Source organism: Lytechinus pictus, chromosome 16 (genome assembly GCF_037042905.1).
Source record: "Lytechinus pictus isolate F3 Inbred chromosome 16, Lp3.0, whole genome shotgun sequence".
Lineage (NCBI taxonomy): Eukaryota > Metazoa > Echinodermata > Echinoidea > Temnopleuroida > Toxopneustidae > Lytechinus > Lytechinus pictus.
Genome location: NC_087260.1, coordinates 1,218,911 through 1,290,999, shown reverse-complemented (window position 1 = coordinate 1,290,999; position 72,089 = coordinate 1,218,911). Strand labels below are relative to the sequence as shown.

The following is a 72,089-nucleotide window of genomic DNA, read 5'->3' as shown; positions in this document are numbered from 1 at the left end:
GCAAGTTTCAGGTCACATGATCAAGGTCAAAGGTCATTTAGGGTCAATGAACTTTGGCCAAATTGGGGTATTTGTTGAATTACAGCCATAAATTTGAAAGTGTGTTGGTCTAGTTCATAAAACTTGGACATAATAGTAATCAAGTATTACTGAACATCCTGTGCGAGTTTCAGGTCACATGATCAAGGTCAAAGGTCATGTAAGGTCAAAGAACTTTGGCCACGTTGGGGGTATTTGTTGAATTGCCATCATATCTCTATAAGTGTATTGGTCTAGTTCATAAAACGTAGAAATAAGAGTAACCAAGTATCACTGAACATCTTGTGCGAGTTATAGTAGTTTTCAAAATCAGCACTGCTGCTATATTGAATCGCGTGATGCAGGTGAGACGGCCAGAGGCATTCCACTTGTCTGATATATGCATCTAAAAAAGACATACTACTTGCACAGCAATTATGCATTATTAAATAGGTTTGTGAACCAAGACTCTCCCCTGATTTCATGACCAATGAAAAAATTTGCAACTAGATTTTTAAAACCATAGATGACCTTTGACCTCCTCTTCCTCCTGAACACATATGTGGTAATACCATAGGGCTATTATATCTGTTATTATATCTGTGTTTAATAGCTCCATGGTAATACCAAAGGATCAGTTGAACAAAAGTTAACCTTTTGACCCCCTAGATGGCCTTTGACCCTGACCCATTTTTCTCATGAGCACACAATTACTGAATGATCATTTAAGCAAACTATGTATATAATTGATGCAAAAATAAAGAAACAAGAGCAAGTTGAACAAAAACTTTAACATTTTTGTAACAGACCAACAGAAAAAGTGATCACTGGGCCTCTGGCAAACTTCGTTCAGGTGAGACGAAAATGAAAACATACCTGACTACTGCTTTGTGTTGTCTCTTCATTTGGAGCATCTCCACCAGATTCAATTCCTTCCATTGGTAACACCGACTGTAATAGTGAATTTGCAATGATACAACATGATAATCAAATTGACACTTCTGAAAAGAGATTGTTTTGTGACAATGAAATGCAAGTGAGGACGAAATAGTTTTAAGAAATAAGGTATAGAAAAACAAAACAAAAAATGGACAGAGTATTATTTTACTTCATCACAACCTAACACGTGAATGAATATCTAGTAAGTCAAAATGTTAAGTTTTTTTTTTTTTAAATGTGCGGAGAAACCACAAATGAATTCATTTGTTTTTTTCCTTCTAATTTCATATTTCTCCCCAAAACTACTCTTCTGTCTTGTAAACTGCATTCTAATATGACTTTGTATACTAGAGCCCTATTTTAAAACAAGCTGTAGTACAATATAACACATGAAATCATTTCACTTGATGTCCTTGATATACGCTGGTGGTTAATGAAATGAAAAATAAAGATCTACCAAGATATTTTTACATGACAAACATGTATAGACCTCATAAAAGAAAGTAAAATTTCACAGAATTGAAAAAAATTATAAAGAATTTCAAATATATATATCAAACAATTTTTCAGGAAATTAAAGAGTAATAAGCAATTGAAGATTGCAAAATGCCGGTCTATTTATAGTTTGGTCCTAAATGTTGTTTCCTCTGTTAGCTATACTTAGAAAAGCACATACGTGCTACTGTATTGACTATAATTTCAAGCAAGCCTGAAATATTTTATTATCATTAACCAGCGCTGTATGGTAGCACACAAGGTTTGCTTCCAAGTTCCAACCATTTAATATAAACTTTTTGTTTCTATACAAGGACTTGAACTTTATAATTTTGAAAGTACATACAGTGCTTTGATTTGAAGTCATGGCAAACAATGCAGTCCATATATACACTCATCACAATGTCTGAATGATTTGCAACCATTAAGCACAAGCAGAATTGTTCCAATTACCCCAATACCAGAATTAATTAACATAAATGCATAACTTCATAATATTTTCTAATTGACAAGTGCTCACATTCTGATTCTTTATCGGTAAAATGACAATCAAACAATCAGTTTACAAAGATCTATAGGACAAACTTTACTTGATTTGTAGGACAACTTTGTGTAGTGCTTATACATGATGGGCAAAAAAAGAATTGCAATTTTAGAAAGTAGTTTCTCTGAGTATCTGTCACTAGTGTTGGAAGAAAATTGAAAGCTTGCTTACATCATCAGAAGTTGATGTACATGGATGATTGGATTCATTATCAGTCTTAGGTGTGCCTTTACCGCCTTGATCACTAGGACGTTCTCCAAGAACAGTTCGAAGATACTGCAAATAAATATATCAGTAAATGATTCAATCAGGTACAGGTATTAAAGAATGCCATAGTTGGTTAGTTCCATGTATCAAAAATTGACAGAAAAATAAATGAGGGAAAATACTCTGATGACCTTGCCATCTCCACCCTCATACAATGATTTTTTTTAGACTAAAATCTAAGAAAAAGCAAAGCAAAGCAAAAGACCCATAATCTAGATTACCAAGGTAAGCTCATGTGTATAAGCAGCAAAGTGGATTAATTCAGGAGCCTCAGCCCTCACAATGGACAGTTCGCCAGTCAAGAACAAAGCCAAAACTAGTAGGCCTTTTTTTTGTTTGAACAGCATTCTTTTAAAACACCCCTGTCTATAAAAGGATTGATGTTTTTATGCTGTTTTCATTGCTTGGTTTTTTTTTTAATTAGTATGAATGTACCAAATGTCTTATGAGTGCCTCCGATATAAAGGAGTTTTATTCAAATGAGATAAATCAATATTAAACTTCTTTGTTTTCCTGAAAACACTTCACATACAGGTCCAAATAAACTTAGTCCAAATGCTTTTTACAATTCACACACTTTACAAGACATTGCCACTAGGCAGCATTCATCAATGGGAAGCATGAAATATTAGTGTAAAAAGTCCAACCACCTTCCAAAGTAAATAATAAATAAATAAAATAACAGGCGTTTGCCGTTTGGTCAAAGACTAGATGATAATGAATTAAGTCTAAGTTTTTTTATGATTGAATAAAAAATAAAAGAGCAAAGAAAAAGACCAAAAATCTTTAGCTACCACTACCAGGTCCAGGATAAGCTAATCTGTAAATAAACTGCATTAGCAAACAAAGTGGATTAATTCAGGGGCTATAGCACTCACAATGGACACTTGAACAGTCAAGACCAAAGTCAAAACTGATAGACTCTATTTTCAAACTTTTTGTTTTCCTATATTATGATAAACAGGACCTTGCACACGCACTGTCTGTCTCCAACACTCTAGCCTGCCCAATCCAATGGAAACATCCAAGAAGGTCATACAAATCATGTACCGTAGTAGCGTTAGTGTTAGCAAAATTAGCAGCCTTCGAATTTCAAAACAATAAAAAAGTAGGACTGTGACTTTCACACACATCATGGCACTGGCAGATCCAGGGGGGCACAGCTTTCCCGTGCCCCCCCCCCCCCGCCCTTTGAGAGGCACAATTAAAATTTGTAATGTAAAAACGCTATTAAAAATAACAGTATAAAACAGAATCCCCCCAAATTTTCCAATCCTCTTTTTTCCCTTGTCATTTTTCCCACCCCCCCCCCCTTTGACAAATCCTAGATCCGCCCCTGAATCATGGCCATACTGTCGGGGGAGAGCACAGCACTGAACATTCGAGGCATGCAGCAGCTAGATGTTTTATCGCGAGACATTCACATCAACAAACAAACAGCGGTCTGCATGCGCAGAGACTACGCCACAAGACGTATTTGTACACACGCAATCAAAGCAAAACTCACGTGGCCATGGCACTCACTTTTCACAAACAAGCTACAAAACATGTACTTTTTGGAATAAAGACGGGAAAAACATACCTCTTTACAACTTGCTTGAGCTGATCGCTCATCTCTTGATGATGTAGAAGGTCCCGATGAAGATGAAAATGAAAATACCGACGGAACAGCGTCTTCTTTTAGAACAACCCGCGGTTTGGTCCCCATCAATTTTGCACGAAGATCGACTTCGTAGTCGGACTCCACAAAATGATCGCTACATATCTGGTCATTTGGAGTCCATTTGTAGCTTTTTAGCAGAAATTTCTCTACTTTCACTGCTGCTGCCCATTTCTTGAAAACGTCCGGTCTAGTTTTGGGATTGGGAAATCGGTGGAAAGATTTCCCTCCACACTTTTTTCCAGTTCTGTTGTTGCAGCCGTAGGCCTGGCAAAACACCATCTTGCTCGGTAAATTGCACACTGAACCTATAGAAATAGCGTCTGCTAGCGCGCGACGGATCTCTCCAGGCCAGCGCTCGCGATCGAAGATGTCCGTGCCATACGTCATACCTTCGCTGGGGGTCTACTAGAAATGGCGACTTGCATGAGCAGCAGACGATAATTGAAAGACCTACTTTGGGGTTCGTAATCTTTCAATAACTCCAGTTTCGCTTAACCGATTCGGATAAATTTGGTATCAAATTAATCAGAATCAAACTCTTCATTTGAAAATGATACAGAAATACCAGGGTTGGATTCCCCTTTAATAATATATGATTCAGTCAAGTTGGTCCTCATTGTCAAACCTATAAAAAATGAAATATTGAATAATTCAAACAATAAAGAAATAGTGAGTGAGGGACATCATCAACTGTCTCATTTGAGTTGTGCATATCACTGTTTTGTGAAAATAAGCAAAACTTTAAAGTGTCATAACTTTCTTATTTTACATCAGATTTTGATGAAATTTTCAGCGTTTTCCTAGTTTGATTTTTCTCTATTTATTCCAATCAACACTTTTCTGGGGTGGACTTGACCTTTAAAAAAAAAAGCCCACGAGCAGTGCGGGTCAGTTCCCCCACGCTCGCTGTCAGCTTCATCCGCCAGGCACCGGGCAGTTGAAGCAGACACCCACCATCTCTCTCCTCAAGAGTCGCCGGCTTTTCATTCACTCACTGGCCCGATCACCTGCATGAGTGACCCCCGTAAGTGTGCAGGTGCTTCCGACCTACGGCTCTCGGCCCCAACATGTCGGCAAGCTCTCGATAACCGATAGCTGGGCGTCACATCCTTACAGGTTGTAAGACGGGTCCGTACCCTCACGCTCTCTGTCAGTTTAGACCACCGCTATGGACGGCCGGGCTAATCAAGCAGTCTCACACCAGCCGCCAGCCATTTCTATGAAATTGGCGGCTTGTTCACCTGCGTGGGTGATCCCCTGCTATGTGCAGTTGATGCCGACATGCTTGTTTCATCCCCAGCATGTTGGCAGGCACGCAATATTCGCTGGATAGACGTTGCAACGTTTATGTTGCCTTACCACACCCTTGAGCAGAGCAGGCTTGTACCCCCATTTTCTCTATCAGCTTAATCAATGGTGTTGGGCACTGAGCGGATTAAGAGATTACCCACCAGCCCGCACCCTGGGAAGCTGTCGGCGATTCATCCAAATTCCTGACCTGTTTATCTTCATGGTTATCCCCCGTTAATATGCAGGTGCTTCTGACTTTCTGGATTTGCTCCAGTCATTTTGTTGAGCTCCTAAGTCTCTTTCATGAGAAATTTAGGCTGCCTTCTAGAGGGCAACCTATCACACCAGCGGACCCTCTGCTCAGACCGTCGGCCTTTGGCTTAAACCTCACTTTCTATAAAGAAGGTGCCCCTTCCTACTCTTCCCATCTAATGTTAGAGTCAGGGCTAGTATAGTCATTCGTCCTTCAGTGGCCACCGCTGTAGAGAAGGCAGCTCTCTGATATGAGAACCATAACTGCTCAGTGGTCAGGCTCACGATGCAGGCTTACTGTACGAGCACAAATATCAGAGCTGAATGTCACGGCGATCATCTTTACTTCGTAATTGCTATGCTATCACTGCTCGGTGCACTATGGTTGTGATTAACTTTACTTCAGCCGCACTGTACTTACGGAGAGAATCGGCTACTTCTCCGCTAGATACCCCTCCCGTGGACATTCACAGCGTTTATCCCGGGTTTTTCCCAGTCGGATAAGCACCACTTCAGAGGAGAGTAGTGCCCTTTTCGGTCTGCTGGAAACAGTTCGGCTTGCCACAGCTCTCAACCGGAAGCTGCAGGTGGTATGTTGTCACGCATATGAGACAGAGTAAATAATAGTGGTGGCTACTTATATAGCGCACAGGTCCACCTTTCGGTGCTCATGGCGTTTTAAAAAAGGCTCTGCTGTTATTATTACCCCGGCTAAGCTAGGCAACAGATTAAGCGCACACAGCTTGAATAACTCTTCGAGTCGGTGCTTAGGGCATCCTTTGTTTATCAGTCAAGATTCCCTCCCTGTTTCTGACCTGTAACCAGAGGCGTAGCTTTGCATGCTTATGCAATGCTTCCGGACACTTCGGTGGGACAGATGTGGAATACACGTGATTCCATGCGTGGCCGTAATTGAGTAACTGGGCGTAGTGCTCAGGTATCCAGTTATCTCGTAAATAAGAAATTAACGGTACATATTTTCATGTTTTTTCCTCTTGTTGGTTTTGTATCGGTGACAATTGTCTGATCACAACATGAAATTAATTTTCAGCTATAATCAGACTTTGCATTAGATTTGAACATGAACGCACATTTTAAAGCAATTTCTTTTTTCTGATATGCACTTACAAAATGTTGCTTAACTTAAGAACTGTGTACATTGGTGTTGAAAATTTGATTTTAAAAGTTACGCAAGACTTGAAGGAAAGAGTCTTGGAAGTCGTTGAGGTGTAAGCTTTTAATGTCACAGATTTATCTCAAAATATTTTTTTGGGAGGGGTAGCTAAGTAAGCCCTTTCCCCCACTATGTAAATCTAAATGTTGATAATAATAATGCTTTTTAAGTGTATTATAATTTATATTTAATTTTACATGTAGTTTACAATGAATGCTGCTCAGGACAAACATCACCACCATCATCATCATTATGAGGAATTGACCAAATAATAAAAATATTGCATATGTGTGGAAATTAACTTGGTAATTAGTTCATTATTTGTGAAATTACTTCCAAGCATTTAATTTTTTTTCTTCCAGGTAAATTCAAAGGAGGCAAGAGCAACCTGGCAAAGGACCACAAAGCACTGATTAACCCCAAGGAACTCTTGGATCTCCTGCGCTCCTCTGATCACAGTGGTGAAGTGAAGAATTGCAGAGACAAAGGTATCAGTGACAGTGATCTCCAGCTCCTTCTTGACCGGTCAGACCTCATTGCACAGCAGAACAGGAGGAATAGCAAGCAAGTTGAAGAGTCAAAGGTCAAAGAATTTCCAGAATGGCTCAAGGTTACTCAAGGTGCAGAAGAAATGGAGATGGAAGCCTGAAAAGCCTTTGAATGTTCTGCTGTCAAGTTCTTTGGTGTTCCTACAATTTCTGCTGGTTCGATCTTTACTAAGTGCAGTTCCATTCATTTCCTGGTGGGATGTTTACCACTAGTTCAACTCCTGGCCTTTAAAAAGCTCCAAACATTGGACAGAACAGTGTAATATCTGCAAAATGAGACAGATTGTTAAACTAGAACATATACATCAGGTAGACAGCATGTAAAAACAGTACTATATTCAATATTATCAGGTCATTCTTTCATCTTTTGCCTTTTTCTAATTTCATGCTCATACCATCATATGTGAGTCACCTTGAAATATGTGATGAAAATGTTTCTTGAATAGAAACAAGGAGACATCTTCTCAGTTGTTTATATGTTCATGTGCCAAATGTGTCATGTATAAGTAGTTCAAATGTGAATTTGTGAAACTAACACATTCTTTTGTTTTTCTTTAGCAATATGTAACATTGTGTGATTGGCAAGAAAGTTTAGCAAGTTAAAAAAGGGATGATCAGACAGTAATGAATTCAATGGATTGATGACGATTTGTATCATTTGTATAGTTCCACTTATCTTTAAAAAAAAATATTCAAAGTAGCCGGCTCCCCAATATGTCAGACATTATTTAAACTGCTCAATTGTTATTCAGTGGTGCTCTGCTATATTAGATGTGAATGATAAATAGGTTAGGCATATGGGATCCCTGTATTCCCTGTGGAAGCGCCGTGGTGTAGCGGTTCTGACTCTCGCCTTGTAATCAGAGGGTCGTGTGTTCGAATCCCACCATGGCCTAGCGTCCTTTGGCAAGGCGTCAATCCACAATTTGCCACTCTCCACCCAGGTGTTAAATGGGTACCCGGGAGGATGCGAAAGCCTATGTAGTATGCCTTGCAATTGAGTCTTGGAACTCTTGTTGGAATGCTCCCCAGGGAGTGGAGAAGGTGCATACATTGTATGCGGGCATGCAAGGATCCGATGACCGGGGTAATATTATATCTGTACAGCGCTTAGAGACATCGTTCCGATGTATTAAGCGCTATATAAATGCGGATTATTATTATTATTATTATTATTTATGTGATCTTTCAGGAATGTTTGTCTCCTCTCTATACTTAACATGAAAAGATGGATGGTCTCTAATTGTCTTGAGTAGTTCATGAAGGGAAATCAAAATAGACAAAAGTGTGGTTCAGATGGTGAAAAAGTTTAGATTTACTGGATGAAACCATCAATATCGCTTGTTATATGTGAAGGGGAGGTTTAGATTTACTGGATGAAACCATCAATATAACTTCTTATATGTGAAGGGGAGGTATCTATTCTCTTGAAGTTGGTAAATTAAGATTATTATATTCATGTACCAGGATTTTCGTTGAGTGTAATACCTCATTTAGATCTGTCTCTGGTGCCACACTAGACAATTGTCTGGAACGAACACTGCATGAAATTCCTTATCACAACACAAGGTATACATATGAGGGCCGTTCTGATTAGAACAAACGTCTGCGGTAATCACGAGATGCGACGTGATCGTACCTATTCCAGTGAGGTGAAAACGTGCGCTCAATCCTCAAACAAAGTTCAGATTTTTTTGGTTTTGATATTCACCTTATTTTTGCCTTTCCTTTGTACAGAAAGTATGGGAGCTCTTCTAATTTCAGACTTTTTCAACACTCTTCAACTTTTTCAGATCTTTTTATTTGTGACCACTCGCACCCCTGTATGTATTTTCTGGTTCTATTTTTGTCTCGCCTGCATAGCAGAGTGAGACTATAGGCGCCACTTTTCCGACGGCGGCGGCCTCAACATCAAATCTTAACCTCGGGTTAAGTTTTTTAAATGACAGCATAACTTTGAAAGTATATGGACCTAGTTCTTGAAACTTGAACATAAGGGTATTCAAGTATTACTGAACATCCTGCCTGAGTCTTAGGCCACCTTACCAAGGTCAAAGGTCAGTTAGGGTCAATGAACTTTGTCCATGTTGGGGGCATTTGTGGAGTTGTCATTATAACTTTAAAAGTTTATAGATTTATTTCATGAAACTTCGACAGAAGGGCAACCATGTATCCCTGAACTTCCTGTGTGCATTTTCTGGTAACATGACTAAGATCAAAGGTCAATGAACTTTGGCCTTATGAGGGGTATTTGTTGAATTGGCATCATAACTTGGAATGTTAGTTCATAAAACAAAGACATAAGGGTAGTCAAGTATGAATGATTGTTTTGTACACATCTTTAGGTCACATGATCATGGTCAAAGGCCATTTTGGGTAGCTGGACATTTTATTTTTCTTTTGTGAATAATTATTCAATAGTTGTTTTCAAAATCTGCACTGCATCTATATCAAATTGTGTAATGCAGGCAAGACTGCCAGAGGCGCTCCACTTGTTAAATGTATTTTATTATTTGGCAAGTGTTTTCAGATGCGTATGTGTGGGGGTGTGTGTGTGGTAATTATTTATACTATTTGAATAAATGATGATACTTACTAGAAAAGTATTACATTAATTGGAAAAGCTCTGATTTTGTCCATAGGGTTAAACAGACATGAATCAAAAAGAAATAGCCAAAAAGCGAAATTTCTTTGACATGTGTCCGGTAAAGGTAATCTGACACTCGCACGGTACGTCCGATCACCATAAAATTGGTAATAAAATGTGTGGGAATGATCAGAGAAACAAGTCATGAAATTTTGTTTTTGAAATATTGAGGTGTTGGGAAGTACTGACAAAACAGGCCATGATGCCACCCCCCCCCCTCCCCCCCGGAGTATCAGGGTTAAATGAGATATTTAAGAAAAAATCTACAGATGATTCATAACCTTATTTAAGAAATATGAAAATTAAATTTTGCATGTTATAATTCTTTTTACAGTTTGTAATTTAGTTTTTAAACTTCAACGTTCACAGCTGAAATCGATGATAAATGAGAAAAGTGAAAATTCAGTGGTAATAGATGAATATGAACTAATGGGGTTTTGACTCCCAACAAGAGACAAATTAAAGCTATGAATTCAACATTATTTCAACCATGCTGAATGTCATTATAGTTGACCATCTGTGAAGTCAGTTAGTGTGTGTTATTAACTTCTTCAGCAATGGTCTGATTTTGTGATCCTAACGAAGTTGAATGTGGTCAAATGTGATGAAAAATATATATGACTATATCATGCCAGGATGTAGAATTCATTCTCTTAAGATAACTTGTTGGAATAGAGCTACTTCATTAAGAATAAGTATCAATTGGCTATTTAAAATCGTTGGAAATGGGTCAAGGTGGTGCGTTGTATTACTTGGCAATCTTGAAGTACATGTAGTACTGCATTCAAGAGACCATATTGTTTGTTTTTTTGTGTGACTCCAGAGAAAGCATGCATGACTTAATTATTAATGAAGTCACTGTAATTCTTTTGATAAAAAGTTGATGCAACACATTTTTTCCTTTTTTGTTTGTTTATACAGTGCGTCCCGCAAAAAACAAAATTGAGATTTACTGATGATTTATCGTAACTTAATCATAAATGGAGTAGACGTTAACCCTTGTGTAGTATAATGATACCATTGTATAATCATTGGTCTCTTTCATTTGGTATAAGAGAGATTTCTCATTCATGCATGAGTAAGTATAAACAATATGAAGAAATTATACCAAAAAGTCACATGTCTAAAACTTTCAATATCTACTCTTTAATTTCATACCTCGATAATAAAAAATGGTCAGGAATTTATTAGTTGTATTTCTTCGAAATGCTATTTCTATTGTCATTAAACACACATTTTTTCACCCTTTCCCACCAAAGCTACTGCGCAGTTAACAAAGAGCTTCAGGCATGTCTGATCGTCAACGAAATAAAGTGTCGAGCAAGTATGAAGGGGGTGTTTCGTCAACATTTTTGTCCGACAAGTCAAATCTGACATCTTTCAATGACGTAGATTGGCTAAGAAGCAGTGTTACTATGGTAACTCGATTAAAACGTCTGTTTCATTAAACGCTCCCCATATAACCTGTAGTACCTCTTCATTTTATTAAATTATCAGAATTTTTTCAAGCCTTATTTCAAGTAAACTGAACTTTTGTTTATTTCTTGACCATTGTGTGTGATTGAGGTATCAAATGAAAGAGCAGATATTAAGCTTTTTAAACCTGTGATTTTATTTTTGAAACTCAGATACCGCTCGCCAAATGACTTTTTGGTATCCCTTCTTTAAATTGTTTTTGCTCATTCAAAGGTGAATGATAAATGATCTAAGTTATTCCAAATGAAAGGAGACTAAGCTGAACAATGGTAGGTCAATTGTCTATTGTGATTTTATAGTTATCATAAATTGCCGATGGTTCTCAATTTTGTTTTTCGTGGACACACGGTGTACTATTGTTATTGTGTTTCATTGATCCTGTTTAAAAAAAAACCCTCAAATACACAACATGTCAAGTTTAATTTTAAAGTTCGTGTTCTGTTTGTATAAAAAATAATTGTTTCATTCTTTTAACATTTCCTTATTTTTGTGTTAGTCAACATTATATTTCTACTGCAAGGCAAGGCATGTACGTAATTCAAATACCTGAAATTGTTAAAGTTTACATGCAGGTTTGAATATTGTGCTACAGAAAGAGAGAGAGAGAGAGGAGGGGGTAGGAGAGGGAGAAAATAAAGTACATCTAGCATGGTCTATCTCAGAATATCCTGGATGAAAATACCCCAGCAGAGGTTGTCTTCCAAATTGTGTATAGAGAATGTATGATGAACATCTTAATTTCGAACATATTTTTATGTATCTGTGACTTACAAGTGAAGTCATCTCATATTGTGTATTACAGTGTATCCAGTTATTTTTTAATAAAAGTTTACCTAAAAAAAAAAAAAATGGCACAGATGTTTTGTTTATGTATCACTGAAAATCTACACCAACAAAAAGTTGATGTGAATAAAAAGAAAAACCCAACAAGCATAGCACTGAAAATTTGATCAAAATCGGATGTAAAACAAGAAAGTAACGACATTTTTAACTTTCGCTTAATTTCACAAAATAGTTATATGCACATCATAGTCGGTATGCAAATGAGAGTGTTGATCAGGCGTGTAGCCAGGATGGCGGTGGTTGCCCCAACGCACCATAAAGAAAAAAGAAGGGAAAAGGAGAGGAGAAAAGGAAAAAGCGAAGGGAGGGAGGAAAGGGAACAAAGGTGGCTTTGTTTGTTTTTCTTTTTATTCTTTAACTTTTTTCTCAAAAGAATGAGTAACTTAACGAAACTACTTCACTCTTACTCTATTATAAATTTGCTTCCGCGCCTCGCAAAGTTAGGCCTATATGACAAAATCGCAGTTCTCCTTTATTTCCCTCGCCCTTTCTCTAACCCATGTTTTCCACCTCGGCTATAGGACTTCTGTGTTTCTTGCCAGTTTAAGTTCAAATGTATACATGGGGGCATTGAATTGTATAGTAAGGTTAGGCCGAAGTATATGGAGTCATCTTTTTTTTTTCAAATTGATCACGCAACATTTCCGCACTTCTGGTCGGGTTGGCCCAGGGCGAGTAAATCTTTATATCAATTTCTGCCGTTATCCCCATGTACATGTAGGCCAATTCTTCCGGTTTTCAGCTCATTACTAAACATTATTTGGGGGCAAAGAGGTTTCTCATTTAAACAGAGGAAGGTAACTTTAATAATAAGAGTACACGAGATTTGTATAGCCAGGGGCGGATCCAGAATTTTCCAAAAAGGGAGGGGGGCAAATTTTACGGAGGAAAATTTTGACAAGCAAAAAAAGGTTTTCAACCACAAATGAAGGATATTTCGTACCCGAAAAAAATTGACTAGCAAAAAAAAGGGGGTTATCAACCACAGATTAAGGATATTTCGTTCCTTAAAAAAATTTGACAAGCAAAACAAAAAAAAGGTCAATTTTAAAAGAGGGGGCGCACCTCTGTTTCAATGGCATTTTTACATTACAAATTTTAATTTTTCTTCTCAAAAGGGGGGGCACGTGCCACCTGTGCCCCCCCCCCCCCCTGGATCCGCGCCTGTGTATAGCGCACTTTCCATCTTGATTAGATGCTCAAGGCGCCTTCAGAGCAGAACAACAAAAACTATTTACATATAATACATGTCTGAACAATAAGTCAATGTCTATAAAAAAAACACTCTATGTTTTCAGGTTGCCTTTGAAGGTGGTCACCGAAGTCTGCATGTCTGGGTTTTCAAACTCTGTGGGAGAGAATTGCACAGGCTAGGCCCTGCATGAGCAAAGGCCTGTTCCCCGCATGATTTCTTAGCAACTGGAGATTAGATGATGAGGATCGTAAATTTCTTGAGGGTTGGTAATTATGCATCAAAGACCTATTGTAACTGGGGGAAGTTCCATTGACTACATGAAAAATCAAATGAGGGATTTTAAAGACTATGCGTTGCTTCAGGGGCAACCAGTGGAGAGTTTTCAAAATAGGGGAAATGTGGCTGCGCTTGCTAGATAGAGTTAATACGCGGCTGCATTTTGCAACCTTCGCAATTTTCCAAGTTGAGAATCTGTTAAGTTGTAAAGGAGGCTATTACCAAAATCGAATCGTGAAGAAATGAGTGAATGTACCAGTTTCTCTGTTGCTGAGCGAGTGAGACATTTTATTATGAAGCCATAATAGGCCTATTGCGCAATTAACGAACTGATCTGTAAATGCTTGTAATCTTGTTGGGCTTAATTGGACATGTGAGAATAAAAAATCACTCCAAGATTGCGACATGATTTTGACAAGGGGATGTCATTGCCTGAGATAGAAATGGAATCGATGTTGAATTTGTAAGTTTGTGTAGTATTAAATAAAAAAAAAATACAATATTTTTATCAAATTCTCCGAAACTTCATGTCATTTCGATCCCTGCACATTTATCTCCTGTCTTGTTTTTCACCCTCAGTTAAAAATTTTGAATGACACTTAAGTTTCTTAATCATTCAAAATGAAGCGCTTCAGGGGGCAGTTTATAATCACTCGCGTCGCGTTCTGGTTCGTAATCACTCGCGTTTTGGATTTTTGGCGATTTTTTTTATTTCGGTGCGATTTTTTTTTTACGGTGTCTTCAATGAAACAGACATGCAGGGAAATTTGAGTTTCGTTTTAAGCCGGCAATTAAGTGCCTTAAAATAAAATGTACTCGACTACTGTTTTAAGTACCAAGAATAGATAACAAGCTTGATCCGCCCCAGACAGCTGGCAGCAGTCTGTTTTGAGGAGTTTTTTTCAAACATTTTAAATTTTTTTTTAAATTTCTCTGTATTTGTTCTTTTAAATTTCTCTGTATTTCTCTGTATTTGTTTTTTTTAATTTCTCTGTATTTGTCCTTATTGTTCATCTCCCTTCTCACTTCTTCCTTTTCTCTTCTCAGTCTTCCCCTTATTTTATCTTCTCTTTCTCTTCTTCTACATCCTCTCCTCAATTTTCTCTTTTTAATTTTATTTTTACCCCCTTATGTCCTCCATCTTCTTTTTTCTTCTTCTACTTCTCCTCCTCCTTCTTGCTTTTCTTCTTCAGCACTTTTTTCCTCCCTGATTTTTACGTTAGTGTAGAATAATTCACAAAGAAAGGAAGAAGCAAATAAATAGTGATATTATGAAATTGTAGCACCTCACTATGCTTTATTAAGAATACCACAGACTTCAGGAAAATCCTCCAAAGGCAAAGCTAAATCGAGAGTAGCCTTTCCTCCTTTTTCTTCTTTATTCCTTTTCTCCTTTCTTTCTCCTTTTTTCCTTGCTTCTTTCTTTCTGTCTGTCTTTTTTCTTTCTTTCTCTTTTCTCCCTCTTTCCCTTCCTTTCTCCCCCCCTCTCTCTTTTTTTAGGGGGAGCCCCCCCCCGCTTCCGCCGCCTATGGCTCTAAGATTTAAGATGTGGAATGTGATTATGTTAAAACAGTAGTCAAAATTTGCTTGTTATCTTAAAACAGTGGTCGAGAACGTTTTATTTAAGGCACTTACCAGCTTAAAATAAAACGAAACTCGAATTTCAATTTCATTTTATTTTTCCAGTACGTTTGTCCCATTGAAGACACCGTTAGAAAAAAAATCGCACCGAAAAAAAAAAAATCGCCAAAAATAAAAAACGCGTGTGATTACCAACCCGACGCGAGTGATTACGAACGCGAGTGAATATAATAAGCCCTTCAGGGTGGGTCAAAAAATAAGACATCATTCTTTGTAATATAATTTTAATAAATCACAGGAGTTTTAACTTTTTGCGCTCTATTTTCCTTGTAATGAAGTTCAATAGTCTTAGAAGATCAATTGAATTAGAGCCGATGGGGGTATTAGAGATATCTGCATTTGATGGAACGTCCGCCCTTTGAAATTTCACTTTCACTGCTACGCGGGGAGGAATATCTTCGTCCCGCCGCGGCATACATTCTCTGTTTTGCGCATGTTGCGAGATGAAGATTATGCACTGTAACTAAATTGTTTGTAATCAAATCTGATCTTTCTAAGGGAAGCTTTCAATATAACTTAGAGAATACCCTTTTCCTAGGACCCTTCTCTTAAAAAAAAAAGATAAAACTCTTTAGCTTCCGCGCTACGCGCGGGGTATTTATGTTAATGTCCTCCATTTTATCCCTTAATTTGTGTGCGTTCACAATCAATTTTGAAAACAAGGTTCAAAATCACACAAAGTCAACAGAATTGGAACTGATGTAGGTTTTAGAGACAAGAGTGACGACACCTTTTCATTTTAATTTATGAAACATCGAAAGCTTCGCTCTGGAGTGGAAAACTCCCCCTCCCTGCACCCACCCCCTATAGGGAGCGCGCGCTTCGTGGTCTCTGTAAGTAAATCCTGGATACACTGTTGGTGATGATCTCACACTCGCTATTTCTTATGGAAGCTTAAAAGTGCCACCCAGATGTTCAGATAATCATCTCGTAATGTCTACAATCCTTGAAAAAGATGATGAGATGACAAGATCTTGGATCTCGTCATGTCTACATTCAATGGGAGAGATGATCAGATCTTAGATCTCGTCATGCATGTCTAAATCCCATGGGAGAGATGATCAGATGACGAGATCTTGGATCTTCCATTCCCAGACAGCAAAGTATCTGGATCACATACGGTTCTTATCTGGGATATCTGGGTCCCATATGGGCCCACATGGAACCCAGATGAAAACATATACTTGAACCCACATGGTGCCCAGATAGGACTCAGATGGAAACGAGACCTCCAACCCATGCGGAACCCATTAATATTGGGTAAATGGAGTAATATCAGGAAAATGCTGGGAATATTAGTTACTCATGAATATTCATTACTACAATAAATGGCCAAAATTTTAGCTAATATAGCTGTAATAATTAATGTGTTTATGTTTATGCAATTATTCCACCCAGAAAATTTTCAGAAAAATGTGTAGTTTATATATCATATTAGTCATAATCATGACATTAATTTTAGAAAAATGTTTTAGGGTTGAATAATTGTTAACCATAATTTGTCAAGTGTTGTAAACTCGCTCAATATATAGAAGTAAATGACAGGGTTTGGTGGATAGGTGTAGGATAGGATTAGGATTAGGATGTAGGATTTTAGGATAGGATAAGATGATATGGCTTAGAGTATGGAGTTGTAAAAATGTGCTTCAATGACCCTAATGACACTAATTGTTTTTTTAATGAGCCGACATTAATTGGGTAATATTGGGTAAACAGAGTAATATGAGGTGGTGATATCATTAAAATGCTGGAAATAGTAGTTACATCATACTGAGAAATATTGGGTAAATGGAGTAATATCAGGTCCAGGTAATAAGAGGGAAGGATTGGTCTACTATTTCCCTGTTATTACCCACTGTTGTTACCGTAGTAATATCCATGTTATTACCTGTTACAACCCGGGTAATGTCAGGTAAAATGCCCAGTGGGATCTTTCAGAAGAGATGATCAGATGACATCATGGATCCAAGATCTTTATCTCCTCCACATGATGTAGACATGCCAAGATCCAAGATCTTGTCATCTCATCATCTCTCCCACAGGATGTAGACATGACAAGATTCAAGATCTTGTCATGTGATCATCTCTCCCACAGGATGTAGACATGACAAGATTCAAGATCTTGTCATCTAATCATCTCTCCCACAGGATGTAGACATGACGAGATCCAAGATCTTGTCATCTAATCATCTCTCCCACAGGATGTAGACATGACGAGATCCAAGATCTTGTCATCTGATCATCTCTCCCACCGGATGTAGACATGACGACATCCGAGATCTCAACATCATGTCCGATGATTTTTCTTATGAAATATAGATATAACAAGATTATTATCTGAACGTCGATCTGGGTGGCACTTTTAAGCTTCCATAATTTCTGTTGTATTTTATTATATGAAATATTAAATTTTTCATGTGAAACAAATTTTTCTTCCTCCCTGAATAAGTGGAAATACCATTGTTTTAACATTTCATGTTTCAGTTAAGTTGTTCCTACTGTCAGATTTGTTTAAAAAAATGAAATATTGTATAATTAAACATTTTAAAAAAAATAGTAAGCGAGGGACATCATCGAATCTGCATATCACTTAGTTGTGCATATAACTGTTTTCTGAAAAATAAATGAAACTTTAAAATGCCATAACTTTCTCATTTTAAATCCGATTTTGATGAAATTTTCAGGATAAAAAATTCGGAATTCTTTGTCAGAAGGAATGAAATCAAGTCCTCCATAAATGTTTTTAAAAAGAATTATAAGAAATTACTGTTACAAAATTACACTTATTATCAGGCTCATTTTTATCCTTATGTGTCTTTTGTTATGTCTGTTTAGGGTTTGTAGGTTTTTGTTAATCGCTTATTTTCTTATAAATATCATCTTGTTATTCATTTGAAATGTGCTCTCTATTCATTTGTGTTTGTATGTTACTTGGTTTTAATTTATAGTTTGTATTATTGGTGGCAGTATTTCATAAGACTTCAATGTTTTTCCAAGCTGTCTCCACATTGTATTGTATTGTATATATATTAACCATGTAATATTATTGTTTTTAATTTTGAATGAAATAAATTGAAATTGAATAGAATTGAATAGTTCTTACGGTCTGGTTTCCATCAGGCCAGAACGTATATTAAAATTTCTGCTAGATAGCGATTCGCGCTCCCAGTAATTATTTAGTTACATACACAGCTTGTTCACGATCACAATCATATTGCTCAGAATGTTTAATTTTCAGGACTAAATGAAATTTCCGTTAAAAAATTAGCTCGCGCTCGTACTATTTAATTAGGGTTTATATCATTTATGTTTTGTGGGAATAAAACGAATACATTAGCAAAAAGTTTTATCGTCTTCAAGAAAATACCTTATACAATCCTTATGATCATTGCTCATGTGAAATTCCTTCCGATAAAATGGAATCAAAGTCTTGATATTAGACTTGTATCTGCTTCGATCATCATTCACATTATAATGATTAGAAAAAAAAGAACTTTAGAAGTAGCAACAACGATAATAATAAAATTATTATAATAATTAACAATTTGTAGTTCGGGCCTGCACTCCCCGCTTCATGATTTTGAAATGAAAATAAACTGGCACTGACGTATTATCCCTAAAGAATAAGGGCAAAGGCTACCATACTCATATGGTATACTCATATACTAACATGTGCATGTGATCGCAAGGCCAGCCCCCCCCCCCCCCCGGGGGGGGGGGGGGCACTTCCATAAACGAGTGGATGCGTGACCGGCCAAAACACGTAAAAAGGATATCTTTTTCAAGACATGCAGGGCGAGATGCAGGGCATCTTACGTACGTGTCAAAAACACTAAAATAATGAAAACGGTATATATTTCGCTAGGAAATTTTGTTTACGGTCCAATTTTCGAGCAAGGTTGTAAAAAGATTATATATACGTGTTTATGGCCCGGTTTGAGCGATCGAGGTAAACCCACTTAACGCAAAGGTAATTAAAGCCGACGTCCGTGACATAATTAAGATATCGTTGTACTTGTTTATGGGGGTGCACTTTCAGGACATAAAAAAATACTTGTTTAGGGTGCTTTTCGAAACTCCATGGTCACGCGTGTTTCAAAGGAAGTGCCCCCCCCCCTCTCCCGGGGTCAATCACGTGTTCATATCTGCTGATCAGACGCTGGCTGTCATATGACACCTGCTTGATAATTTATGGTCTCTTTTAAACTTTTACATCTTTAGAATGAATGCTTCCTCAACAATTCTTGTTCTGGGCCTGGCCGTTCTCCTGGGTTATCTCTTCCATACCCCCGTACCGCAAGGCATGGTAGATCAATGGCATTACAGATTTATGATTGCTGGAATAAAGGCAGGAGCGCTCATTGTAAGTACGGCCTACTAATAAAGTTCAATATAGTGGATTGCATGTATTGTGAATGTGATTCGAGTCGCGTGGTTCTATCGATCTTCTACGTCTGCTTGAACTTTGAACTGAGGAACGAGCCAAGTTAGTAGTCTTGACCGTCAGGTCTCTCTTTGAGTGTGTTGATAATTGCAGGTTTAGATGCCTGTTATACCCGTTTTGCGTCTTGATCGGTGTGTGGAACAGGTTTTAAATTCAAATAGTCATGGCCATTCTGTTATCTGTTTGAGGGAGCGTGTGTATATGCGGCAAATCATTCATGAATTATACGAGCAGATCATTTGACTTTATTATATATATATATATACACAACAAAAAAAGTAAGTCCCCCCTAAATCAAATTGCTGTAACTTTTGAACGGAATTATTTTGAGATATGATATTTCGTAGGTGGTTTTCTACACTCATTAAGCAACCTCTGGGAGAAAATGAGATTGATCGGTTGAGTCATGCATGAGTAATTAAAGATTGAATTAAAAATGACAATTTTTGAAAGTCACAAGAGTCGTTTTTCAGATTGTGCAAATACAAAGCTGGGCAAAAGTAGTTTTTAGGTGAATTTTATGGTGTTAATGCTGTTTTACTATCCATCATTTAGCCACTCCACACACAATTTTGATATCGTATGTTCATGGTTGAGTGAGCACAATAATGCAGGGGCCGCGGGGGGGGGGGGATTGGCCAGCCCCCCACTTTTTTCCAAAAGCATGTACAAAAATGTAAAAATTACCATACGATTGTGATTTTTTGCATGGTCAGCCCCCCCCCCCCCCCCACTTTGAAAACCGTTCCGCGGCCCCTGTATAGTGACGTATCATCAAAGGGGTTTATGGTAGTATCCTCTACAACTTGTTAGATCATGTTAAAATGTGAAAATGTTGGTGTCTCCCCCGATTATAGGCCCCTCCCCCATTTTAAAATTCTGGATCCACCACTGATTTGTCCATAGATAAAACTGATCATGAGAATTTGTAAGAAAAAATACATTTATGCAGTATAAAGAGTATTCATTCCTAAGTTTTCGAATGTGCTCGCTCAACCATGAAAATTTTAAAAATTCGGAAAGTGTGTGGTGATAGAAATGATGGATGATGAAAGCAACAGCAATTAAAGTCACATTTGAAACCAAATTTGCCCCCAATATTCACTTTATTACCATTTATAATGGGTCCGTGACATTGAAAATACCCAATTTCCCACTTTGATGTGTGCCCACTCATCCATAAATAAATAAATCGATTTCATTTTTGCACAGAATTCTGCCCAAAGGTTGATAAACATTACTGCCAAATGACATTGCTAAAGACAGCCTTGAAAAAAGTTCCACCACATTGAATAGGGGGTTACTTATTCTTAAACATATGCACCCATAATGTACACAAGTCTATGAGAGAGGAAGTCAACATTTTAACAAATATGAAATGAGGGTTTGTTTCATGGACGGTTTTTGTTACTTCTGCCAACAGTTATTTCATGAAACTTCGCACATGGCTTCAGTGTAACACTATCCAAAATGTGCGCACACCAAAATAACCATTTGATACGGCACAGAGTGGGGCCAGGGCCTTGAACTTTCTTCTCATTTGCATAATTTTCGAATATTGTGTGCTCACTGATGCATTAAACATCCGGATTTTCATAAAAATCAAATCAAATCAACCATGCAAGGAGGTTTGTGATAGATATCCATAGTTACAAATTGCATTTTTTCCAATAACGTAAAAAAGAGCTAATCACATTCCACATGTTCATTCAAGCGTGAGTGTTTAATTAAACGCCTTTGAATCATTGAAGCATGTTAATTGGTCATGAACATAACGAAAAAGTTGAGAAAAGATCATTTTCAGTTACCAAAATGAAACAATACTTGCCTATGATATTTGAAAATCGCATCTTTTGTTTTCAATAAATGTTCATTGAACCGTGAAACAATGAATATTGTTGAAGATACTCTTCCCAAAAATAACTGTCATCATAATCTATCATTTTTATTGATAGAAATGTGTAAAAAATCCCATTATAGCAAATTTGGACTTGTGTTCATTCAACCGTGAAATTTAGCCAGAAAAGTTGTATCGTCTTTTAGAAAGTACCTTTTACAAGCCTTCTGACTATTTTTCATGATGAGAATGTGGAATTAGTTCCAATAAAAATGGAATCAAAGTCATGATATTTGGCTTGTGACTTTTAAAAAGTTACATTTTTGCCTTCTGACGGTGCTCACTGAAGCATGACGTAAAATATGTCCATAACATTAACTCAGAGGGTAGCCTATAAAATTACCTACACGCTCATGTAAAATTATATTAAAAACTCGCATTGGTTCGGAAATTATTGATGTTTGTTTAAGGGGGGACTTACTTTTTTTGTTGTGTATATATATATATATATATATAATTATATATATATATATATATATATATATATAGTGTGATGATAAGTTTACTTCTACCAATCGCTGTTGAGTTGTGAATATTAAACATAATGATATGAAGCGAGGCCAACTGTTGAGTTGGCCTCGCTTCATCTCATTATATATATATATATATATTTCTATATATAATATTGTGAGGTCTACAGAGACTCGGGGCTTAGTTTAGTTCTTTTATTATACTGGTATATTTTTAGGCATTTCAAAATACAGATTTATTTTTTGTTGTAGTAAGTATTTGCATTGAATTTGTGCAATTGATTTTCATTTCCATGATTAACATTATAAAACATACAATTCCAACATTCATCATATATTATATAAACAAATGCAAATGAAATATGATAATGATTTGGTCCGTATTAACTACGAATTCCAAACATTTGCAAAATATTTTTAACGAAATTTTTACATGGAAATAAGGGGATCGACTAAAAATCATTGCTTGTAGAGCAAGTATATGTGTGATGCACGCGCGATTTTAAGACAGGTGCGTTTGTATGCCCAGTACATAGATAAAAGGACGGGGTATAGTCTCTTTTTAGAAAATGTATCAGGCGATCGAAGGGGAAAGGACAGACAGAGGCCAAATGACAGACCAAGTTGCATCGGTTCATAATAGATCTCTCTAAGGTTTGCCTTCCTTAATTAACTCACAACTATGAATTTTCTTTCAATACCAGGCGACTTTGCGAACTTATGTAAACCCTGGTGATGAGGGAGCCTACTACCGAACCTTTAGCTACTTATATGGAGTGCTTTTAAAGGCCCCGGACTCGAAGATTCAGGGTTCGAACGTCGAAGCACACTACACTAAATTTGACGGGGTTCGGGTCTTGATCTACACGCCTCTTACTGAAAGAAGAGACCTTTCCCCCGGACTGATCTATTACCATGGAGGAGGATTCGGATTTGGATCTACAAGTAAGATGAAAGCCAGAAGCGGATTCGAAGGGGGGGGGGGATGGCGCGGGTGCACCCTGTAAAATACCTTCGAAGTGATGACTTTTTGTGCTTGTCAATTTTTCAGGACACTTGCACCCTGTAAAAGTCCGACTATGGATCTGCTCCTGATGAAACTATAATCATTCAATCAGTGCATGTGATTCCCGGGGGGGGGGGGGGGAGGGGGGGCACTTACATTGACGAGTGGATACCATGCGCGACCAAAAAAACACGTAAAAAGGATGTCTTTTTCACGATAGGGCACGTTACGTACGTAACGTGATAAGGGTGTCAAAAATACAAAAATAATGAAAAAAGGGTATCTATTTCGCTAGGAAAATTACGTGTTTAGGGTCGAATTTGCGGGGATGATAAAACAAAATTAAAATGTTTTATAAAGGATGTCCTTTTTGCCCCAACACTCCGTGTTTAGAGTCCGATTCGCGCGAGGTGTAGAAGGTGGGGTCGTACTAAACCAAATAAGGTAAAGCCGACGACCGAAGGACCCGTAACAATAAAACATTCCTGTACTTGTTTAGGGGTTCATTTCAGGGAATATTTGCCAAGAGTATCGTTTTGTTTCCAATACTTGTTAAGGGTAGGGTTTCACACGCCAATACTTGTTAAGGGGTGCATTTTCAGAATATGGAAATTACGTGTTTAGGGTGCTTTTCGAGACCCCAAGTCGCGCATGGTATCCACTCGTGAATGGAAGTGGCCCCCCGGCCCGGGATGTGATTACGGTTACGTTGATGGTTAGCGCAAAGTGTAATAGATAACGATATAAAAATTGGTTACACTTCGTAATTCCGAAGGTTCGTATTTCCGAAGGTTCCGTAATTCCGAAACACGTAAATTGCCTATACCTCGATGTTCGTTAATCCAAAAACGTAAAATGGTTCGTTAATCCGAACATTTGTGGCGTTATTCCGAAGGTTCGTTATTCCGAAGGTTCGATAATCCGAAAACGAAATAAGGTTCGATGTTCCGAAGGTTCGTTAATCCGAAAACGAAATAAGGTTCGTTGTTCCGAAGGTTCGTTCATCCGAAAACGAAATAAGGTTCGTTGTTCCGAAGGTTCGTTAGTCCGAAAACGAAATTACGTTAGTTAATCATTTCGTTTTCGGACTAACGAACCTTCGGAATTACGAACCTCATTTCGTTTTCGGATTAACGAACCTTCGGAAATACGAACCTTCGGAATAACGAACATTCGGAATAACGAACCTTCGGAATAACGAAGCTTCGGAATTACGAATGTATGCGTAAAAATTGACAGATAAAAGCTAGCATTGATCCAGTTTAGATGATGAGAGTATACTTGGTGAAAGTCGCAAAAAGTAACTACTTTAAAACATTAATTGCCATTAATCACTTGCCCCATTTGATCTGCTCTTCTCTAGTATCCTGAATACTCCTTCTCATTTGTAGTGACTGTCATTATACATTGCATTCGGCCCCACCATCTCTTTTTTTTCCTTTCCATATTTCCCAATCACAAGGTCTACTATTTAAATTCACAATAAACTATATGACACGCACATTGTTTCATTTAAAAGTATTTATATTACAGTTACCAGTAGTATTTTCATTGAGAGTCATGCATCAACATTATCTTTAGGGTATGGCTTTGATTGATTTGTTTTATGTTTTGCCTATTTGGTTCTATCATCATAATCATGTTCATGATTATTCCCCTTCCTTTGTATCTGCAGAGACCGCCGGTCCGATTACAAGATATCTCGCCGAGCAACTTGATATGGTGGTAGTATCTGTCGAGTAAGAACTCTCTCTACAGTAGTTTACCATAATTAAATAGACTCTCCTATACTCAACACGCTTATGGTGGCCAAAAATGTGCCAGGCTGAATTATTGATAGGGTGGCACTCGATCAGCTATTTTGTTGAAGAGTTTGTAGCAGCTTCACCAATAGATTCATATTAAGAGCAAAATGCAATTAGACCAGGTTCATATACGCGTAATCTTCTAACCATGTTAATGTTAATTGCGATTTTATTGGTATATAACACGCCTTGAAATATGTATTGTAACTAGATATATGAGAGACGGGTTAAAAATTTGCATCCGGAGCGAGCAATTGGCTTCTAATATATGACAATCCAGACTAAAACAGCGAAGAACCTTAATTACATTTCAGTCAGTTAACGCTCACATACCTGAGTGAAAGGTACTTGCAGGTCAGTTATGATGGTTTGAAAACATAGAGATAAATCACCTTCGTTAAAGCAAGTCTGTCTGTAGACCTCGAGAAATCGAAATGAAAATAATAGAACATAAAGGACAAGTCCACCCCAACAAAAAGGTGATTCCAATAAAAAGAGAAAAATCCAACAAGCATAACGCTGGAAATTTCATAAAAAACGGATGTAAAATAAGAAAGTTATGACATTTTAAAGTTTTGTTTAATTTCACAAAACAGTTGTATGCACATCTCGATCGGTCGGTATGCACATGAGGGAACTGATGACATCACTCACTCACTCACTATTTCTGTGAAATATTATAATTTTCTCCCCATTGTCCCGTGAAATAAAGTTTCATTTCTCCCTGAACATTTTACGGGTCAGTCAAGTTAGTCTTGATTGTAAAATCTGTAAAAATTTAAATATTGTATAATTCAAACAATAAAAAACAAAAGAAATAGTGAGTGAGGGACACCATCGATTCTCTCATTTGCATGTGACTAAAATAATAGTGCATATAACCATTTTGTGAGAAAAAAAGCAAAATTTTAAAATGTCATAACTTTCTTATTTTACATCCGATTTTGATGAAATTTCAGCATTATGTTTGTCTGATTTTTCTCTATTGATTCAAATCAACATTTTTCTGAGGTGGACTTGACTTTTCAGATTGAACGATCGAAAGACAAATCCGAGTGACCGTATAAAACTGTTTTTGTTTTGTATTTCCAGCTATCGCCTTGCACCAGAACACCCTTTTCCAGCTGCGGTAGAAGACAGCTTCACAGCAACAAAATGGTTTCTTAATCATGCTCATGAATATGGTGTCAACGCCAACCGCGTGGTCTTAAGCGGCGATAGCGCTGGTGGTTTTCTAACAGCTGTCATCAGCCAACTCGTCTTCGATGATCAATCTATACCCGACATCAAGGTCCAAGTTCTTTTTTATCCATGGACACAGTGCTTTGACTTCAACACGCCGTCTTACCAGAAATACGTGGTCAATTATGGGGATTCTGGTTTGGTGGCGAAGCCTCGAATGGCTGAATTTCTCTCCGCTTATCTCCTCGGACGATTCGATGGTCCATTCATGAAGCAGATGCAAAAGAACGATCATGTAAGTGCTGAATTCAAACAGTCCAAAATCTACAAGACAGTTCTCGACCATGATATCATTCACCATCGTTCGGGAGTGCCTTTGACTTCTTTGCCCACTCATCAGGAATCCTTGAAAGGAGGCAATGACACCATATGGGAAGAAATCAAAGACCGAATGCTTGATCCAAGAATAGCTCCTCTTTTCCGGAAGGATTTTAAAGGTATGATTAATAATTTGTGACATGTTGTAGTTCCGACTAATTTCACAAAACAGTTAATTTCAGAAAACATCATGACCGGTGAAGCACACGAAATTTGCAAAAGTAATTCCTTTGTTTAAAAAGGGTGATAAATTAGATGTTAATAATTACCGCCCAATTTCTTTGTTATCTACTTTGTCGAAAATACTTGAAAAGATTATTTATAAAAGAACTGTAATTTTTTTCAAATCAAATAATATTTTTTCAAATTCGCAATTTGGATTTAGGGAAAAGCATAGCACCACACATGCATTATTGAGTTTCATTGAAAAAGCGGCACATTCAATCGATAAATCTTCTCATTTAATTGGTTTGTTCCTGGACTTCTCCAAGGCCTTCGACACCGTTAATCATGATATTTTACTTAACAAATTACATCATTATGGATTGCGTGGGAAGGCCTTGGAGTGGTTCAGGAGCTACCTCATGAATAGGAAGCAATATGTCTTTCTAAACGGTTGCAATTCTCAAATGAAAAAAATTAATTGTGGAGTTCCCCAGGGTAGTCTTTTAGGCCCGATTTTGTTTATAGTTTATATTAATGATTTTGGTAGATCATCAGATGTTCTTTCTTTCATTCTCTTTGCGGACGACTCCAACTTATTTTTTTCACATAAAAATCATCTTCACCTTGCTAATATAATCAACTCTGAACTAGAAAATGTCACCGAATGGATAAGAGCAAATAAATTGTCACTAAATCTTCAAAAAACAAAATATATGTTGTTTATCAACTCTATAAATACACTTCCTGTTGATGTTATTTTTGATGAAACTCCCTTGGAAAATGTATCCCATATTAAGTTTCTTGGAATAATAGTCGATAATAAGCCCTCATGGAAATTTCACATAGATAACATATGTAAAACTATTTCACGCAACATTGGTATAATTAACAAGCTTAAATTTTGTTTACCATTATCGTCTCTGCTGACATTATATTCATCCCTTATATTGCCTTATTTAAATTATGGAATTTTAGCGTGGGGTAATACACAACAAACACTCTTAGACAAATTACTCCTATTACAAAAGAAATCTCTACGTATTATATGTCAAACGGCATATTTGTCTCATACTGACCCATTATTTTTTTTAAATAAAATATTGAAAATTAAAGACTTATATTTGTTTAATCTCGGTCAGTTTATGTATAACTATAACAACAACAACCTCCCAAATGTATTTAATTCAATGTTTCCAAAAAATCAATCCATTCACAACTATCCAACAAGGCGATTGGGTGAATTTCATTTACCACTTTTAAGAACTTTGCGGGCTCAGAACACATTTATATATGATGGACCGAAGTTATGGAACTCACTTCATAATGATATAACAAATGCAACATCTTTGAACTTTTTTAAGACTAAATTCAAATTATCTCTATTAAAACCTATATTATAATATACTCCCAAATTAAGTTTAATTCATCATCTCTGTCAAGTCATCATTATTACTTTAAAGACTTTATGAGATGCTAAGTTTAGTTCCTCTTGAACCTGTAATTGCGATTTGATTTATGTAGTATATTTATCATAAAATCGACAAGTAAATCATTGAAATGATATATAAAGTAATAGTGAGTCAGTAAGTACATCGATCGACTGTCTCATTTGCATATCACTGTTATGTGCGTGTTATGTAAAATACAAACAACTTTCAGTCATAACTTTCTTAGATTACATTCGATGTTAATAATTTGTCAATGTTATTTTTCATGCTGGTTGCTATATTTCTCTTTTTATCTGAATCAACTTTTCATTATGTTGCCAAAATATTTCGATATGATTGTAGGCCTATATACTGAATAATATATAAAGATCTAGTTGAAAGATTATACTTTCAGTTGCATTAGATGTTAAATGTTTCGCAAAAATCAATTTGCCACATATAGGTTTGCCTGCCGCGTTCATTGCTACTGCAGATCTGGACAGCCTTCGGGATGATGGAATCTTCTACGCCAGACTTCTGGTTGATGCTGGAGTGAAGGTGGATTTGAAGAACTACATTGGGGCTTACCACGGCATCGTATCTGCTGGTCCCATCCCAAATATACCGACCGGTGTAAAAATTGTGAATGATGCCATTCAATTTATTAGAGATAATGTATGAATATCCTCATTGCAGAAATGTATGATGTAATGTATTCCACATTAAATCCAACGAAAAATTCAAATTTCCATTGCATATCTTGAAGAATACTCTATTTTGGCATTTGCTATATGAATTCAACCATGTTAAGATTAGTTTTACAAACCATTGGATTGCTGTGGACTTACGTAGAGAATGATAACGTCTGATTGTGTGACTCAGATTCGAACCAAGGTGATTAGAGTACAACCAGGGGCGAATGGGGGGGGGGGGGATTCGGCCACCGTCTTTCCCCTCTTTTAATCATATTACGTTACCCCATGGAAGAACAGGGCTGTTTAGCATAGCTCTGAAATTGGCTACACAACCGTATCATTTTATTATTATTGTTGTTATGTTATAAAACAAGCAAGGCAAAATTTCTATTTTAGTGGAATGTATTATGCCTAGGAATGAGAACCTTTTTTTTGCTTGCCAAATTGTCCATTGAAAATGTCATTGATGTGATAGTGAAGGCCCTTTTTTCTGTTGTAAAAAATTTGGAGAAACTGCCCCCTCCCCCTTGAAAATCCTGGATCTGTCCCTGAATATATAACCACAAGTCTTTAAACTTTAGTTAGATTGGTCACTGCCCTTGATCAAAATAATAAGAAATTATGTTAACTCAAGACAAATATCCATGGCCTTGTTGCCATCATTTCATAAATTTCAAAGATATGTAACGATGTCGTGTTTGTGGTTAAAAGTACTAAAATATTAATTGAAATGAATGGAAATAAGTACAGGCTAGATGAAAATTTTGACAATACTGAAATTATTTGCAACCTCTTTACAAGATATAATTTGGTTCCTTGTTTTTCAAAATACGGCGTGATTCAACAAATGCACTTATAATTATCATCTGTTTAAAGATGGTGATTAGTTTTGTAATTATTTTTGTGTATTTTATTAGATAGAGTACTTCTCCCTCTTTCAAAAACATTGATACGAAATTTGAAATTGTTGGCAACTTGGCATCCTATTCACGGTTCTGGAATTAATGATTTTTAGTCCACCTTGCAAAAAGTGTAAAATACAGTTGTAAACCTCTGTGCCACGTATCTAATTTATCTCTTTCGAGGGAATCTTTCCAGATATTGCTCAGGTAACACCCGGTGATAAATGTGTATTATATTATCAATTATTACCGACCTATATCTGTTCTCTCAAACATTGCATTGCCTGATTTCGAGCTGTTTCATAATGACCGCGGATTTTTTAAAATTATTTATTACAAATCAGACAAGGCATTATTGAAGCTAATGCAATTGAAATCACATGGTACGTCCAAAGTTTACCCCACGGCAGAGACTGTGTTCCTTGTAACCGGAACTGAGAGGGCACGCAGTGTCACTGAGGTCTTGCGAAACTTTGGTCGATTCCCCAGCACACGCTGGCCAACCTGTCCTGCTGTCTGTCTGTACATATAAGGAAGTACGACAGCAGCAACAAGTGACAACCTAAACATGCGACGATCTGGTCGTCGAATAACAATGTGGACACCAGAGAAGCCGTTCCGGAGATACTGCAGTAACCATCGGAAGAGGGCAACGAGAGATTGACATCGCGTCGGAATGGATTGGACTTTTCACAGAGTTCGCTTAATCGAATATCCCGTATTGTGCAGCAGCTCCAAATCAGTCGATGCATTGATTGGAGTTGGTGCAAATGAGTCTTCATCCAGTCAGCTTAACTTACTCCTGTTAAGTCAACCGTGAATAGGATCACAACAAATTTGGCATCAAATGAAACAGAAAGAAGTACGCACACTGTAATATAATCACAAATGGAAGCACATTTCACACTTACTTAATCTCTAGCAAAGTTCAGTTGTAAATGATTTTCCCCAAAAAACTCTATATCTTCCAAAGGCCTTTCAAAAATGAAGGCTATCCTCTGTTTCACAGGCAAACAGTGGGGCTGTATATAGACGGAAAAGTTCTGTGCGAGTCCGAATGAGGGCAGAGAAAACAATCCTAGCAGATGATTTCTGCAGTCTCTGAATTTGGTCTAAGTCCTTCTGGCCAAGAACACTAGAGAGACTATTGCAAGGAGTCTAGTCTGGAAAGAACAAGAGCCCTGACAGCAGCACGGCATGTTTGCTTATGAAACTTCTCACCCTCTAGAGGTTACGAACGTGATACTTGACGTTTCTGCAGACCAAGGTGACGTGAAGGCACAATGTTATTCCGAGATTGCGAATACATGGCTCTAAATATTTATCATTGATTGTCAGTCTAACATCATCGATTCGGACATAAATTATGATGGATCATGTGGAGAAGCAGAGGCAGGATTTCAGTGATATAGCAGATGAGTTTCTGAACAGCAGAATTAACCCGTTGTATACCCCAGGGTAGTGTTCTCGGCCCCATTTTGTTTTTAATGTATGTTAATGATCTCCCAGATTCAGTGCAGACTTCAGCCAAACAGTGTTTTCTGACGATTAAGTTGTATGTTCGTTCTGATGTTCCAGGGGCCACCGGTAAATTGCAAGATGATTTGACTGAGAATGAGGCCTGGGCTGAGAAGTGGCAACTACGTTTTCACACAGATAAATGTACTGTTTTGAAGATTGGAAGAAGTAGTTCTGACTCTGATATGACCAAAGGTTCGCAATCGGTTGTTCTACGTAAATGTGAAAGTGAGAGAGATTTAGGAGTTCAGGTAGACTCACGTCTTTCTATCAAGGAGAACATTTCTAAAGTGGAGTCAAAGTCTAATAGACTGCTTGGTATTATAAGAAGAACTTTCGTACATTTCAATAAGACCTCTATTAAGCTTTTGTTTAAGAGTATTATTCGCCCTATCTTAGAGTATGGCCAGGCTGTGTGGTCACCGTATATAAGCTGGGTGAGCACATACGGTTAGAGAGTGTCCAACGTAGAGCTACTAAATTGATCACAGGTATTAAGCACCAATCATACTCTGAACGTCTTCGCCTCCTGAAATTGCCATCACTCAGTCACAGACGTAAAAGAGGTGACATGATTGACGTGTACAAATATCTGCATGGTTACTATGATTCAAGTTCTGAGCTTTTCTATCTGAGACGTGGTGGTAGAACACGTGGTCATTCCTTAAAGCTAGAGAAAAGATATTCACGTCTTGATGTGCGTAAGTTTTTCTTTGCTAACCGAGTGATAGGTGTGTGGAACAGTCTCACAGAAGATATAGTTACTGCTTGTTCAGTGATTGCATTTAAGAATAGACTGGATAAGCATTGGGAGAGGATTGCCTATGACTTTGAGTAATTTTTGTTTCTTGTGTGTTTCCATGGAATTTTTCACTGTCTACGATACCCCTGCCACCCCTCCATGCCAACATAAGTAGCGCATCAAATTTTGTCTGAAGGAGAGCAGCAAGACATTTCTACTTTGATCGATGAACAGGCTTAGTCCTACAACATCGTTGGAGTAAACTAAACTAAACTATTTGACTTATATTTCTAGTTTACTTGTAAAACATTCATAAAATCATGGACTTACAGCATGATAAAATCAGTCGTCAAGCTGCAATCGTATGTTTTTAAATAAATCGTGAATCTTGTATAAAAAAAATTATGTAAATCTATTTTTATACATTATTTCTTCTTGTCAGGTTACAATGTATTGATACAGCTAGAGTTTGATAGGATCACAACATCGAACGGGTTTTCTTAATTCAGCATTTTATCACGAATGAATTCACTATATCAGAAGTAATTGAAACAATGTTGTTTGATGTTCTTATTTCATGTCCGTTTACTTCTTGTTTCGACGGGCTTTCAATCCTTGATTTTTTTATTTTTACCCAAATTGTATGTCATATTGCTGAGAACATATACCTTAATTCCTTCATCAACTGCACATATAATTCATATTTCTGTACGAACCGTGTGACTTTGTAGGCCTATACGTGTATACGTTAGCAGTTCAAGCATCGTGTTGCTTCTTGCCATCATTCTGCATCTTTGTGTTGGTTAAATGTACTAAATGTGTTAAATGGAAATAAATGAAAATACGTACAGTGTGATTTTTTTTTGTAGACAGAGTTTGATGACAACCATCGAATTCCCTCTTTTCTTCGATTTCCATCATAAATGCGTCCGTGTGTGATGATGATGTGTGTGGAGGTGTACGACTAAGGTTTAACCATAGAGATGTATACTAATAACGCTAGAGGGCGTACTTCGTCAAATCGCTGTGATTACGTGGAGACCGTCCGCCATTGCTCGATAGGTATTCGCAGCCTGCCATGCGCGTACAGTACCTATGAGGCATGTACACGGATGAGCACAGAACATGACAAATTGATGACATATGAGCACGAAAGCATATGGAAAAGCAAAATTGTAAATATTCCACTGGATTAAAGTTCAAATAACAACAAAAATCTAGCAAAACTGAGGTCAAAAGGCCTATATAGGCCTATCTATAGCGCATAATATAGGCCTATACAGCATAGAGCTATAATACAGGCAAACGATTTAAAGCCCCAATTGTTTTTGCTTAGGTAAAATTTCGATACATTAATATGACTTCTATTTTCTAATGATTTGGAAGAGATGAATATCAAAAATAACATTTAGGCCTAGGTCCTGATAAACAAATTTAATGTGTTTTAATATGATTTGGTGTACATTAACCTAAGAAAAAGTTCATAGGCCATTGCATATCACAGTGTCTGATGCATCCGAGACACTGTATCGAAGAAAAACACGATTGTATTTTTAATTTTATAGTTTCCTAATTACTATTATGCTGATTGCTGATAATTTATTTCTTCACTTTAGATAATTGTTATAATTCATTTTCCATATATATCTACACAATAGGGCCTATAAAACTCGATCCCTTTTCCCCATGTCTTACACGCTGATGTAAACCAACATCACAAAAACTCGCGAATCATAAAATGACTTTTTATTGATATTTGAAAATGATTTACGCATTGATTTAGTTAAAAATTGATGATTTAGATTTCCTTTGCTGGCAACTATCCCATCATATTTATAAATATGTATATGTAAGTATACTTTCTTACTTGCGATCAATGTATAGAAAAGTTTGTTGACAGCAAAATTTGCATATCAAATGCGCGCATGCAGTCGTACAATTTTGCAATGTACAGGAGGCCTAATGGGGGGGGGGGGGGGGGTTAGGATGTTTATGTACAGTGTTATTGCCTTGCAAACATTTTAAAACTTCGGAGAGTAAACAAATCACAATGCGCAAAACAATTTTACTTTGATTTTCTGGAAAGTATAGACTTGATTCTCCCCGGCTGAAAATATGCTGATCGGCAAACTGGCTGAAATGTTTTGTTTATCGCCGTTGTTTCTGATCCTATAATGATTGGACCAATATTATGTGAACAAATCAAGGATAGAATAATAAGGAGAGGAAGAAGGGGAGAAGGAGAGAAGAAAAGGGGCGGGATTAGGATATATAATTTGTTTTATACTATAAAGAATATTATTACTACTGCAAGAGTGTATAAAACTAATATCATGAAAGAGATCAATGCAAACTTATCATAATTATGAAAACGGTTGCAAAATTGTGAGTACTAAAACCAAACATAATTATGAAACAATAATATTGCAAAAGTGACAATACTTGGAATAAGATATTAAAAATTGTCGGCTGCGGAGTGATCATCCTAATTTAATCTCAAATGTGATACCTGCCTTGAAATTGTGTTAATTAACTGTGTCTGTGTCGCTTGAATAAATTAACTTTATGGCAAATATTTGTAAGCACTGGCACCGGCCTAACATAATTATAAACAGATAAACACGCGTTTTGAATATCCAGTTTTGTTTTTCATTTTAAAAGTATAACTGAATTTGATTTTCTAGTTTTCTTCTTTTAATGTCATTTGCTTGCCTATGGACCTGAGTTTGATTATTCATTTTTTTAAATAAGATTTCCATGGATGAACAAAATTATTATATTATGTTATATATACGGCGTCGCGGAATGATTTTGAAAGTGATGGGGTGCATAAAATCACAATCATTTATTATGTGTAATGTTCATTTTCATTTCAGGGAGGGGTCCGGTCGCGCCCCCTGTATTTTATTTTGATCAGTATGTTAAAGCGAATTTGCTTAGGTGTGCTTGTTACTTTAATTGCACACACGGCCCCTAAAAAGCGAATTAAAATAAATCTAACTTAAAGTGAAGGGAATTAAAACTGTCATTTTTGAAAAGTTTGAACAAAGGCTATATTCTCGACATTTTAAATCAATATTTTATTTTCGGGCCATATAGGCCTGCAGATTTTGGGGAATTTGTTATGTTCCTATAAGAACAAAATCAGCACGTTCACCAAATAACACAAATTTCAACATTGATGGTGTAACGGGAGGCTCACCAAGAACAATAATGAGGTGCCCTTTAATAGCGCATGTAGATCAAAACACTAACTTAGAGAGTCAAAAGGGGCCTAAGCTTTCGATCCTAGCAGAATCTTCGTCGGAGGCAAAATGACAAACATAAAGTGGAACAACCATAATATAGACCACAGACATTCCTAGGCCAGACATAGGCCAAAACACTAACTTATACAAATTATTGTACAACTTAATATATAAAAATGATAGGCCTATATTTCATACAAATTAAAGCAAGTTACATATCATGTAGGCCTATATAGAAATTACAAAATTATATCCAACATAAACATAGAATCAAAGGACGTGAATGTGGGTAGGAGGACGATGCAGTTAAAGATAGGGAAATCCAGAGAAGGGCTAATTCACTCTCTTTTGAATTAATTGTCAATCTTTCTATTAATGTCCGCTGTATGTTTTTATTTTTACATGATTGTTTATATGATAGTATATCAACATTGTTATCTATTACAGGCCTATAAACGGACAGGTAAATGCAAATTATTTAGAATTTCATCCCGAGAAATCAGGTTTTTAAAATGCCAAATTAATAGCATAATCCCCATGTAATCACTCTAATAGTGTATTGAGATGCAATTTGTCATTCATATTTTCGATTGTAATGAGGTTGGATTCTTTTCTTTAAGATTCTTTTTTCTTTAAGGCCGGAGACGGCACCCCTTTTCACAGCGTTACAACGCACGAGCTATGTGTACATCCGGGTACTTTTGCAAATCGATACCTATCGAGCAATGGCCGACAATTCTCCGCGCAATCACAAACGTTAAGTACGCGCGCCTATGGCGACTCCGCACTCTAGCGTAATTAGTATACATCTCTATGGGTTTAACTTAGACCACTGCTCTGTGCTAAAATTATGGAAAGCCAAAAATGTCATGAGTGAGTGGTGAAGAAAGCGTCCTTCCGGAACAATTAAGAAAGATTTGAGAGAAAAATGAGTTGATACATTGAACTTATATTGTTAAAGGGGAATCCAGCCTTGGCCATAAAATGTTGTGTTGGGAAGGCGAAAAATAAATTAAACAGAATGGTATGAAAGAAATCGCGCAAGCAATAAGAAAGTTATAGCTGCTTTAAAATTGAGATCAATAGTATGTAGATTTCAAATTGGCAACTGGGTAAGTCAAGTATGACAAGAGGCAAGGACAACTTTCCCATAGGCCATGTACTTTATTATCAGGGATTTGTGGTTTTCTCCTAAGTATAACAATTCCCCTGGCCAGGGGCAGAAATCTAAATATAACCCAGGTAGTATATTGTTTCAGGTCCTCGTGAAGGAAAAATATAATTTGAAGTAAAACATAAAAAAAAAAAAATGAAATTTTAGCCATTTTATATACTGGAGTACATGGAAGAGTAGTCCTTGCCTTACATCACTATGACATCCCATATGCTGCCAATTTGAAGTCTGCATGGGTATAGTGATTACCAATATTTACAACTGTAAAAAATTCATAAGTTTCTTGTTATTTATCCTATATTGTTCAAACTTTCTACTATCAACTTGTCTGATTTTTCTTTATCTTATAAAAACAAGTTTTTATTTATTGGATTGGATTCCCCTTTGAAGATTTATGCTACTATTGGTTATCCATATCAGAGTTTTAATTTAACCCGACTTTACAATACGGGCCATATATACTATGATGATGTTAGACTCAACCGTCCGTATGTTAAACCACGGAGCTACGAGACCACCTAGCTGTAGACCATATGCACGTATTGAAAAACAGATCCGGACGATAGACTCCTTAAAAATGTTAAAGTGGCTGTTGATTCTATTTAAAAAAAAAACAATCTAAAAAATAATGTCGTTATCTTTTATTTTGCATTAATAAACATGCAAACGCACCCTTTCGACAAAGCCGGGGGGGGGGGGGGGGCCGGGGCTTTGGAAAAAGGATGCGGTTTCAGTCGACGTGACGTGACGCTCCCCAAGCATCGATCCTGTAGACAAATGCGGGGGGGGGGGGCGAAATCATTTTTCCCACCGCAGATGTGGACATCAATATGAATATTTATGACTTTCGTCTTCGGAATAAGACTATGCATGCCCGTCGACTTGTCTTAATAAAAGTGCTAATTGCCGCTCGCGTTGCATGCCAGAAATGACTCAGCACCCTAAAATCGCTGGTACCCTATAGCCTATAGGCTTAGATCTATATCTAGATCCAATTCTTAAATACTTATCAAATTGCCATTAATGACAAGAAAAATGTTAAGCTTAGCTATGACTATAGCCTATGCCAGAGCATTAACTTTTTCTCAAATCTGGACCTGCTATGCCTGCAGCCGACTAATGGTTAACTTAGAACTGGTTAATTCTGAACTCTGGGCCTACGTTTATACGTTAGACCGATTAGCTTGGTAGCCTTTGTTTAATAGGTCAAGTCCGTATACAAATCTAGTCCTAGATCTAAATAAGTTTAGTTTAGATCTAGTCTGGTCTCTAGATCATGATAGACCACTCTGATCTACACTCATGACCACGTAGGCCTATAACGTCGACGGCAAGCACAAATTAGAGTCTGCATAGCTATTCAATATATCGCCGAGTAAACTCAACAAAATTTAATAGATCGATAAGCATTTTCTTTACAAACACTAGCGTACCTATAAAGGGGGGGGGGGCTGCCCCCCTGACGAGTCACAGCTCATGCAGGGGACGTATCCCTGCCCTCCCTGACGAGTCACAGCTGAACCATGGGACGTACCCCCCCCCCCCTTGAGAAGCTAAATTAATAATTTGTAATGTAAAAATGCAATGAAAACAGTTTTGTGCCTTTCTCTTTTGAACCTGAAGACCTTTCTTTTGCTTGTCAATTTTTTTTTTCTGGTAAGAAATCTTTGATTTTTGGTTGAAAACCTTTTTGAAGTCCACGAGCATGCGTAGTCTTATTCCAAAGATGAAAGTCATGAATATTCATATTGATGTCCACAACTGTGGTGGGGAGGGGGGGGGGGGGTGTTTTGGACGAAGGGTTGGGTTCTCTTTTACGTGACGCGATCGATACTACCCATCCTTTCGATAAAAATCCCTTAAAAGGGCATGGCCTAATGTAATTAACAAATTCAACTTGAATTTGTTGAACATTGATTCCATTTCTATCTCGGGCAATGACATCCCCTTGTCAAAATCATGTCGCAATCTTGGAGTTATTTTTTATTCTCACATGTCAAACCAAGATTACAGGCATTTGCAGATCAGTTCGTTATCAATGGCGCAATATTGGCTTCATAAGAAAATATCTCACTCGCTCAGCAACAGAGAAAGTGGTACATTCACTAATTTCTTCACGATTCGATTCTGGTAATAGCCTTCTTTACCATGTTTACAACTTACCGGATTCTCAACTTGGAAAATTGATAGGGTTGCAAATTGAAAACATACCCAAGAGTGTTTTTGATAGACATTGACTTATTGTTCAGACATGTACTATATGTAAAAAGTTTTTGTTGTTCTGCTCTGAAGCGCCTTGAGCATCTAATCAAGATGGAAAGTGCGCTATACGAATCTCATGTATTTGTAATAATTCTAGCTCATTATTGATATAAATGATATCGAATGATAATGGGACTTATTTAGTGTTTTCCCCAGAAGTCAAAAAGTGCCATTAACGCCATAAACAAGTTAAGGCTTAGTTTTGCAGGCGTGCTCTAAGATGGTTTTAAAGAGCTAAACTTGATGTTTCGAAGAGATGATGGAAATTTGTTCCAAAGCCTTGGGGGGGGGGGTGAAAAGAATTAAAGCCAGTTTTTGTCTCACCTGCATAGCAGAGTGAGACTATAGGCGCCGCTTTTCCAGGGCCGTAGCCAGAAGCATTTTGTTGGGGGGGGGGTGTACCAGCTAAATTTGCCAACTAAATTTGGCGTGACAGCGCCAACGTGAGCACAGGGGGAGTCTGATGGGGATGCGCCCCCCCCTACAATAATCACATGATAAAGATTTTGATTTTTAGAATTAAATTAGTGGCATTTGGTGAATACTTTAAGGTAAATTATAAAAAGATATACAAAGATATAAGCACTGTAAAAATAAACATTTTGGATCAAAATAGAAAGGCTATATAGTGTGCCGTAATTACTAACTTGCAGTATAATGATATACCCTATATGCATTAATAATATCAAAATCAAAGATTTGTTAATTTTTAATTGACCTTCTGTACAAGATGTCTCAACTAAAATTTCAAGAGTGCTACTGCTAACTGGCATACCGTGGGTCACTGCATGGGGGGGGGGGCACCAGCAAAAATGTTGAGTCATTAAGTGGGCGCGCGAAGCGCGCTCAATTGACAGGTATACTGACCTAATAGAGACATTTTAAGGACTGTGCCATTAAACGGATATGTTTCTTAGTGATCAAATAATGCGAGCGTGAAGCGCGAGCTGAAAATGTTTGATATTCAGTCCTAAAAAGGGACATTATAAGCAAAGTTTTGTAATAATGATACGTACCTGTCTCACAAAACAAACAATGTGAGCGCAAAGCGCGAGCTGAAATTTTTTGTATAACTTAACCCTAAAAAGGGACATTTTAATGACTATGTTTTGGAATTTATGAAGTGCGTATCTCATCATAGTCATCTAATGCGAGCGCCAAGCGCTTGCTGATTTTGTTAGAATTACACTGGTACATGAAGCACTTTTTGTGGTCATTGTAATCATGAACATGATACGTATTTCACTAATGAAATATTGCGGGCGAGAAGCGCGAGCTGACAATTTTTGAAATTTAGACCTGAAGAGGGGCATTCTATGGCTTGTTTGTAGGAATTTACTATATTTCACTAATTAAGTGATGCGAGCGTGAAGCGCGAGCTGAAAATTTGTTATAATTAGATCAGAAAAAGGGGCATTTTAAGGACTGTAAGTAGGAATTCGTGCACTGCAAAAACGCCGGTGTTGATTTAACACCAGCCCGGTATCTATATCAGTCCACACCAATAAGAACGTAAGCACAGACTGGAAGTGTTTTATATTAAGGCCTTAAAAGGGGGCAATCACTTTAAGTATAGTCATGAAAAAAGCATATGTCACTACATTAAACAATAACTTGAAGTGCGAGGAGATAATTTGGTGCATAATCTTTATGGACTTAAAATACAACAGGACCATATATCTCATTAGTCAGACAATGCGAGCACCAGGAATGATGCAACCCCAACCTGCCCTCACTTCAACCCATCCCCACCCCAAGCACATTCTGACACCATAAATTTAGTAAAAATAACTTAGAATATTTTTGTGTTTTTTGCCAACTGCAAACTTGTAGACAAGTCTACAAGTTGTAAACTTGTCTTCATGAATTTGCCAACTGCAGAGTTACCATTTTTTTAAGTGTTGTGTTCTGTTCTTTTCAGATCTGAAACGGGGCAGTACTTGTACATCACTTTGCTGACTGGTAGAGCGTATAGTGTTCTGCCACTTTAATAGGCCCACTTTATAATTTGCCAACTATACTTTGGCTTTGATTATTCAACTTAAACCTTGGAAATTATCCCACCCCATATTTATTTACCTAGTCTTGCCTCTAAATTTACAAAACTAATGTGTTTGTTATTGTCAATAATTGTGGTATAATTTGCAAACTCACAAGCTTGTTTATATTGGGGTAGGACCGGGGGCTTTACGCTTACTTTGTGTGTTATTATAGCTCCATCTGTTTTGTCCTTTGTAGTTTGCTGACTAGTAGGGCTCTAAGCCTGGCTACATGGACTTGGATTTGCCAACTGGTTGTCTTTACTCGAAAAGTCGTAACCTTCTTTGAAGTTAGTACCCCTATTTTTCTTTCCTTTTTTTTCTTTCTGTCTTTCTCTCTTCCCTCTTTCTCTTTCTCTCTCTCTTTCTTTCTTTCTGTTTCTTTCTCTCCCCCTCTCTCCTTCTTTCTTTTTTCTCTTCCTTTCTTTCCCTCTTTCTTTTTCTCCCCTATCCTCCATTTTTGCCAACTGGTACATGATTTTGCCGACGGCCATGAATGTTGGGGGGGGGGGGTGTCACACCCCCCCATACCCCCCCTCTAGCTACGGCCCTGCGCTTTTCCGACGGTGACGACGGCGGCGGCGGCGTCAACACCAAATCTTAACCGAAGGTTAAGTTTTTGAAATGTCATCATAGCTTAGAAAATATATGGACCTAGTTCATGAAACTTGGACATAAGGTTAATCAAGTATCAATGAACATCCTGCACGAGTTTCACGTCACATGACTGAGATCAAAGGTCATTTAGGGTCAATGAACTTTGGCTGAGTTGGGGGTATCTGTTGAATTACCATCATAACTTTGAAAGTATATGGATCTGATTCATGAAACTTGGACATAATAGTAATCAAGTATTACTGAATATCCTGTGCAAGTTTCAGATCACATGTTTAAGGTCAAAGGTCATGTAAGGTCAATGAACTTTGGCCATGTTAGGGGTATTTGTTGAATAACCATCGTATTTCTGTAAGTGTATTGGTCTAGTTCATAAAACGTGTAAATAAGAGTAACCAAGTATCACTGAAAATCTTGTGCAAGTTATAGTAGTTTTCAAAGTCAGCACTGTTGCTATATTGAATCGCGTGATGCAGGTGAGACCGCCAGAGGCATTCCACTTGTATAGATTTAGGGATGACATCGAAAGGAGTAGATGTAGAACGAAACATGTATGTGGAAATAGTAAGGAAATGTTAGAAAGAAATGTGGTTTACAGAGATTTCTAAGTTTGAACAAGACAGTATCCGATAATGTATTCTTTCACAAACAGCTAGGTAGCGGGCTAGGTAGCCAACGACAGGCCCACTTTTTCAATCATGCATACAACAAAATGTAATTTCAGTTTATAAATTCCTCATTTCACCTGTTTCTTAAACTCATAAAACTCCCATAAAGTTCGATTTATAACAAAGTTCAGGTAAAACATACGATATGCTGCTTATCAACATGATAATATTAGGGGAAATGCATCCAGGCACGCTTTTGTCACACCTGCATAGCAGAGTGAGACTATAGGCGCCGCTTTTTCGACGGGTGCGTCAACATCAAATCTTAACCTTAGGTTAAATTTTGAAATGGCAGCAAAACTTAGAAAGTATATGAATCTAGTTCATTAAACTTGGACATGAGGTTAATCAAGTATTACTGAACATCCTGCCTGAGTGTCAGGTCACAGGACCAATTAAGGTCAAAGGTCATTTAGGGTCAATGATCTTAGACCAAATAGGGGGGAATCAACGTCAAAATCTTAACCTAAGGTTAAGCTTTTGAAATTTCGTCACAACTTCGAGAGTATATAGACCAAGTTCATGAGACTTGGCCATTCGGGTAATTAATGTAAGTAATACTAAACATCCTGTCTTAGTTTCAAGTCACATGCTACTGAGGTCAAAGGTCATTTAGGTCAATTAACTTTGACCGAGTCAGGGGTATTTTTTGAATTATCATCATAACATTGAAAGTTTATGGATCTGATTTGTATAACCTGGACATAAGAGCCCGGGGGGGGGGGGGCATTCAGTATAAAATGCGTGGTGGGTATGTGCCGCGGAGGGGACCCCATTTTTACACTCAATTTCATAGGGATGCATACGCACTCACACGCAGGCGACCCGTTCCAATTAAGGACTCTGTTACACCCAGAAATGTAATAACGCTGTACCCACAAATGACAAATGTAATAATTTTTGATTGCCTACAAATGTAATACATTTGAAGGGATTTTTGGCGAATCTAAAACTATAACCCTATAGCAATGCGTTCATATAGCGCAAAGTCACAGTGTTTTCTCCAGACCCGGTTATATAAATCATTTAACAATCTTCCAAACAAAGACCCCAAAATTAAATCTTTTTTTTTTTTTTTTTAATCATCTTAATAACTTCTTCTTCTTCTTCTTCTTCTTTCCTTGGTTGGCAACCAGTCAGGATTGACTATTTTTGCCACAGCTTTTGTTCATTTTCAACAGCTTGTTATTCTTGTTATTTTTCTTTTCTTTTCTTCTGTTTTCTTTTCTTTTCTTGTTATTTTTCTTTTTTTTTCTTTTTTTCCTCTTATTTTTTTTTTCCTTTTTTTTTTCTCTCTTCTCTTTTTTTTCGTATTCTTTTTCTTTTCTTTTCTCTTTTTTCTTTTCATTTCTTTTTTTTCTTTTCTTTTCTATTGTTCTCTTTTTTCTTTTCTTGTTTCATTTTTTCTCTTTTCTTTTCATTTCTTCTTATATAGACATATTGTATTTTTTGTCCTTTTAAAACAAGAGTTTTCCTTTCTTTTCTTTTTTTTTATGCGTTTTGTTTCTTGCAGCACGTTGTATTTTCTTCTGCTACATTAAGCTGCAATAGAGAAAACAAAAGTAAACTGGATTTGTGGCCTGATAAAACTTCAGGTTTCGGGACACCGAAAACTAAAGTATGGGATGAAAGTGCAAAAAAAAACCAAAAAAAAAAAAGCAAACAAGCTTGAAAACAAAACCAAACAAACCAACAAATAAACAACAAAACTTCTCTCTTCATTCTTAACTCCTTTCTGTCCCCCCTGACAAATCACCAAATTAAAGAACTCGGATAATTAGCAACGGGTAAGGAAGGGAAAAAAGAATATGGGAAAAAAAAAAAAGAAAGAAAAAAAAAAAAGGATCCACGACGATCGCTGAGCTCCGCGTTACGGGCTATCTGTTGTCGATGTAGTAAAATGACATATAATCAAAATGTATAGGACCATAGGAAAGTGAGTAAAAATCGACCATGTGTCTGCATCTTCTTCTGCTTTGTGTCTTCCTTTCATAGATTGAACGTTTGTAGAAAAAAAATTAATAATAATAATGAATAAATAAATAAATAAAAAATACAAAATTAGGGGGCGGAGAAAATTCAGACTTTATAATCGTTTCGTTCTGAGAACGAAACGGACCAATGCATATTGGGTTTCTACCTTAGTACTCTTTAAGAGATCCATTATTTTTTGGGGGGTTGATAGATTTGTTTCTGTAAGTAGCATGGCTCTCTCTATTATATATTTGGGACACTCGATTAAAAAATGCTCAACTGTTTCTAATTTGTTGGGCCTACATGTATCACAAAGTCCCGTGGGGTGTATATTAAGTCTTTTTAAATCGTAGTTCAATCCTATTACACCAAAACGGAGTCTGTGGATAATGGTTTCGTGGAATCTACTTAGGGAACAAAAAAAAGGAGAGTTAACAGTGGGATGGTATAGTTTAAGTAGGCGATGGGATTCATTCCATCTTTTTTGCCATTCTAGAGTGTATCTTTTGAAAATGAGATGTTTTATTTCTGTTAAAGATAATTTGTTGTTGACTTTTTTTCTGCAATGCATTTTTTGCTTTCGTGTCCGCCATCTCGTTTCCACTAATACCGCAGTGGCTGGGGATCCATTCAAAGTTTATGTCTATGCCTAAAAATGTTAAATTTGTTAGTAGGGTAAGAATTTCTGAGACAAAAGGTATTTCTTTTTGTTCTGATATTGCTACTAGCCCTTTAGCACCTGAACCGCCCGAGACCGCCCTTCCTATTTCACACTGAACCGCCTTTAACCGCCCGTACGTTTTCTTTGCGCTATAGTATCTCTTGTCTATGATTTACCGTGGTAATATTGCGTGTGCATACCGCATAGGTTGGCTGCTACATAGATCTGCATAGAAAAGTGTATGCTCCTATTGAGTATAATAGAGAAAAACCGATTGACATGCATCGGTGTGTAGCAAGTTCCAGACTGTTGCGCAGTCGATCTCAGCAAAGATGGCTGCGTCCATGTCTCGGAAAACTACTTACTTCGCCGAAGAAGCTCGGGCGTTGCTATATGTTCATCAAAACGTTGGATATCACACAGAGTGACATTTAGATGTGAGTTGGAATTAATTTTTTGACATATTTGATCCAAGATTTGGCGAAAACTTTAGTATTCTGTCAGTGATACTTAACCTTTTTTTTAAGGCGTGGGACTGGGGCGGCTGAAACCCGAACTTTTGTTTTTTTTCTTCTCGCTCTGCAAACGATTGTCAAAGGTCAATATTCGTACATCTGATTGAACTTTGCCATGTACCATTCTATTCAACAAGTCCTATGCTACAAAATAAATATAACTTGTAATGAACAAAAGTAAATTTATAAAAAACTATTTCAATTTGTTTGGAACAATGCCTACTTATTACCAGTTTTATTGTTTCCTCCAGTGAGTAATTGCCATTATGCATAGGAATCTGTAGGTGCTATAGGGCTAGGGAGCTTAATGAGTCACTAAAGATTACTACTCCTACGTATACATCAAGAGTTTCTAACCAGTTGAGGGCTAAGATGATTGCTGCTAATTCAGCTCTATATGATGAAGTATAATCAGTGAGGCGTTTAGACTGGGAGTAATGGAAAGCTGGAACGTAAAAGGAGGCAGCACATGCTCCAGTGACGGGTTCTTTGGATCTATCTGTGTAAATATGGAGTTGATTTGACCATTTTGAATTAATAAGATCGAGGCTCGTTTGTTTTTTATATAAAGGATGGTCATGTTTATTTAGTTCCTTTTTCAGTTCTATTGAAACCTTCGGGTGTTGAAAAAGCCATGGAGGAAAAGCGTATCTACATGATTCTACAGAGTAGTTTATTTTCTCTGCTCTGATTCCAAAAGGTTTATTATTTTTTTGAGTTTTGGATAAATCGAATTGCCAGCACGGTTTTATATTAAGCAAAATTGGATGGTCTTCATGTGTTTCAATCTTTGTTCTGAACTTATCTGTGAGTGCTTTTCTTCTCAGGTCGAGGGGCATTTCCCCGAGTTCAGCCTGCATGGCTTCTAGTGAGGTAAGAGGGAGCCCTCCAACGCAAATCCTTAATGCTTGATATTGAACTGCATCTAATTTTGCTTTTATTGTTTGGGATGCACTATCATAAGCCTCGCATCCATAATCCATTAGCGATCTTATAATTGCCCTATAAACAATGAGGAGGGATTTGGAGGAGCTTCCAAATGAAGTTCCAGTAAGGCTTCTGAGAATGTTAAGTTTCCTTTTACACCTTGTCACTATATCCTCGAAATGGGCATGCCATGTAAGTCGGTGATCAAAAGTGACACCTAAAAACTTTTTAACAGAGTTGAAGGTTAGACGATTTTTTCCTAGTTTTATCTCAGGGCAATTATTTTTTTGGGCTTTTGTAAATAAAACCAGAGCAGTTTTATCAGAGGAAAGACGGAAACCCCATTTATTAAACCATACGTGTAATTTGTTAAGATATTCTTGAATTTTTTTTTAGGTTACGTCTAATTGATTACCGGACATCCAAACTGCTATATCATCTGCATAAATGGATGTGGTGACTGGATTGATGATAGGGATGTCCCTCATCATAATATTATATAATATGGGACTAAGTGTACTTCCTTGTGGGAGTCCGTTTTGCATTACATATATTTTTGATTCACTCTTTCCAATTGTAACTTGGAATGTTCTATTAGAAAGGTAGTTGTAGAGAAAAGTTAGCATTTTACCTTTGATACCACACTGCAAAAGTTTGTAAATTAGACCTTATATCCATAATCTATCGTATGCCTTTTCGACGTCTAAAAATAGAGCCAAAGTATGTTCTCCATTGTTGATAGTTTTTTTGGATAGTGTTTTCCAAATCAACAATACTATCAGTGGTGTTGTGGTTTTTTCGGAAGCCGCTGATTATGGGAGGCAAAATATTATGTTTTTCAATGTACCATTCAAGTCTTCCTTTAACCATACGTTCAAATATTTTGGAAAAGCATGAAGAAAGAGCTATAGGTCTATATGAAGAGACACGTTTAGGATCTTTCTTTTTCTTAAGAATCGGAACGAGAGTAGAATGTTTCATTTCATGGGGTATATCTCCCGAGTTCCAAATTTTGTTCATTATTTTCAACATTACTTTTTTTAGGTTTAAGAGGAAGATTTTGATAAACGATATAAGGGATGTTGTCTTTACCTGGAGCTGAATTTTTGCAGGTTTTGAGAACCTTTTCTAGTTCCAAAATTGTGAAAGATTCATTTATTACATGATCTAAACCTTCAGATTGTGCCTGAGAAATCTCCAATTCAAGGTTGGGTAATTGTTTTTTTGTTGGAAAGGTAGATGAGCCCATTTTCTGAAAATGAGTACCTAATAATTCTGATTTGTCTGAATCTTTTGTTATTACCTTATCATTTTCAATAAGTGCCGACATTCTGTTAGATTTCTTGCTACTCAAGCCGTTCATCCGTTTGATTGTTGCCCATAGTTTGCCTTCGGGGACGAAACGGTTGAGTTTTTTGCAGAATGAATCCCAATATTCCTTTTTCGTTTTACGTAGAATTTTTTGTGCTTCTGCCTTTTTTTCCTGGAAAGAGGCAAGATTTTCTACAGATATATGTCTTGTTAATTTATTTTTAGCTCTATTCCTCGCTTTGATGCTTTTGGTACATTCGGGAGTCCACCAAGGTATAGGATTATGCTGTCTTTTTGTGTTAGAAGGAACTGTCTTAAGGATAGTATCTGTAAGACTTTTGATGAAAAAAGTATAAAATTATTGAGAACTTTCAAAATTAATTAATTCATCCATCAATTCTTCACATTTCTTTGCGAAATCAGCCCATTTTGTATTTTTGAAAAATTTCATATGACTAGAATTTTCTTTTTGAGGTGTGGTGTCTTTAGAGATATCCATAAGAAGCTCTATCGATATAGGGAAATGTTCACTGCCAAAATAATTGTTGAGGACCTCCCAGGAACATCGGTTCGATAAAGCTGGGGAAGTAAAACTAAGATCCAAATTGGACATTTTTCCAGAGAGAGGATCGAGTCTTGTTCCTGAAAGATCGTTTAATATAACTAAATGGTGTTTATTAATGAAATCTTCTATGATAAGTCCGTTATGATCATTTTTTCACTGCCCCAAAGGCTGTTATGGGAATTAAAATCTCCTAGTATGAGAAACCTATCAGTACCACAGGCTACAGTTAGTAATTTATTTAGAATATTTTCGTCTAATTTTTGACAAGGATTATAAAAGTTGACTATGCCAATGTGTGACTCACCAAAATACACTTTCAGGGCCGTAGCCAGAAGCATTTTGTTGGGGGGGGGGGGTGTACCAGCTAAATTTGCCAACTAAATTTGGCGTGACAGCGCCAACGTGAGCACAGGGGGAGTCTGATGGGGATGCGCCCCCCCCCTACAATAATCACATGTTAAAGATTTTGATTTTTTAGAATTAAATTAGTGGCATTTGGTGAATACTTTAAGGTAAATTATAAAAAGATATACAAAGATATAAGCACTGTAAAAATAAACATTTTGGATCAAAATAGAAAGGCTATATAGTGTGCCGTAATTACTAACTTGCAGTATAATGATATACCCTATATGCATTAATAATATCAAAATCAAAGATTTGTTAATTTTTAATTGACCTTCTGTACAAGATGTCTCAACTAAAATTTCAAGAGTGCTACTGCTAACTGGCATACCGTGGGTCACTGCATGGGGGGGGGGGCACCAGCAAAAATGTTGAGTCATTAAGTGGGTGCGCGAAGCGCGCTCAATTGACAGGTATACTGACCTAATAGAGACATTTTAAGGACTGTGCCATTAAACGGATATGTTTCTTAGTGATCAAATAATGCGAGCGTGAAGCGCGAGCTGAAAATGTTTGATATTCAGTCCTAAAAAGGGACATTATAAGAAAAGTTTTGTAATAATGATACGTACCTGTCTCACAAAACAAACAATGTGAGCGCAAAGCGCGAGCTGAAATTTTTTGTATAACTTAACCCTAAAAAGGGACATTTTAATGACTATGTTTTGGAATTTATGAAGTGCGTATCTCATCATAGTCATCTAATGCGAGCGCCAAGCGCTTGCTGATTTTGTTAGAATTACACTGGTACATGAAGCACTTTTTGTGGTCATTGTAATCATGAACATGATACGTATTTCACTAATGAAATATTGCGGGCGAGAAGCGCAAGCTGACAATTTTTGAAATTTAGACCTGAAGAGGGGCATTCTATGGCTTGTTTGTAGGAATTTACTATATTTCACTAATTAAGTGATGCGAGCGTGAAGCGCGAGCTGAAAATTTGTTATAATTAGATCAGAAAAAGGGGCATTTTAAGGACTGTAAGTAGGAATTCGTGCACTGCAAAAACGCCGGTGTTGATTTAACACCAGCCCGGTATCTATATCAGTCCACACCAATAAGAACGTAAGCACAGACTGGAAGTGTTTTATATTAAGGCCTTAAAAGGGGGCAATCACTTTAAGTATAGTCATGAAAAAAGCATATGTCACTACATTAAACAATAACTTGAAGTGCGAGGAGATAATTTGGTGCATAATCTTTATGGACTTAAAATACAACAGGACCATATATCTCATTAGTCAGACAATGCGAGCACCAGGAATGATGCAACCCCAACCTGCCCTCACTTCCACCCATCCCCACCCCAAGCACATTCTGACACTTAGTATTTTAGTATTTAGTAAAAATAACTTAGAATATTTTTGTGTTTTTTGCCAACTGCAAACTTGTAGACAAGTCTACAAGTTGTAAACTTGTCTTCATGAATTTGCCAACTGCAGAGTTACCAGTTTTTTAAGTGTTGTGTTCTGTTCTTTTCAGATCTGAAACGGGGCAGTACTTGTACATCACTTTGCTGACTGGTAGCGCGTATAGTGTTCTGCCACTTTAATAGGCCCACTTTATAATTTGCCAACTATACTTTGGCTTTGATTATTCAACTTAAACCTTGGAAATTATCCCACCCCATATTTATTTACCTAGTCTTGCCTCTAAATTTACAAAACTAATGTGTTTGTTATTGTCAATAATTGTGGTATAATTTGCAAACTCACAAGCTTGTTTATATTGGGGTAGGACCGGGGGCTTTACGCTTACTTTGTGTGTTATTATAGCTCCATCTGTTTTGTCCTTTGTAGTTTGCTGACTAGTAGGGCTCTTCCTTTTTTTTCTTTCTGTCTTTCTCTCTCCCCTCTCTCTCTTTCTCTCTCTCTTTCCCTCTTTCTTTTTCTCCCCTATCCTCCATTTTTGCCAACTGGTACATGATTTTGCCGACGGCCATTAATGTTGGGGGGGGGGGGGGGTGTCACACCCCCCCATACCCCCCCTCTAGCTACGGCCCTGTACACTTTTATATGTTGGATTTCATATTCTTCATCAAAACGAGGGGTTAAATAGTCGACCGTGTTGTGGATGTAAAATGCACATCCTCCTCTAGATCTACTTTGATTTATACGGTTCCTGGGTATACATGTATAATTGGGAATGTTAAAAATATGATCTTCCCCAAACCAAGTTTCTTGTATGCAAATAATGTGATAGAATAAGTTGTGAGGGTTACTTAGGTATCTTGTAAGTTCACTGCCATGGCAGTGTAGGCCCTGTGCGTTCCACTGCAATATTGCTAGGGACGCCATGATAAGAAAAAGACTAGCTACCTCCTTCTGCCTGTGGGGTAGGGGTAGATCCACTTCTAAGCAATCGTCCAGTTACCGATTCGACCAGAGCTAAAACTTCTTTCTTTGTTTTTCCTTCCACAAAAATGAATATAAGATAAGTAATACAATTTATAATCCGTTCATTGTCTGCTGTTGTTAAAAAGTTACTTTTCGTTTGAGGCTCGTATCTATCTTCTTTTCTTGTTTGTTCATAATTAAAATCCATTGGAACTTCTGTTTGTGGTGCCGTCTTTTTTGGGAGGGGTTCTTTTGGACGGACCAACGGAGGGGCGGATTTAGTTTGAGCTACAAGGGGATCAATTTGGTGCTTGTTGGTTGAGTCTACATTATGAGGCGTGGTCAAGTTATTGTCTGCTGTTTTTTCTTCGTTAGCGAGCATTTTTGCGGCGTTAGCATATAGGTTGTGTTCTTTGTTACTTTTATGTGCTGTATTTTCTGTGCCTTTTTAGCCACGGCACAGCCATCGTATGCTGCAGAATGTCTGCCCCCGCAATTGATACATTTCCTATCTTCTTTCTTTTGACATTCCTCAAAGGTATGTGCTTCTCCGCACCTAACACAACGTATCTTTGCTCTGCATTGAGCTATGCCGTGGCCAAACCGTTGACATTTGAAGCATCTTGAAGCACGGGGTACAAAGATCTTAACTGGGAAAATTTGAAAACACAAGTTTACTTGTTCGGGGAGATTTGTTTTATTGAATGTAAGAATTACACTTTTGAGGGGCACTTCTTCGATGGGATCATTTTCATTTTGTTTTGTTTTCTTAGTAATTCTCTCAAGCATTGCGTAGCCTTTCCTCCAGACCCAGATATTTCAAATAGCAAATAATCCCCCAAAATAAATAAATAATAATGATAATAATAAAAGACCCCACGATCTTATTAATGTTGAATAACATGGAAATATAGCACATAGCGTAAAATTTCCTCCAGACCCAGTTATAAAAATTCATAAAAAACAAAACAACAAACAACAACAAAAAAGACCCCGCAATCTTATCAACATTGAATAGCGCTCTTGTTGTTATCTTGGGTTTAAAAAAAATAGCAGATCATAAAAAACAATAAAAGCAAACAAGTCCACCCCAACAAAAACTTGATTTGAAAAAAAGAGAAAAATCCAACAAACATAACACTGAAAATTTCATCAAAATCAGATGTAAATTAAGAAAGTTATTTTAAGTTATATTAAAGTTTCGCTTAATTTCACAAAACAGTTATGCACACGTATCCCGGTCGGTATGCAAATGAGGGAACTGATGACATCACTCACTCACTATTAATTTTGTATTTTATTGTATGAAATATTCTATTTTTTTCCTCATTATCCTGTGAAACTAAGTTTTATTTCTCCCTGAACATGTTGAATCACCAACATTAAAATTTTATGATTCAGTCAAGTTGGCCCTTATTGTCAAATCTGTAAAAATAAAATATTATATAATTCAAACAATAAAAAACAAAAGAAAAAGTGAGAGAAGGACATCGTCTGTTTCACTTGATGTCACTGAGTTGTGCATTTAACTATTTCGTGAAAAATAAGCGAAACTTTAAAATGTCATAACTATCTTATTTTACATCCGATTTTGATGAAATTTTCAGCGTTATGGTAGTTTGACTCTCCTTTATTTATGCAAATCAACATTTTTCTCGGGTGGACTTGACCTTTAATAATCAGTATGTTTGACGGGCAGCTATATGCTCTTGGAAAGCAATTGCCAAAGGGCAGGGTCTCCCACCCCTCAATCGCTCGGCTCTCTCTCTCTCTCTCTCTCTTCATGACAATGATCTTCATATATTGACAGAATGGTATCCACCACTCAGTGAAAACCATCACTAAACTTCTTTGTATATTATTTTCAAAAGGTAGGTTGAAAATACAGTTCTACCCAGTTTATTTGTGGAGTGCGCACCCAGCATGGAAGAATTTGACACCGGGCCGACTCTTTGAACTTTGGACCTCAAATCATTTAGGCGTGCATGTAATACAAAGCTGAAAAAATATTGGACATTGTGTTAATGAATGATCGTGATCGATGTATTTACTGTTGGTATCATGCATCAGCAGACGGGGTTTTAATTTTGAAAAGTAAATGAAGTAGATAATGATGGTCTGGCATATACCTGGATATTACGAATCGTTCGTCTGGATAGATGAAGCTCTGATCGGGGTGCATTCATTTCAGAAGGGATAAAACAACAACTCTCAAGTTCTGCCAATATTTTGCTTTAATAACCGAGAATATGAGGGGAATCATTGTGCTCTATCTGTTGGTGGTCGTATCAGGGCTGGTAGTGGCCTATCTCTTCTATGAACCTGTACCCAATGGCCTAACAGAGCCAATGAAGTACAGGTCATTTATGGCGATGGTAAATTTGATGAAACTTGTGGTAAGTTTCAGCATATTTAATTAGAAGTCTGGTTAAGTTTTGTGCTATAATTATTTTTTTCTATCATGAATAGAACCTTCGGGAACAAGGAACAACTATATATTCTTATCATAACGTATACACACTTACAGGTCTTAAGAGAGAAACAAACATCTGTGGGCCGGGGAGATGTCAAAACTTAAGCCTATTCCTGGGGGGGGGGGGCGCACTTTCATTGGCGAGTGGATAGTATGCGTGACCCCCCCCCAAAAAAAAAAAAAAAAAAAAACACGTAAAAGGGATCTGGTTTTCAAGGTAGGGAACTTTACGCTTGCAACTAAATAAGGGTGTCAAAACACTAACTTAATGAAAAAAGGGTAATAAAGGGGTGCATTTTCAGAAGATGGAAAATACTTGTTTAGGGTGCTTTTCGAAACCCCATGGTCACGCATGTTATCCACTCGTCAATGGAAGTGCTCCCCTGGGAGCATATTTCAGTAGGGAAAAGGGTGATACAAAAATGACGGGGGCAATATAATGTATATATAGTCACGTATTGTATTACGGGACACTATCATGAATAATCCGGACGCGCATTACTGCGTACGAAAACATTTTCGTACCGCAAGACGTCCGCAGTTCAATTTCACAGAGCAATACATATGTAGAACAAGATTGCAAAAACAAAGCGAAAAATCAAACTTTTACCTCATTTATCTCTTAAATGACAGAAAATGCTTAAAATATCATATAACATAGTTTTGAATTAACAATTCATAAATTTTCTGACAGAAATATGGACCTGATTTGCTGAATTTCAATTTCGTCCACTCCTTTAATTTGATCGAATGTTGAGGTGTACGTGGTGTATATTGTGAATGATCGTCGACGGCTAGCGCTATTTCTCAAGGTACCCGTGCGCGAGGTTTACCGTGATTAGAGCCGTCGACGATCGACAGCGTATCGATAGAACTTGATGAGCGTCACGATACGAACGATCATAATATTGTAAAGTGCCATGGAAGATGCAGTACAGAAAAGAAAAAAATATGAAATTAGCAAACACAAATTTACTACAAACATCTGCTCAGATTCGATATAAAAAAAGCAAAAAAAAAAAAAAAATCACACCAATTCTTTCTTACACCATTATAATCAAGAATATCTTTACCCGTCCGGCGCGGGTCCGGAATCATGATGTAATTTGCCACGCGCGACAATAATTGTTTTTCGTGGAGGGGTATGCGGCAAGTGCGATGCAAAGAAAACGGTTGGTAAATATGGAATAATTTTATCATATTCATAATTTTCATAATATTTGGAATAGCAAGCGCGAATTTTTCTTGATTGTATTTCCTCTAGTTGTCATTTTTAAAAGCACTGAAATAAAGGTGTCCGGTAATAGGACACACCGCAATATATATTATATATGTATGTATGTATATATATATATATATATATATATATATATATATATATATATGTATATATGTATATATATATATATAAACAAGTAGAAATTAGTGTAACTTCATGCACTACAGATCTATTTCATAGGAAGAGCAAGAACGCTGCTTCCACTCTTCAGGTACAAAGTTATTGCTCCTGTATAGTCCAGTACTCCTAACATGGTGTTTTGCACTATTCATATGTGGATTATATACATATATACACAACAAAAAAGTTAGTCCCCCCTTAATCAAGTTACAAGTTGCTGTAACTTTTAAACGGAATTATTTTGAGATATGATATTTCGTAGGTGGTTTTCTACACTCATTAAGCAACTCCTGGGGAAAAATTAGATTGATCGGTTGAGTCATGCATGAGTAATTAAAGATTGAATTAAAAATGACAATTTTTGAAAGTCACAAGAGTCGTTTTTCAGATTGTGTAAATACAAAGTTGGGCAAAAATAGTTTTTAGGTGAATTTTATGGTGTTAATACTGTTTTACTATCCACCATTTAGCCACTTCACACACAATTTTGATATCGTATGTTTATGGTTGAGTGAGCACAATGTATTGTGACGATAGGGGTTTATGGTAGTATCCTCTACAACTTGTAAGAATGTGTTAAAATTTGAAAATGTTGGCTCCCTCGATTATAGGCCCCTCCCCCATTCTAAAATTCTGGATCCACCCCTGATTTGTCCATAAATTCAACTGATCCTGAGAAATTGCTAAGAAAATAATACATTTATGCAGTATTAATGTACACAATGTCTATGAGAGAGGATGTCAAAATTTTAACAAATGTGAAATGAGGGTTTGTTTCATGGACGGTTTTTGTTACTTCTGCCAACAGTTATTTCATGAAACTTCGCACATGGCTTCAGAGTAACACTATCCAAAAGGTGCGCACACCAAAATAACCATTAGATACGGCACAGAGTGGGGCCAAGGCCTTGAACTTTCTTCTCATTTGCATAATTTTCAAATATTGTGTGCTTGCTGATGCATTAGACATCGGGAATTTCATAAAAATCAAATCAAATGTACTATGCAAGGAGGTTTGTGACAGATATCCATAGTTAGCAATTGCATTTTTCCAATAACGTAAAAAAGAGCTAATCACATTCCACATGTTCATTCAAGCGTGAATATTTAATTAAACGCGTTTGAATCATTGAAGCGTGTTAACTGGTCATGAACATCAGGAAAAAGTTGAGAAAAGATCATTTTCAGTTACCAAAATGAAACAATACTTGCCTATATTTGATATTTGATATTTGAAAATCATATTTTTGTTTTCAATAAATGTTCATTGAACCGTGAAATGATGAATATTGTTGAAGATACTCTTCCCAAAAAATAATTGTCATTATATTCGATCATTTTTATCGATAGAAATTTGTAAAAAATTAATTTAGAGCAAATTTGGACTTGTGTTTATTCAACCGTGAATTTAGCCAACTAAGTTGTATCGTCTTTTAGAAAGTACCTTTTCAAGCCTTCTGACTATTTTTCATGATGAGAATGTGGAATTCATTCCAATGAAGTGGAATCAAAGTCAGGATATTTGGATTATGATTTTTGAAAAGTGAAATTTTTGCCTTCTGGCGGTGCTCACTGAAGCATGACGTAAAATACGTCCATAACATTTACTCAGAGGGTAGCTTATAAAATTAACTACACGCTCATGTAAAAATATATAAAAAAATCGCATTGGTCGGAAATTATATTGATGTTTGTTTAAGGGGGGGGGGACTTACTTTTTTTGTTGTGTGTATATATATATATATATATATATATATATATATATATATATATATATATATATATATTTATATATAAACATAATCACAAATGGTTTAGAAATTTCAGTAGAAATAAAATGGTTGATTTGAGAAGGAGCATAGCTCTAAAAAACGAAAGATAAAGTCACACTCTTCGTCAGTGCCCATGATGTGACAAAAAAAATGAGAATTCAAAATCCGTTTCTGAAACAGTCGTGAAAAACACGTCTGTTCATGGGCATACGGATTGTGAAACTCACCTTTCAAAGAAATCAATGCGCTGAAGATGGAGAAAGCGCACTGTAAAAGACGCGTTGCCATGACTGCAAGATGACAATGGCGAATCTCCGGCTCCAAAACAGGAAAATATGAAAAAGGACTCCCCGCCAACAGTCGAAGTTTAGCAGTAAAAAGTACCTGATTAATATACATACATATATATATATATTTATATATATATATATATAGCTGAGGCATGGCGGCTTGTCATTGTTCAAAACCCACCTACACCCGACAAAGGAAATTAAAATTGTAGCGTCGAAAATCTGTCTATCTGACGGTCAATCGGATCGGGGTCGCCCTAGCCACTAACACGTCTCTGTGGTCTAGTGGTTAAGGCACCGGCGTTCAAAGCTGGGGGCCCGGGTTCGATTCCCGGCAGAGACATTTTTCGGCATCACCAATTTTTCCAAAGGGTAGATAGCTCTGGGGAACCTTGATTTAAGCTACGCCTACCATTGTTCTCTTCATCCATTTCTTTACAATATTTAGATAAAAGAGTTGCCAAAGCTGTTGTACATGTATAACTTTACACATTTGTATACTTTCTCCCATACGTGTACTGTATCAAAGCAATAGCTTTGATCCAGCTGAAGCATGGCGGCTTGTCATTGTTCGAAACCCACCTTCACCCGACAAAGGAAATTATAATTGGTATAGTGTCGAAAATCTGTCTATCTGACGGTCAATCGGATCGGGGTCGCCCTAGCCACTAACCCGTCTCTGTGGTCTAGTGGTTAAGGCACCGGCGTTCAAAGCTGGGGGGCCGGCAGATACATTTTTTCGGCATCACCAATTTTTCCAAAGGGTAGATAGCTCTGGGGAACCTTGATTTAAGCTACGCCTACTATTGTTCTCTTCATCCATTTCTTTACAATATATATATATATATATATATATATATATATATATATATATATATATATATATATATATAAATATATATATTTATATATATCTAGCTGCCTGGCACTCTCATCAAACTATACCCTGGAAATCAGTTAAATGAAAAATATCGTAGGTATAGAAAAGGATTATTCTAATTTGACAAGTCACATTATCCTTTTGGTTTTGTTGAATCATCAGATTTCTGCATTACACCTTCTACACAGAGAAGAAGCTTATGGTGAATACAACGTGAAAAGCCTACAATTTATCACAAAATTGGGAGCCCAACCAGCAGCAGAGGTCGAGGGGTCAAACATCAGGTCAAAGGTCACGAACTTTGCCGGGGTTGAAGTCATACTGTATGAGCCAATCAAGAGGAAGAGTTCTGACCTAATACCAGCTTTGATATACATTCATGGAGGTGGTCTGTGCCTCAGCAGCGCAAGTATGTATTTCAATATTTTACATAATGTATAATTACAATTTGGTCTTGAGCAGTAAATTGCAGTAAACCGAAATAGCTGCTTTTCAAATCGAAGAGACGAGCATGATATAGTTTATTACACGGGCCTATGTTATTTCATATGCCTTTTATCATATTTAGATAATAATAAACTGTGTAGCTATGTTTATGTATGGTATTTGGCAATGGGTAAAATGAAAGCCAATTAGCTCAAAGCTGACATTGCCATGTAAGCTCCCCTCAGTTGTACATTCAAGTTACCTCCAAGCAGGGCCGTCGCTAAAGGGGTGGGGTGCGATACCTCCCCCACTCCTATGGTTATCGCGGTAGTTCCAAAGAAAAAAAAAGAAGTTCCATCATCTTTGTCGGTAATGTCAATTGTAGTCAATTTATCGGTTAACTGTCATGACTTTTCGCAATGTGAACAATAGGAGCTCTCTGTACCGACAGTGACAAGAATGCCTCGGTTTTAGGTCTAACTTGCCCCAAAAATGAAGAAAAGGGGCGAGAGGAGAAAAAAATAGAAGGAAGAAAAAAGAGGAAATAAAAAATGAAAGGAGGAAAGAGGACAAGAAAAGAAGCAAAAAGGAAGAGACAGAGAGAGAAAGAGAGAAGGGGCAGGGTAGGGAAAGGTAGCCTTGCTGTAAAGCGTCGGTGCAATGAAAAATGTTGGATGTTGTCCGTCGGACAAAATGATCAACTGTCGGGTCACAAAAATTCCAACTGGTTCATGTGTAGAGTTCTTGCTTTTTTTTGTTCCACAATTTTGGTCAGTAAACGTCAATTGCACACCCTTACCTGTTAATTGTCGTTATTTGTTAGCAATGTGAACGTTGAGAGCTCTCTGCATCGACAGTGACAAGAATGACACGGTTTCAGGTCAAAACTGCCATCCCCTAAAAAACTTATTCGCGCATATACCTAAAGTGTTTTCTGTTTTTAGGTCTACATCGAAAAAATAAAAACAATAAAATAGCTCGCGAATGGTCCGGTTTTAGGTCTTACCCCCCCCCCCGGAAAAAAAAACAGCTTGCGCTTCGTGCTCGCACCATTTATAAGTGAGATCCATATCATCTTCAAAATATTCCTACCTTTTTTTATTAAAAAGTGCTTAAAAGTTTCCCTTTTGGATTAGCATAATACCAAATATCATCTCGCACTTTGCGCTATTGAGCATGATATCATTCCTCTTCATGATTACAAAAAGTGCATCGACTCCATTTTTAAGTCAAAACTTTCAGCTCGCGCTCCTATGAACCATTAAATTAGATACGCACATTGTTCGTGATCTAAAAAAGTGCCTAGAATGTCAAGTTTTCAGGTAGGAAAATCAAAATTTTCAGCTCGCACTTCGCGCTCGCATCAATTGCTTAGTTATGTATCAAATGCAATTTTAACTTTATTTCCAATATATATATATAAATATATATATATATATATATATATATAAATATATATATATATATATTCTTTCTCTCACGCGCTCTCTCTCATTTTCTCTCTATCTACTTCTCCTACTGTCTTCTTTCGTTTCCCCTTTATGACGTATCCTTTTCGTCATCCTTTGTGCGCTTTTGCTCACTGCTTGGATACCGCGCATTTTTATGATGCATTATTTTGACGCAATCTAATAAATTTGTCATAACTTGACAAAGCCCTATGGGCGAAAATTCGTTAAAATATTACTGTCCACGGAGTTTTTATACTTTTCTTTGTTTGAACCTATTTATAATCTCCGAGCAGATCATTTGACTATATATATATATATATATATACAAATCGTATACGATATCTCACATGTTAAAAGAAGCACAACTGCTTGTATAAATTGGCCCCATATCCGTCCTGTACATGAATCGCTGAAAACAATCCTTTTAGTATCCCGTAATTAGTAACCAACTGGAATAAAATTATTGGAAATGGTTTTTTGACTGATTTGAGTAGGTATGGGTGTCAACATTTACCAAAAAAAAGTTAGGAGGAATACGGGTTGGGGAAAGTGCTTTTTTTCAAGGTCAAAGGTCAATGACCTTTTCGTACATACTGTATAATGGTATCTCCCAGATAAAATATTACAGGTTGGTGATCATGGTGTCAAAATGCACAGATTCTTACAAGAAGATCAAATAAAATCAAATTAAGTACCTACAATGCTCATTCACCCATGAAATTCAAGGTCAAAGCCTTTCAAAGTTCAATGACCTTTATTACATTATATACCATATACGGTATAATGGTATCTCTGAGATGAAAAGGTGCAGGTTGGTGATCTAGGTGTCAAAATGCAGAGGTTCTTACAGGAAGATCAAACAAAATCAAATTAATTACCCAGAATGCACATTAAACAATAAAATTCAAGGTCAAAGCCTTCCAAAGGTCAATGACCATTTTCTACATTATATATCATATACGGTATAATGCTATCTCTGAGATGAAAAGGCGCAGGTTGGTGATATTGGTGTCATAATGCACAGATTCTTACAAGAAGATCAAATGAAATCAAATCAAGTACCTACAATGCTCATTCACCAAATGAATGAAATTCAAGGTCAAAGCCATTCAAAGCTCAATTACCTTTTTTCACATTGTATACCATATACGGTATAATGGTATCTCTGAGATGAAAAGGTGCAGGTTGGTGATCTAGGTGTCAAAATGCAGAGGTTCTTACAGGAAGATCAAACAAAATCAAATTAATTACCCAGAATGCACATTAAACAATAAAATTCAAGGTCAAAGCCTTCCAAAGGTCAATGACCATTTTCTACATTATGTATCATACTGTATAATAGTATCTCTGAGATGAAACGGCACAGGTTGGTGATCGTTGTATCAAAATTCCCAGATTCTTACAGGAAGGTCAAATAAGATAAAGTTAATCACCTAGAATGCATACTAATCCATAACGTTCAAGGTCAAAGGTCAGTGACCTTTTTACATAGGCTATATATCGTATAAAGGTATCTCTAAGATAAAACGCTGCATGTTGGTGATTTTGATGTCAAAAAGCAATTTTTGCAAGAAGATAAAAAAGACTCAAAATAATCATACAGAATAATCCAATATCCAAAGTCAAAGTCAAAAGTTGATAAATATTTATATGTCCATGCATGATTCCTCCAAAAAAGAAATTCATCCATTATATTCACATTTTATTTGTGAATAATAGAAAGAAAGATAACTATTTGTAATGAAAACTTGGAAGTCTAATAATTTCACTCTGAAATAAGGATGAAAAATGGTCATGGAAAATATATTTAGGAGTTAAAGGTCAATCAACTATGTCAAAAACGTCAGGGAATTTAAGTAAATAGGTCGATATAACGTGATTGTGGCATGTAGGTAAAGTGATTCTGATGGGAAAAAGACTGAACTGCGTGGAAAAAGAACACAAATTTGATAGTTGAATCCTTGACCAATGATGATGTCAAAATACAAGTTCGAGGTAAAATTGAATCAAGATTCATCAAATAGCACTTTTTCTTATAATATACTGTAATGCATTGACAAAAGTGTAAAAAAAAAATCATGTGTGATATAATTTGAAATGGTGACAGTGGTGAAGTTACCTAAAGTAGCAGCATTTAGATATGCATTTTATAAATCTAAATCAAGGTACTAATTTCTCTGTAGCAATAGGTCACTAACCCCAAATGCTACAATCAATACTATAACACTATAACTTAATCTGTAAATGGAAAGGATAGGCCTAACTCTTATGGCAAGCATCATCCGAGAACATTTTCATATAGCCAGGGACAATGACGAAGAATTAAAACAAGGCAATCATTAGAGCTGCAGCTTTTGTCATAGATGAAGTTAAGTGTCTCAACTTCAGCAAAGAGTAATTGAACTCTTGAAAACCTTCTGACATTTTCAAGACTTTGATCTGGCCCATTCAATGAAAGCTTTACGTTCTGTCAAGGGATATCAGACCAGGATCTATATTATTACTGATAATTGCACAGCTTGATTCTCAAGGACTGGAAGTGGTGCTGTAGTTTTGTTAGGTCGATGGATGTGTACTTGTAAGCTATTATCTCCTTTTGAATTTCATTGTTATATGCCTAATTTGTGCATGATAACAATCAATTATTCTGGACCAAAAATATGATCCTTGTACAAACTGATACCTAGTAGAAATAGCATCATGGGTGACGTACGACAGAGAGCAGATATGAAGTTTTGTCTTGCAGCATTATCATCACAAGAGATTCTGGCAGCTCGCAATGAACTGATGAAAGGTAATTAATAATAATACGGGAATTCACTTTTGTTGAAGTTGATATATATGTAATTTACTACATGTATGACAGAAGCTGCAGCTCTAATGATGGCCTTCATTTCATCATCATCATCATCCCTCTGCTGTTTGAAATGCTCTCAGATGATGCTAGCTGTGACATTAGAGTTAGACCTGTCCTATCCATTTTCAGAAGATTAAGCTTATAGTTTATAATATTTATTATAGCATTGAGGTGAGTGGCCTATCGCTGGAGAGAAAAGACACGACAACCTTGATTTAGATATAATGATGCATTAAATGCTGCTACTTAAGATAAAAATCATTTCAAATTATATACTTGATTTCATTTATTTTTTCAGTGCTTTTGGCAATGCATCGCAGTATATGAAAAAGTGTTATTTGGTTATCAACTTTTTTTACTTAATTTCCACTGATATTTTGGAAAGGGCTCATTTACCTCTGACCCCTAAATACATTCTCCATGGCCTTCATTATTTCAGACCGAAATTATGAAAACTCCATGTTTTCATTACAAATTAGACATGGTTATTTACATTATTCAGATATAAAATATGAACACAAAAGATATTGTTTTTGGTTATTTTTATGTCATATAGATTATACATGTATATTTCCTCTGATCTAGGATTTAAAGGGTGAAAGTTTATTCTTTATACTTATTTTAGTGTTTGGATTTTGGCACCAAGATCACCAACCTGCGGTGTTTTATCTCAAAGATACCATTATTATCATCTAATGTTAAAAAGGACATTGACCTTTGTCCTTGAATTTTATGGGTGAATGTGCATTCTCGATGCTTAATTTTATTCTATCTTCCTGTAAGAATATGCGTGTTTTGACACCAAGAACACCAACCTGCACCGTTTTATCTTAGAGATACAATTATATAATATGGTATATATAGTATAAAAGGTCATTGACCTTTGGCCTTAAATTTTATGCGTGAATGTGCATTCTAGGTACTTAATTTTATTCACATTGATCTTCTGGTAAGAATCTGTGCATTTTGACACCATGATCACCAACCTGTGCTTTTTCATCTCAGGGATACCATTATACAGTATGGTATATAATGTAAATATGTCATTGACCTTTGAACAGCTTTGACCTTGAATTTTATTGGTGAACGTGTATTCTAGGTACTTAAGTTTATTTTATTTGATCTTCTTGTAAGAATCTGTACATTTTGACACCATGATCACCAGCATGTACCTTATCATCTCAGAGATACCATTATACGGTATGGTATATAATGTAAAAAAGGTAATTGACCTTTTGAAAGGCTTTGACCTTGAATTTTATAGGTGAATGTGCATTCTAGGTCATTAATTTTATTCTATTTGATATTCTGGTAAGAATTTGTGCATTTCGACACCATTATCACCAACCTGCGCCTTTCCATCCCAGAGATACCATTATACAGTATGTACGAAAAGGTCATTGACCTTTGACCTTGAAAAAAAGCACTTTCCCCAACCCGTATTCCTCCTAACTTTTTTTTGGTAAATGTTGACACCCATACCTACTCAAATCAGCCAAAAAACCATTTCCAATAATTTTATTCCAGATTGGCTCTTTTGTGGTCTAATTTAGGGATACTAGTATCCCGTAATTAGTAACCAACTGGAATAAAATTATTGGAAATGGTTTTTTGACTGATTTGAGTAGGTATGGGTGTCAACATTTACCAAAAAAAAGTTAGGAGGAATACGGGTTGGGGAAAGTGCTTTTTTTCAAGGTCAAAGGTCAATGACCTTTTCGTACATACTGTATAATGGTATCTCCCAGATAAAATATTACAGGTTGGTGATCATGGTGTCAAAATGCACAGATTCTTACAAGAAGATCAAATAAAATCAAATTAAGTACCTACAATGCTCATTCACCCATGAAATTCAAGGTCAAAGCCTTTCAAAGTTCAATGACCTTTATTACATTATATACCATATACGGTATAATGGTATCTCTGAGATGAAAAGGTGCAGGTTGGTGATCTAGGTGTCAAAATGCAGAGGTTCTTACAGGAAGATCAAACAAAATCAAATTAATTACCCAGAATGCACATTAAACAATAAAATTCAAGGTCAAAGCCTTCCAAAGGTCAATGACCATTTTCTACATTATATATCATATACGGTATAATGCTATCTCTGAGATGAAAAGGCGCAGGTTGGTGATATTGGTGTCATAATGCACAGATTCTTACAAGAAGATCAAATGAAATCAAATCAAGTACCTACAATGCTCATTCACCAAATGAATGAAATTCAAGGTCAAAGCCATTCAAAGCTCAATTACCTTTTTTCACATTGTATACCATATACGGTATAATGGTATCTCTGAGATGAAAAGGTGCAGGTTGGTGATCTAGGTGTCAAAATGCAGAGGTTCTTACAGGAAGATCAAACAAAATCAAATTAATTACCCAGAATGCACATTAAACAATAAAATTCAAGGTCAAAGCCTTCCAAAGGTCAATGACCATTTTCTACATTATGTATCATACTGTATAATAGTATCTCTGAGATGAAACGGCACAGGTTGGTGATCGTTGTATCAAAATTCCCAGATTCTTACAGGAAGGTCAAATAAGATAAAGTTAATCACCTAGAATGCATACTAATCCATAACGTTCAAGGTCAAAGGTCAGTGACCTTTTTACATAGGCTATATATCGTATAAAGGTATCTCTAAGATAAAACGCTGCATGTTGGTGATTTTGATGTCAAAAAGCAATTTTTGCAAGAAGATAAAAAAGACTCAAAATAATCATACAGAATAATCCAATATCCAAAGTCAAAGTCAAAAGTTGATAAATATTTATATGTCCATGCATGATTCCTCCAAAAAAGAAATTCATCCATTATATTCACATTTTATTTGTGAATAATAGAAAGAAAGATAACTATTTGTAATGAAAACTTGGAAGTCTAATAATTTCACTCTGAAATAAGGATGAAAAATGGTCATGGAAAATATATTTAGGAGTTAAAGGTCAATCAACTATGTCAAAAACGTCAGGGAATTTAAGTAAATAGGTCGATATAACGTGATTGTGGCATGTAGGTAAAGTGATTCTGATGGGAAAAAGACTGAACTGCGTGGAAAAAGAACACAAATTTGATAGTTGAATCCTTGACCAATGATGATGTCAAAATACAAGTTCGAGGTAAAATTGAATCAAGATTCATCAAATAGCACTTTTTCTTATAATATACTGTAATGCATTGACAAAAGTGTAAAAAAAAAATCATGTGTGATATAATTTGAAATGGTGACAGTGGTGAAGTTACCTAAAGTAGCAGCATTTAGATATGCATTTTATAAATCTAAATCAAGGTACTAATTTCTCTGTAGCAATAGGTCACTAACCCCAAATGCTACAATCAATACTATAACACTATAACTTAATCTGTAAATGGAAAGGATAGGCCTAACTCTTATGGCAAGCATCATCCGAGAACATTTTCATATAGCCAGGGACAATGACGAAGAATTAAAATAAGGCAATCATTAGAGCTGCAGCTTTTGTCATAGATGAAGTTAAGTGTCTCAACTTCAGCAAAGAGTAATTGAACTCTTGAAAACCTTCTGACATTTTCAAGACTTTGATCTGGCCCATTCAATGAAAGCTTTACGTTCTGTCAAGGGATATCAGACCAGGATCTATATTATTACTGATAATTGCACAGCTTGATTCTCAAGGACTGGAAGTGGTGCTGTAGTTTTGTTAGGTCGATGGATGTGTACTTGTAAGCTATTATCTCCTTTTGAATTTCATTGTTATATGCCTAATTTGTGCATGATAACAATCAATTATTCTGGACCAAAAATATGATCCTTGTACAAACTGATACCTAGTAGAAATAGCATCATGGGTGACGTACGACAGAGAGCAGATATGAAGTTTTGTCTTGCAGCATTATCATCACAAGAGATTCTGGCAGCTCGCAATGAACTGATGAAAGGTAATTAATAATAATACGGGAATTCACTTTTGTTGAAGTTGATATATATGTAATTTACTACATGTATGACAGAAGCTGCAGCTCTAATGATGGCCTTCATTTCATCATCATCATCATCCCTCTGCTGTTTGAAATGCTCTCAGATGATGCTAGCTGTGACATTAGAGTTAGACCTGTCCTATCCATTTTCAGAAGATTAAGCTTATAGTTTATAATATTTATTATAGCATTGAGGTGAGTGGCCTATCGCTGGAGAGAAAAGACACGACAACCTTGATTTAGATATAATGATGCATTAAATGCTGCTACTTAAGATAAAAATCATTTCAAATTATATACTTGATTTCATTTATTTTTTCAGTGCTTTTGGCAATGCATCGCAGTATATGAAAAAGTGTTATTTGGTTATCAACTTTTTTTACTTAATTTCCACTGATATTTTGGAAAGGGCTCATTTACCTCTGACCCCTAAATACATTCTCCATGGCCTTCATTATTTCAGACCGAAATTATGAAAACTCCATGTTTTCATTACAAATTAGACATGGTTATTTACATTATTCAGATATAAAATATGAACACAAAAGATATTGTTTTTGGTTATTTTTATGTCATATAGATTATACATGTATATTTCCTCTGATCTAGGATTTAAAGGGTGAAAGTTTATTCTTTATACTTATTTTAGTGTTTGGATTTTGGCACCAAGATCACCAACCTGCGGTGTTTTATCTCAAAGATACCATTATTATCATCTAATGTTAAAAAGGACATTGACCTTTGTCCTTGAATTTTATGGGTGAATGTGCATTCTCGATGCTTAATTTTATTCTATCTTCCTGTAAGAATATGCGTGTTTTGACACCAAGAACACCAACCTGCACCGTTTTATCTTAGAGATACAATTATATAATATGGTATATATAGTATAAAAGGTCATTGACCTTTGGCCTTAAATTTTATGCGTGAATGTGCATTCTAGGTACTTAATTTTATTCACATTGATCTTCTGGTAAGAATCTGTGCATTTTGACACCATGATCACCAACCTGTGCTTTTTCATCTCAGGGATACCATTATACAGTATGGTATATAATGTAAATATGTCATTGACCTTTGAACAGCTTTGACCTTGAATTTTATTGGTGAACGTGTATTCTAGGTACTTAAGTTTATTTTATTTGATCTTCTTGTAAGAATCTGTACATTTTGACACCATGATCACCAGCATGTACCTTATCATCTCAGAGATACCATTATACGGTATGGTATATAATGTAAAAAAGGTAATTGACCTTTTGAAAGGCTTTGACCTTGAATTTTATAGGTGAATGTGCATTCTAGGTCATTAATTTTATTCTATTTGATATTCTGGTAAGAATTTGTGCATTTCGACACCATTATCACCAACCTGCGCCTTTCCATCCCAGAGATACCATTATACAGTATGTACGAAAAGGTCATTGACCTTTGACCTTGAAAAAAAGCACTTTCCCCAACCCGTATTCCTCCTAACTTTTTTTTGGTAAATGTTGACACCCATACCTACTCAAATCAGCCAAAAAACCATTTCCAATAATTTTATTCCAGATTGGCTCTTTTGTGGTCTAATTTAGGGATACTATTACGTAAATTGTCTTCAACCATGCACCAGTCTACATTAATTGGTCTTGAATTGAATAATAATAACAATTAAAGATTTGTATCGTGCACATACCGTATGGGCACTAGTATTCAACCCGGCATAATTCAAAGATTTGGACAAATTCGCCAAAATATTTAGAAATAGGGAATTTATCTTAATTTCATACCTTTGTTATTTCCAGGGTAATCTGTTGTCGGTATTTTCTTTATTAATCTGTCGACTGTATGTGCGGAGGATCGAATTATGCGGCGATGACCTTTTGCACTGAATTGCACTAGTATTCAACCTAGTGATGATAGATAGCGAATCTCAAAATGGTTTAGATTGCTAAATTTAATCTAAATCTATGTAAGTCTCTGGCTTTGATTAATTTCCTGTTTGGTCTCATCTCAAATGGTCTAGTCCATATTCGGATGGGACAAGGGCAGATTGAGAGACAGGGCCATCTTTCATCGCTAGGTTGAATAGTAGTGCCGACGGATTGAATACTAGTGCCAAAACAGCATCGCCGTATAATTCGATCGCCCGCGCACACAGTCGACGGGTTGAAGAAAAAAATAACGGAAAAAGAATAACCAGCATTTGCTCTTGGAAATAAGACGGGTCTGAAATTCATGTAAGTTCTGTATTTCTATATATTTGAGGAAACTCTCCAAACGGGTTGAATACTAGTGCCCTTGTTATCTGTCGATGACACTCAAGGCGCACAATTAATTTGAAAATGATTTGATTAGCGTTCATGTATATGATTTTCAACGATTTTTAAATATTTCTTAGTCAACACTGTTTTATTGATCTCATTTTGCATATATAGTAGGCTTATAGTTTACGCACATTTTGTCCAACGAATTGATATGAAGTCTTCTTACGTGCAATGTTTCATTTTAGATTCATACGATGGACTAACAAGGACCCTGGCTGAAGAACTCGATACTGTAGTTGTTTCGATAGAGTACGTTTTCACTTTTGTATTATAATATAAAGGTAGTACACAGCCCTTTATATTTATACTGGGATATATTAACAGGGGTTTCATTAATTTATACCCTAAACCAAGAATTTCCTGAATGTGAAAGCTAACGGGGTCAAATTGCATGGTACTCTTATCTGCTTTTATCTCAGGATATCTCACAGTTTTAATGATGCTTTCTAGTTCAGATAATGCACAAAAGTTGAAAGGAATAGACATGTTCAACCGTCGGTACTGCAGTCGTTGCAAATAACATAGTTCTACTTTATTCGCGTTTTAGGCCATCATCATAGGGGGCTTTTATCTATTTTTCTTTGGGGTTTTTTACTCTCTTTTCGCGTTCCGCGACTCAACACCACCTTTCCGCGTTTTCTATCTAATGTATGCTGTCAATTGTCAAATAGAACCCCCCCCCTGATAACTGCATGCAATGCATTTTGTGCTTTCCAAGTCTTACTTTCAATGACTTCTTTTGTTTTCTGCCTCCACACAGTTATCGTCTTGCTCCAGACCATCCATTCCCATCGGGTTACGAAGACTGCTTAACAGCCACGCGTTATTTCATACAACATGCCGAGAAGGATTTTGGCGTCGACGAGAATCGCATTGCCATCGGCGGTGACAGTGCCGGTGGTCAGCTCTCTGCATCTGTATCCATCGGTATCCACGATGATCCTTCCCTGCCAGACCTTAAGCTTCAAGTCCTTATCTATCCCTCAACGCAGAAGATTGATCTGAACACCCCATCATATCAGAAGTACAGGGCTGATTTCGGCTCATCAGGAGTTATTCCGTTACATTTTGGCGTCACTCTCGCGAGTTTGGTTACAGTAGGTAAGATCGACCCAGAGTTCATGAAACATGTGGCCAACAACAACCATATATCTTCTGATTTCAAGAAAACAACAGTTGAATACAAGTACCTCGATCACAACAAGATCCCAGCGGAATTCCGTGATCCAAGGTATTACAAAACGAAGAATGATCCTGAAACAGGCAATGCAGCCCTTTTTAAGCGTATATCACCGATCCTGCTTGATCCTCGAATCGCGCCGTTGATGAAGAACGATCTTACGGGACTTCCCCCTGCTTTCGTCATCACCTGTGGTTTTGACTCGCTTCGAGATGACGGTATCTTTTACAAGATTCGCCTTCATGAGGCTGGTGTGTCGGTCAAATGGTCCCACTATGAAGAAGCATTCCATGGTATACTGTGGATGAGTGGCGCCAATATTAATTTCAAAGTTGGTGAAAAAATGCGCAAGGAAATCGTCGCATACGTCAAAGAAAACATATGATAGCTGACGGTTGACTAAAGGATATTAAAAACAATGTTAAAGAATATTCATTCACCATCCACAAACTTGTTGCACTTCAGAAAGAACACAAAATGATGCCAAGTACTGGTGTAGGCTTTAAAGCAACGATATTTTTTGTTTGAAGATGACGTCCATTGAGTTTCACCTATACTGTTTAATAAGGTACATGTAGTACGTTGAAGAGGCTATTAAGGCCAGTTAACGGGGAGGGCCTTAGTCCAGTGGCGTACAGATAGGGGACGCTGGACCCCCCTCCCCAATATTTCAAGAACAAGAAAAAAAACCGAAAGAGAGAAAGATGAAAATGATATCAGAATATTTTATATCAAAATCTATCAAAAAATATGATTTTTGTAAATAAAAATGCCGAAATTTTAGATCGCTCTCTGGCAACTTTTAAAAAAATATATATATTTTGTCCAGTACGCCAATTCTGGCCCCCTCAAAATGTATGGCTCATTACACCACTAATTGGGAACACAGCAAAAGATGGATTAAAAAAACATACATGTAACTGGATCATCTTCAGCTTTGTTTAATGGATGAAAAGCCTTGAAATCATGAAGATGCTGACTTTTCTGCTGTTTCTGCATACTCGGGTGTATTATACACAACAACAAAATTAAGTCCCCCCTAAATCAAAATGCTGTAACTTTCGAACGAAATAATTTTGAGACATAATATTTCGTAGGTGGTTTTTTACACTCATTAGGCAACTCCTGGGGGATTCTAGGACATCTACCCCCTGGACATCCACCCCCCGGACATCTACCACCCGGACATCCACCCCCCGGACATCCACCCCCTTAGGACATCTACCCCCTAGGACAAGTACCCCCTAGGACATCTACCCCCCAGACATTTACCCCCCGGACAAGTACCCCCCGGACATCTACCCCCCGGACATCTACCCCCCGGACATCTACCCCCGGACATTTACCCCCCGGACATTTACCCCCCGGACAAGTACCCCCCGGACATCTACCCCCCGGACATCTACCCCCCGGACATCTACCCCCCGGACATCTACCCCCGGACAATTACCCCCCGGACATCTACCCCCCGGACATCTACCCCCCGGAGAATTACCCCCCGGACATCTACCCCCCGGACATCTACCCCCCAGACATTTACCCCCCCAGACAGGCTACCCCCGGGCATCTACTCACGGATATTTTGGATACGGGGGGTAAATGTCCGGGGGGTAGATGTCCGGGGGGTAGATGTCCGGGGGGTAGATGTCCGGGGGGTAGATGTCCGGAGGGTAGATGTCCGGTGGGTAGATGTCCGGGGGGTAGATGTCCGGGGGGTAGATGTCCAGGGGGTAGATGTCCGGAGGGTAGACGTCCGGGGGGTAGATGTCCGGGGGGTAGATGTCCGGGGGGTACTTGTCCGGGGGGTAGATGTCCGGGGGGTAATTGTCCGGGGGGGGGGGTAGATGTCCGGGGGGTAGATGTCCGGGGGTAGATGTCCGGGGGGTACTTGTCCGGGGGGTAGATGTCCGGGGGGTAAATGTCCGGGGGGTAGATGTCCTAGGGGGTACTTGTCCTAGGGGGTAGATGTCCTAAGGGGGTGGATGTCCGGGGGGTGGATGTCCGGGTGGTGGATGTCCGGGGGGTGGATGTCCAGGGGGTAGATGTCCGGATACGCTCCTGGGGAAATGAGATTGATCAGTTGGGTCATGCATGAGTAATCAAAGATTGAATTAAAAATGACCATTTTTGAAAATCACAATAGTCGTTTTTCAGATTGTGTAAATACAAAGTTGGGCAAAGGTTGTTTTTTGGTGAATTTCATGGCAATAATGTTGTTTTACTATCCATCATTTAGCCACTCCACACAAAGTTTTGATAATGTATGTTCATGGTTGAGTGAACGCATTGTTTTTGTTATGACGCATCCTCTCATATGGGTTTATGGTAGTATCCTCTGTAACTTGTTAAAACATGTTAAAATTTGAAAATTTTAGTGGCTCTCCTCCCACAATTTCTCGACACCTCCCCACTTTCAAATTCTGGATCCACCACTTATTTGTTCATAAATTCAACTGATCCTGAAAAATTGTTAGGAAAAGGAT

The 72,089-nt window shown here is 37.0% G+C and overlaps 3 protein-coding genes across 5 annotated transcripts in view; 2 read left to right on the top strand and 1 right to left on the bottom strand.

Annotated features, from left to right (window-relative positions):
- Window positions 1-4,506, bottom strand: part of LOC135157056 (uncharacterized) — a 6,966-nt gene extending 2,460 nt beyond the window's left edge. The window contains exons 1-3 of the mRNA XM_064111513.1: window positions 3,846-4,506; window positions 2,168-2,272; window positions 895-969 (exon numbers count right to left, since the gene is read on the bottom strand). Coding sequence (XP_063967583.1) covers window positions 895-969; window positions 2,168-2,272; window positions 3,846-4,313 — 648 coding nt within the window. The 5' untranslated portion in view covers window positions 4,314-4,506. The remainder of the gene's footprint in view (window positions 1-894; window positions 970-2,167; window positions 2,273-3,845) is intronic.
- Window positions 4,507-19,250: 14,744 nt separating this feature from the next.
- LOC129279651 (carboxylesterase NlhH-like) lies at window positions 19,251-32,755 on the top strand. 3 transcript variants are annotated; one of them, XM_054915755.2, is made up of 5 exons: window positions 19,251-19,631; window positions 22,784-23,024; window positions 24,761-24,824; window positions 25,983-26,569; window positions 28,506-32,755. In XM_054915755.2, exons 1-5 carry the CDS (start codon window positions 19,491-19,493, stop codon window positions 28,721-28,723), a joined length of 1,251 nt encoding a protein of 416 aa, XP_054771730.2. In that variant the 5' UTR covers window positions 19,251-19,490; the 3' UTR covers window positions 28,724-32,755. The 3 variants fall into 3 exon arrangements, 1 of the variants encoding a protein (XP_054771730.2); XR_010296083.1 differs by having other exon boundaries at window positions 19,402-19,631; window positions 25,983-26,782; window positions 28,033-32,755; XR_010296082.1 differs by lacking the exon at window positions 28,506-32,755 and adding an exon at window positions 27,008-28,078 and having other exon boundaries at window positions 19,420-19,631; window positions 25,983-26,922.
- A 19,865-nt stretch (window positions 32,756-52,620) lies between these two features.
- LOC129279210 (arylacetamide deacetylase-like) lies at window positions 52,621-70,524 on the top strand. Its single transcript, XM_064111228.1, has 4 exons — window positions 52,621-52,998; window positions 57,579-57,825; window positions 68,612-68,675; window positions 69,187-70,524. The coding sequence occupies exons 1-4, from the start codon at window positions 52,852-52,854 to the stop codon at window positions 69,989-69,991; spliced, it is 1,263 nt and encodes a 420-aa protein (XP_063967298.1). The 5' UTR covers window positions 52,621-52,851; the 3' UTR covers window positions 69,992-70,524.
- Window positions 70,525-72,089: the final 1,565 nt, after the last annotated feature.

Coding starts and splice junctions, on each gene's coding strand:
- LOC129279651 (XM_054915755.2), top strand. CDS start 19,491: ATGAATGCTTCCTCAACAATTCTTGTTCTGGGCCTGGCCGTTCTCCTG. Junction 19,632..22,783: donor TAAAGGCAGGAGCGCTCATT/GTAAGTACGGCC, acceptor TTTCAATACCAG/GCGACTTTGCGAACTTATGT. Junction 24,825..25,982: donor ATGGTGGTAGTATCTGTCGA/GTAAGAACTCTC, acceptor TTGTATTTCCAG/CTATCGCCTTGCACCAGAAC.
- LOC129279210 (XM_064111228.1), top strand. CDS start 52,852: ATGAGGGGAATCATTGTGCTCTATCTGTTGGTGGTCGTATCAGGGCTG. Junction 52,999..57,578: donor TAAATTTGATGAAACTTGTG/GTAAGTTTCAGC, acceptor TTGAATCATCAG/ATTTCTGCATTACACCTTCT. Junction 57,826..68,611: donor TCTGTGCCTCAGCAGCGCAA/GTATGTATTTCA, acceptor GTTTCATTTTAG/ATTCATACGATGGACTAACA.